The sequence below is a fragment of the Stegostoma tigrinum genome, chromosome 9 (genome assembly GCF_030684315.1).
Source record: "Stegostoma tigrinum isolate sSteTig4 chromosome 9, sSteTig4.hap1, whole genome shotgun sequence".
Classification (NCBI taxonomy): domain Eukaryota; kingdom Metazoa; phylum Chordata; class Chondrichthyes; order Orectolobiformes; family Stegostomatidae; genus Stegostoma; species Stegostoma tigrinum.
Genome location: NC_081362.1, coordinates 11,219,872 through 11,291,960, shown reverse-complemented (window position 1 = coordinate 11,291,960; position 72,089 = coordinate 11,219,872). Strand labels below are relative to the sequence as shown.

The window sequence follows — 72,089 nt, the reverse complement described above, 5'->3', positions numbered from 1 at the left end:
TTTAATGCTATCTGGAGCATTTAATGGCTAGTCAGGTTTCTTCCAGTTCATTTAGAGTCAACTTCATTTTGATTTGCCATGTGTTTAATAGTTACTGCTTTAGCTACTAAATGCAATTTATTGTGTGACTTCGGTGGTAGTCCTCTTAAGTTCTGTATGTTTTCCTTTTTTAGATCTCTATTCTGCCCACAGAACTGATTTTGGTTAGGAAAATAGCTACGGGCTTGTAAAAATGAAAGGAAGCAGTGATTTTTTTTTACATAGAGGGTTTTATTTTTAACAGCCTTGTCCTGGCTGTTCGGAGTTGCAAGAATAAGAATTCATCTTCCTAGCGCATGCAGTCTACAACATTGAGCAACAGTAGTATTAAGATACCTTGAAGGCAAGTTTTATTTAATGTTTAATCTCTGTGTCTGATCAAACTCTACAGCAGGTAGATTATTAAACCAACCCACATTTGAAAAAATCCTTTCAGGACATGGTGTTTACTGCCTCTGACAAGATGCAATACCAGAACAAAGACAAGGGTTTAGAGAATCCCAACAATTTTGCAGAATCCTTCCATACAGTGGGACTTGGTATTGTTTTACTTTTGCATCAGCTCTTTTGCTTTGCTGGATATGAAATGCTAAATTTTGCAATATTTTGCAGTCAAATCTCTAAAAATCGTTTACCTTTTATGGAAGGTATACTGAAAAAAAGCAAACATTTTCAGAAACCACAAGCTCCCGGTGTGGTACGTTCTTCTCATCCACACATAGGGATAGGTGAAAATTAATACAGGTTCTTTATTGGAATTTAAAACAATTTACAGATAACATTCACCAAGGGCTAAGCATAGCACATCTGATCTCCACCACTACTGCTTCAATCTGCCTACAAGGCTTATAAAAACATGTGGGGCTTGGATGGGGTGAATAGTCAAGGTCTTTTCCTCGGGGTGGGGGAGAGTTCAAAATTAGAGGGCATAGGTTTAAGATGAGAGGGCAATAATGTAGAAGGGGCCTAAGGGGCAAATCTTTCACCCAGAGGGTGGTGCATGCATGGAATGAACTGCCAGAGGAAGTGGCAGAGACTGGCACAATGACAACATTTAAAAGGCACCTGGATGGGTATATGAATAGCAAGGGTTCAGAGGGATATGGACTTAATGCTGGCAAATGGGGCTGGATTAATTTGTGATATCTAGTCAGCAAGGACAAGTTGTATCAAAGGGTCTGTTTCCATGTTGTACATCTCTAAGTCTCTATGGCTGTAAGTCATGAGATAAGTACTGTTGTGGCACATAAGGGTGCTGGATTGGTTAGCTCAGTTGGTTAGATGGCTGCCTTATGATACAGATTGACACAGATAGCATGGGTTCAATTCCCCCCTCACCAGCTGAGGATCCCATGAATGTCCTGCCTTCCCAATGTTGTCCTTGTCTGAGGCATGGGGACCCTCAGGTTAAACCACCACTAGTTGTCTCTCCCTGATGAGGGAGCAGGACTATGGCAACTTTACTTCGGTAAGGATTAAGTGTAATTTAGAATACACTTTCCCAAAGTGTATGCAAATCATGCCACAAAACTGATAATCAGCAAGAGTGAAACAGATTTGAGACATTGAAAAATGTCAAGTTATGCTAATTGTAAACATGACACACATTGAAAAAAAAGGTTATATTTTAAAAACGAAATGAGCATTTTTCACTCAAAAATCCGAAAGAACTGCAGATGCTGGAAATCATAAACAAAAACAAATTGCAGAAAATTCAGTAGCTTTCGCAACATCTGTGGAGAGAAAGCAGAGTTAATGTTTTGTGTCCAGTAACCCTTCTTCAGAGCACATTGAACTCAGACCTGCTGATATTTTTACAGCAATTTCTCTTTTTATTTTTCACTCATAGGTTGGTGATCAACTTGTAAATCCTTCCCAGACGTTTATGGCAGGCACTAAGTGTGGGAGAATCTCTCAGTCTATCAAGCTTGATGTGGAATAGTACTCATCAAGCTTTCACCTTTGGTGACTGAGTGAGGGTGAGCCATTCCAGGAGAAATCAGCTTCAGAAAGACACTTACAGCAAATCATCACAGAAACAAACACAGAGGGTGGTGGATATGTGTTTGTTGGACAAGGATATTAAGGTTTACAGACCCAAAGTAGACCATTGGAAGTAAGATTCAGGAAAGGGATGAACTAATTGGAGCGGCACAGTGGCTCAGTGGTTAGCACTGCAGCCTCACAGCACCAGGGACCTAAATACAATTCCATTATCAGGTGATTGTCTGTGTGGAGTTTGCACATTCTCCCTGTGTCTGCATGAATTTCCTCCGGATGCCCTGCTTTCTTCCCACAGTCCGAAGATGAGCAGGTTAAGTGGATTGACCATTCTAAATTGTCCACAGTGTCCAGGGATGTGTAGGCTAGGTAGGTTAGCAATGGGAAATGCAGGGTTACAGGGATGGGGTAGGGGTGTGGAATGGTCTTTGGAGAATTGGTGTGGAGTCAATGGGTTGAATGGCCTTATTTCACATAAAGATTCTATGATTTAAGAAACTCAGTAGGATTGACAGCATTCTGAAGAAGAGTCTCACTGGGCTTGAAACATTAATTGTGTTTCTCTCTCTCCACAGGTCCTGCCTGATCTGCTGAGTTTCTCCGGCATTCTCTTGTGCTTGCCTAAGCAGGTTCTTTGTCTGCTTCATACATCATTAGATGCAGGAAGTTCCTAAGACCAAGTACCAAGCAAACTGTTACTGGAAGTTTTGCTTGATTATCTCATTTAATTGCCACATCAACAAAGTATAGAAAAGGGTAAGAAATAATTAGACTTTTCTCCCTCTTGAATATATATTTCCAATTTTGTCCAGCTATGATCTTTTGATATTTGTAAAGAGTATGTTGACTAGGTTGGGACAGCCATTCATGACTCTAACATCTAATAAGGTTTAAAAGTACAATAGCTCCACCTTTAGAGATTCTGCAGTAATTTAAAATATTCAATGCTCTTTGATTCGGAAATGATCAAAAGAAATATTGCAGTATCAATTATAACCTGTGCTGGTACAAATACTTCCTCCACTAGACTGTCCAAGTCCTGCAAAATGAAATGACTTTGGTTTAGGCATGTAACAAATTGAAATAAAACAGCGTAATACAGGGAAGAATTGAGTTGAACAGCAGCCACCAACTTTTGTTGTAGCCTGATGCTCATAAATATATAAATTATAGGAGGGATGTTATTAAGCTGGAGAGGGTCCTGAAGAGATTTACCAGGATGTTGCCAGGTATGGAAGGTTTGAGTTATATAAAAAGGCTGGATAGGCTGGGACCTTTTTCACTGGAACGTAGGAGGTTGAGAGGTGAGCTGAAAGAAGTTTATAAAATAGTGAGGGGTATAAATAGAGCTGGGAGGATTTCAAAACTTGGAGGTACATTTTTAAGGTGAGAGGAGAAAGATTTAAAAAGGGTGAGAGGCAAATTTCTTACATGGAGGGTGGCTCTTGGGTGGAATGACATTCCTGAGGAAGTGGTGGATGTGGGTACAATTACAATGTTTAAAAAACATTTGAATAAGTATGTGAATAGGAAAGGTTTGGAGGCATACGGGTCAGGAGCAGGCAGGTGGAGCTAGTTTAGCGTGGGACGATGCTCAGCATGAAATGGTTGGACCAAAGGGTCTGATTCCATGCTGTATAACACTTTGACTGTGACTCAGTTCCCTTTCTTAATCAATAAACTTGTCACGCATCAAATCTGGTACGTGAAGTTCATCAACAATATTCAAATGAAGCTTCCTCCTATGCTGACGTCCCACTATACTGTTAGAAGCTACAGTACCTCTCGCCACTTCTGATATACAAGTCTTCGATTTTAAGGACTTCATACTTAAATGTTACAGATTAATGGCTGTATTTTTCTCTCTACTTTATTCCTGTTAAAATATCTTGATGGCTTAGATCATCTCTTCAGCTGCTTAAATATTCATATAATAGGAAATGGGAGAGACTAACCCTGAAGCTACAACACACCAATGTTGCTGTGAAGAATTGTTTGTACCAAAACAGAAGAAGGCCATTCAAACTCTCAAGCTTACTTTGCAATTCATTTAGTTCATGGCTGTTCTGAAACTTACTTCTGACTGTTTACTTTGGGTCTGTAAACGTTAATACTCTTGTCCAACAAGCATATATAAATTTCTGTTTTGAAAGTTTTATTTGACTTCAACCCACAGGTCTTATTGGGAAGCGTGGAAGAATATTTCCTGGCATCATCCCCAAATGGCTCAGAGCTACTTTTAAGGTTATTTCCCCTTGTCCTAACTCCAAACTGTCCAGAGGAGGAGGGTGGGTGCCCACGGGAAAAGGGTTAGAAAAGATGCCATTGTGCCCTCCTTCTATTCCGAATACGATGTAAGGGGAACCATACCATGGTGCCAATGGCCAAGCGCCAACTTTCTCTAGACGTTATCTGTAAGGTGAAATAACATTCATTTTAGATTATGTTCTCTGCAAATTTCCAGAATAAATATTGAGTAATGCTGCAAAAGGAGACATTCTGTTGACGCGGTCCATCTTGTATGCATTTGGACAGAATCACAAGAATGCCAAAACACAAAGGGAATTACAACTTATGCTGCTTGAGAAGTGGGTGCCAGTTAGCTAGTAAATGAACTCTGGCCTTCAACATGCATCTGTCTGGTTTTTTTTTAAGCAATGCTCAAGTTGTGTTGTACCAAGCAAAGTACTGCTGCTAAAATTTTGTCAAAGTTTTGAGGAAAGTCTCCAATGTGTTCTACAGGAGATGTCAACAGTTTCAGCAGCAATCCCCAGGAAATGGTGAGTGTTCCTTTACGTAGCACATGAAATCAATATTGACACCTGTTATTCCCATACAGCTGGCTGTTGAAAAGTGCGAGACAGCAATATGCTGTGTAACCTCTTCAATGAAGAATGCAAGGATGCAGTTTAAGTGGTAAGCAGCTGTTCAACAAGCCCCGGGGCAGCAGTCCACAGTTCAGGCTTTAACTCCTTTATCAAGGCGTTACCATGGCTAAATATGGACTGCAGCATTTTCTCAGACACCAGCCTGGTTAACTCAAAGGTTCTTCAGCATCCAAAGTATTGGGTGGAAAGCATCCCACTGCAATATATAGATAATACAAAACACAATAAAACACTAATTCAGAACCAAGATAACAAAGTGTGGAGCTGGACGAACACAGCAGGCCAAGCAGCATCTCAGGAGCACAAAAGCTGACGTTTCGGGCCTAGACTCTCTAGGCCCGAAACGTCAGCTTTTGTGCTCCTGAGATGCTGCTTGGCCTGCTGTGTTCGGCCAGCTCCACACTTTGATATCTTGGATTCTCCAGTATCTGCAGTTCCCATTATCACTGATACAAATTCAGAACCAAGTTTGGTTTAGATAGAGGTAGTAAGAACTGCCGATGCTGGAGTCAGAGATAACACAGTGTGGAGCTGGAGGAACACAGCAGGCTGGGCAGCATCAGAGGAACAGGGCAAGGCCCAATATGTTAACTTTCCTGCTCTTCTAATGCTGCCTGTGTTCCTCCAGCTCCACACTGTGTTATCTTGGTTTAGGTAGGATTGTCCCTGCAAAGAGGGAAGCAGAAACCGGGACTGTTTCCAGAGAGCAAGCTGCTCCTGGGGAAATAGTCACTCTTGTCCTATGATCTTTATCTCAACTTCACTTGCTTACCACTTTACTTCGTCTTTCCCACCTTGGTCAATCATCCCATGGCCTCCGAGCTAACTCGGCCTCAGGAGTCTGACTAATCAATAGAATTTATCTAGCATTTCAGCAAATCTGATATATGGCATTATGTTGATGATAATGGTCTCATAATCAATTAATCGCCAGGGACTGATTATCTCCATATCTTAGTTTATTGAAACAGGTAAGCACATTACAAGTTAAATGACAGACATGGCATTGGAGGAACTGATTCCTATGAATGCAATCTGCCCAGCCCTGCCAGACTGACTGCTAGGTGGAGTCATGTTACCCTGTATTCATATACAAAACACCATCCAGAGTCCTTCAAGAGAAGGTATGCATACAACATTCTCCACCTTCCCAAAAGATGGGTTAAAACATCAGATGAATATTTCATTGAAAAAAATTATGAATTTTCAAATAACAATTACACTTACAGATAAAATAAAAGGATTTCTAATATATATGTAGAATAAAGATTGAGATAGTCCTTTTTATTGTTAAATATGTCACTCTGTGTGGCACTCAATAACTGTCATTTCACCATGAGAGTATTGTACAACCTGGTTATTAATGTTCTGCAAATGGTTCAAAATGCTTTCCAGTCACTGGAAATTCTATATGCAAATTAAAGATTAAAGTAGTTGCTTTAAAGGAATTAATCCCCAGTAACATGATTATTTTTATATTGCTGAGAAAAAGAGACATACTTTCAAGTTTGTGATCAGAGATAATGGGAACTGCAGATGCTGGAGAATCCAGAAAAGCTGATGAAGGGTCTAGGCCCGAAACGTCAACTTTTGTGCTCCTAAGATGCTGCTTGGCCTACTGTGTTCATTTAGCTTCACACTTTGTTATCTATACTTTCAAGTTTCTTGTCTTGCACATCATGGGTCAAAAATTCCCTGATGCTTTTGCATAGAAAAATAAGAAAAAATAAGCAGTCAGTGTCCACTTGCCAATCAATCAGCACCCTTTCTCTTATCCTATGTAAATTGATGTTGTTTCCTTTGAAATTTGGCTTTCTTGAGTCTTTCCTGATGAGTGTACAATGACAAGCAATACTCATGTTCTGTATTGCCAAAAGACTAACATTGCATTGATATGCAGATTTGTCATTTATGTCAATTAATTATTTCTTTAACACTTTGTAACTTGAAGGACCTTCCTCTCCCAAATTCCTGAACTTTGTCATGATATTCTTTGCTTTGCATAGTGAATCTTAGCTAAAATTTTTTGGTCAACTCAGAGCTCTTAGATTTTCTTGGAGATCACAGTATCATTTATTCACGTGTGACGGTGGGAGAATTGTCTTAATCACCACCAGTTTCCTCAGTTCAATTCTGGAAACGAAACAAAAATCAAAGCTTTAGCTGAGGCAAACTCATATTGAAAGATTCCTTTTAAAAAAACAATCATGATCTGAGGTAAAGAGAAAATGGAGTGGGATGGAATAGGAAAGGGGAGGTGAGTGACATCGGAGTAAGGGGAAGGGAAAACATGGCCTTAGATTGGTTGATCTAGGAACGTCGGAATAAGATGTAGGAATATTGGGGTGGGAATAGGGGGTGGTATGAAGGCTCAAGGATGGAAAGAGGGGACCATAATAACTAGAAGCAGGATTAGGCAATTCAGCGCTTCGAACCTGCTCTGCCATTTAATGTGATTATGAATGATCTCATTGCAGTCTCAACTCCACTTCCCTATCCATTCTCCATAACCTTACAATCTTTTGCTAATCAAAAATGAGCCTGTCTGTTGCTTAAATTTACTCAATGTCTCACCATCCAGTGCACTCTGGAGGAATGAATTTCACAGATTCACGACCCTCACAGTGAAATAATTTCTCCTTACCTCTGTTTTGAATGTGCTACCCTTATCCTAAAGTTATAACCTCTTGTTCCAGGCTGTCCCACATGTGGAAACATCCTTATTACATCTACATTGTCAATATCCTTTAGCATTGTATATACCGCAATTAGATCTCCTTGCATTCTTCTAAACTCCAGAGAGTTTATGCCTAAACTGCTCAATGTCTCCTCAGAAGACAAACCCCACATCTCTGGAATCAATCTAGCAAAACCCTTCTGAATTACCTCCAACTGGATCCCTCCTCACATAAGCCAACCAAAACTGTACGCAATATTCCAAGTACAGCATCACTCACTCCTTGTACACTCACAGGAATACTTCCTTTCTCTTATACTCTATTGCTGTAGCAATACGTGCCAATATGAGGGTCAAAAAAGGTGTAGAAAAATTGATGGGAGTAAGAAGAATGGAGGGAATGCAAGTGAGGTGGAAGGATGGGAAGTGTACCATTAAGGGGGAGTTGCAATATAGCATTTATCTGTGATCAGGCAAGCACGGTCAATGAAGAAAGCTAGGGGATGATATCCATATGACATCATACAATGTGGATATTGTGCTGTCATGTTGTGTAATGTTCCTATATAAAAGGTATTAACCACACCTTGAATTACTGCCACCGTACTTTGGAATCCATCAAGAAATTCAGTTGGGCAAAGCCCAGACTATGTTGATGTATTATCATTGTAACATAACATAATGCTTTGTGAATACATTTTCTGTCACTTGTTTACAGTAAGAACATGCTCTCAGTGTTCATGTTATAAGGACTAATGCAATAGCAAAAGAGCACACTAAGGGGAATGTTTTCACTCCAGCTACCTCCTAATGCAGCTTTCGACAGTTGTTCTTCCAACACAAAAGAAGCATAAAGCAGAGGAAATAGAAATGGACAAAGAGAAGCTAAAAGAAGGTTCAAAGGGAGACAAGCAGAAAAGAGGATTAGAGAAGCAGATACAATGAACCACACATAATAAACAACATGACTACCTTATTCCCAATTTTAAAAATGCATCAACAAGTTCATTGTATGTTTCTGTTCCTTTCTGAAACATATTCCTGAATGCTTCACAATTTACTTTGTGACAACGTAAATAATTTGGGATGTAGCATGCTGAGTTTTCATAACCTTATAAAACATTTCTAAGTTTGTGCTGTAACGTCCTTACAAATCAGAGCAAGTGCACTCTATTATTTGTAAATGGGGCACTGCATTTTCATATGTATGGTGTTGGACCTAAATCATGGATGGGTTGATCAGAGTGTTTCTTGAAATGCACAGTCTCATTTTTTCCTCTGCAGAAGGATTCATCCAGTTCAGTCCCTGACTATGTCCTTCAGTGATCCACTTATAATATGCAAATATCTCTGAATACAATAAAATTATCAGAGGCTTTTCCATAATAAAACCATGAAACTATATACCCATAAGAAGGCACACAGCAGCACCTAGGTAACAAAGTGTGGAGCTGGATGAACACAGCAGGCCAAGCAGCATCTTAGGAGCAGAAAAGCTGATGTTTTGGGCCTGGGCCCATTATGTGGATAGAAGATGGATAGATCTTCTCCCCTATCCATCTTCTATCCGCCTCCCCCTTGCTCTCTATTTATTTCAGAACCCTCTCCCCGTCCCCTATTTCTGATGAAGGGTCTAGGCCCGAAACATCAGCTTTTCTGCTCCTAAGATGCTGCTTGGCCTGCTGTGTTCATCCAGCTCCACACTTTGTTATCTCCAACCTGTATTCATTGCTTGCCAGCAAGATAGGCGAGGAGACCAGGACCCAGGGGCACGGCCTTAGAATTAGAGGGGGTAAATTTAAAATGGAAATGAGTAGACATTTCTTCAGCCAGAGAGTGTTGGGCCTGTGGAATTCATTGCCACGGAGTGCAGTGGAGGCCAGGACGTTAAATGCCTTCAAGGCAGAGATCGATAAACTCTTGATCTCACAAGGAATCAAGGGCTACGGGGAGAGTGCAGGGAAGTGGAATTGAAATGCCCATCAGCCATGATTTAAATGGCAGAGTGGACTCGATGAGCCGAATGGCCTTACTTCCACTCCTATGTCTTATGGTCTTATGACATCAGGAATGAGACTCAACACCATCTGGTGCCACCTAACCCGCTGTGTTCCTTCAGCTGCACACTGTGTTAGACTCTGACTCTAACATCTGCAGTTCTTACTAGCTCTATGGCACAAGTTTTCTGGCTATTGCAATTTTGAATCAGACATTCCAGAGCCGATCAATCTACCAGATTCTGGGCAGATCCAAGTCATAGCAAGTCTCCTGCCTAGTAATCAACATAACTAAATCTTCATACATAAATTTTACTTACCGATCACTTTCTCACAGGCAAAGTTCAAGTTGACTGAATGATGGAAACTTAATAACATTACTTTGAAAGCAACTCCTCATTTGCAACTTTTAGCATGGAGAATAACAAGAATAGTAACGTCCATAAGGCTGTAAGATATGGGAACAGAAGTAACCTATTTAGCACATCAAGTCTGCTCCACTATTCAATAAGATTATGGCTAAACTGATAATGTTCAACTTGACTTTACTGCCTTTTCCTCATAACCCTTAATTCCCTTGCCAATGAAAAATCTGTCCTTTTCACAGTGAACATGTACAATATCCCAGCCTCTACAGCCCTCTTTGTTAATGCATTCCACTGATACACAACCCCGTAAAAGAAGAAATTCCATCTCATCTCTGTTTTCAAAGGTGATTCCTCATTCTGACATTATGCCTTCTGGTCCTAAGCTCTCCTGCAAGCAGAAACAACCTCCCACCATCTACGATGCTTAGCCTCCTAAGAGTTTATGTTTCATTATGGTTGTCTCTAATTCTTCTGAACTCTAAAAGTACAGGCCCAACCTACTCAACTCTCTTCTTTTGAAAATCCCTCTGTACCTGGGATCTGAATTTGTCTGGATTGCTTCCAATGCCAATATATCTTCCTAGATAAGAGGACTAAAACTGTTCACATTATCTAGGTATGTAACCCCTAAGATAGCGAGATTGGGGGATTCAGCAATGGTATTGTGATTGAATGTCAATGGGCCATGGTTAGATACTCTGTTGTTGAAGATGGTTATTGCCTGCCATTTTTGTGGCATGAACGTTACTTGCCACTTGTCAGCCAAAACCTGGATATTGTTCAACTCTTGCTGCATTTGGACATGGACCGCTTCAGTATCTGAGGAGTTGCACACAGTGCTGAACATTGTGCAATCATCAGCGAACATCTCCACTTCTCACGTTAAAATGGAGGACAGGTCATTGATGAAGCTAAAGATGATTGGGCCTAGGACATTACCCTGAGGAACTCCTGCACTGAGGTCTTGGTGCTGAAATGACAGACTGCCAACAACCAGAACAATCTTCTTGTATGACTCAAACCAGGAGCATTTTCCCCTGGTTCCCATTGAATCAAGTCTTACGAGGGCTCCTTGATGCCACACTCAGCATTGTGGGGCCGTGATCTCTGGAATTCAGCTCTCTTGTCCATGTTTGAACTAAAGCTGCAATGAGGTTGGAAGTCTTGGCGGAATCCAAACGGGACATCACTGAGTAGGCTATTGCTGAGCAGGTGCTACCTGATAGCACTGTTGATGACCCTCTCCATCACTTCATTAACAATTGAGAGTAGACTAATGAGGCAGTAATTTGGCTGGGTATGTCCTGCTTTTGTGTACAGGATTGCTGCCCACTGTTACAGAACCCAGAAGAGCATACTTGCTTCTCTGGGCCCCTTGAGTCAAGTCCAATAACAACTGGCTCCATCTGGTCCAATAATTTCCTCAGCTCCATTATCTTTAGAACCAATTGGAATGTCGTTTAGTGCATGTTTTGATCATTCTTCTCAAATAGCAGTTGGGGTGCTAGTGTACACATTCAACCACTCAAAAGATGTTGTTGTTTCTAGCCCCCAGTATTAAATATCTCTCATTAATATTAATAAAGACAATAAGGCTATCAATTCCACCTTGATGCTATTGCTGCCAGAGGTAATTGAAGCGAAAATTGACTGCAATATTTTGGAGGAAAGCCTCAGAAGCAATATATGGTTGGAACATCTGGGGCAATGACGCTGGTAAAGAGATGAATGTGGCCAGGATGGCAGGAGAACTCCCTTTCAACTCTTCAAATATTGTGACCCACCACCTCAAAGAGAACATAGCCAGAAGGTCCACGCTTAGTTCTGCCAGCTCCAGAGGGATGTCAAAACACATCTGAAAAAAATGATTACAAATAAATAAATAGAAATTTACTCTCATATGACCAGTGCCTAAAAAAGATGCTTTTGACAAAGACAATCTCTTAGTGGTGAGGTTAAATTGAACAGAAAGGTAAGCATTGAAAGCCCTGGTATTTTAAGATTCCATACTGATTTTTCCTTCTGCAGCTATAGCCCTCAAAAGATGTTTTTAAAATCTACTTCCCCCAGTGTATGTGACAGATATTTTAGCTATGACAACCTGTGATACCTGTATCACTGCAGATTATCAAACAGTCCACTAGAATTTAAAAAGACGTAGAATAAAATCATTGTCTTAGTGAGACAAATGCACGGTCAGCTCATCTTTTGCCAAAACTGAGCAACTTATTAAAAAATGTCTTCACGGGATGTGGGCATCACAGGTTATTGACCATCCCTAATTGCCCTTGAGAAGGTGGCAGTGAATGACTTTAGAATCATAGTACTGTTACAGAAACCATTCCAGGTTTTAAACCCACCCAATGGCAATTTCAGGCAGTCGCCTTTGCAAGAAAATCGAGATCAGAAAGCACGTTGTTGACTACTCTTGGAACAAATGGCTGGCAGGGTGTCTCAGTGATTAGCACCGCTGCCTCACGGTGCCAGGGACCCAGATTTGGTTCTACCGTTGGACAACTGTCTATGTGGAGTTAGCACGTTATCCCTGAGTTTGCATGGGGTTTCCTCCTGGTGCTCTGGTTTCCACACACTGTCCAAAGATATGCAGGTTAGGTGGATTGGCCAAGCTAATTTGACCATAGTGTCCAGGGATGTGCAGGCTAGGTGGATTAACCATGGGAAATGCAGATTGATAGGAATGGGGTGGGGGTGGTTGGGTCTGGGATGGCTGCTCTTCAGTCCATCAGCATGAACTCAATGGACCAAATGGCCTGCTGCAACGGTGTAGGGATTCATTAAGAATGACTTCTCAATAGATAAGTGATATGAACATACTTTGGGATGAAAAGTGGTGAAAGAAGACATAGTAAACATCAAGAGCTGAATAATTCTTAGTTTAAATTATTCACCCACCCCCAAACACACCAAACCATAAGGCCTTTTTTTTAATCTCCAAGTGAATTTTGCCTTCATTTTCTTGAACACCAACGCATCAGTCCATAGCTGGAGGCTAAAAGCAGAATCCTATTCACTCGGACAATAAATGGTATTGGTGGTAAAAATCTGGATGTTACATTCTGACTCACTCCATTATTTTAATGGAATCATAACTTCTGTGTGCAAAGCCTTTTTTTCTGCATTTTGCGATTGTCATTTCACTTTACTTTTCAATCATACTTTAATGGAGGAGCCTGAAAAGCTGTCACAAAACCAGTTAATTAAGTGCCCGGGTAAGTTTGCAAGGGCAGCTATTTCAAAGCTATGTCAGACATTCAGCTGCTGGTTTGTACTCTGGTGTGCTCGGTTCTGCATTTGTACCATCAGAAATGAACATGAAGGTGAAATAAATCATGATTGCATCTTCTAACTAATGCTTTAATGTTCCATTACCTGTTCTTTTATTATTTCCTACTTTCCTACATGCTAAGTTTTTCCCAGATTCAACTAAATACATAAGCCTGGAAATTTGATTGAGCTGCGCCTGTTTTATTGGTACAAGATAGGGGAAACAAAACCAGAATCTGGTGCACTGAGAAGATTGCGGGCAGGGAGCATATATATTTAATCAGTGGCTGAGAAAGTGCTCCCTGCAATACTGGAATGCACTTCTCCAACAACAGGCATTGAAAATGTTTTAAATGCCCTTTATAGTTATTAAATAGAACTCTTATCATTTGAAAAGGAAGAATGTGCGGTGATACAGGAAGAAGGTAGGGGAGTGGTACCAAGCGAGTTGCTCATTGGAGAGCCAGTACTGACATGATGAGCTGAACAGCCTCTTTCTGAGCTGTAACCATTCTGTGGTCCTTATTTTAGGACCCTTGTGTAAATTGATCTGTCAGAGTATCTGATTCTCGGGATGATCAGCATGACCACTGACTCATGGACACACACAGGTTCCAAGGTTCTGCGGGAGCGTTATATTTAAAGAGCTCATTCACTCTGTGTATAGCTTAGTTACTGCTTTGGTTTTTTTAGGCTTTCAGCTGATGCCTGATTCCGGTTCTTTTTTTCCTTGCTGTTGCACACAGTTTATTCAACTATATGATCAACAGGAAATAAAAACAATTGTACCAGTCTATGAAGTGATCCAAAGTACATCTTTGTAAGCAGTTAACAATAAATTGCATTATTTACATGCTTCTAGATAAGTTTTCTTTCCTTTTTGCTGTTAGTCCATTTTATAAGTTTTGCACAGAAGTCTGAAAGGGGAAATCCAAGGGATGTGTGGAATTAATATGACTGACCACACAGTCTCTTTAAAGGATCTTTTGACAGTTGCACTAAAAGAAAAATTAAAATGTTCACCATTGAATTGGAAAAAAATAACTCCACTGTCTAGTAGCTGCCAGGTTGTGAATACAAATTATTAATACTTCAAAACTTCTGTCTGAATCCTTTTACTGAAGTGGAAAAAACATAAGAGAAGAAGGGATACACAAGTAAGAATCATAATCCTTCTGCTTTTAGATTAGATTCCCTACTGTGTGGAAACAGGCCCTTTGGCCCAGCAAGTCCACACTGCCCCTTGAAACATCCCACCCAGACACATCTCCCTATATCCCACACACCCCTAAACACTATGGGCAATTTAGCATGGCCAATCCACCTAGCCTGCACATCTTTGGACTGTGGGAGGAAACCGGAGCACCCGGAGGAAACTCACGCAGACACGGGGAGAAAGTGCAAACTCCACACAGACAGTTACTCGAGGCTGGAATCGAACCCGGGTCCCTGGCGCTGTGAGGCTGCAGTACTAACCACTGAGCCACCGGGCTGCCCCTATTTTCTACGGCTGAATTCTTCTGCTGCTTACAATTGTGTGCTGGTGCCGAACAACCAAGTTGTTTTAATGATGTGAAGGGGTCGGCTTTGGGGCTGGAGGATGAGGAAGAGCAGCAAGAAGGAGAGAGCAAGAGCTAGGAGGACGAGGAAGAGGCTACATAGGAGACCATACCCCCAGCCAGTCTTCAGGCGGCATTTCTAAACAGCTCAGTTTCAATGGAAATCAATATAGGGGTTGTCTGCATTTCACTGAGAAAGCTGTAACTGTTCCTTATCACCTGCCACACTATTGTTTGTGGGCTACCTAGGATACCACGGGCCTTAATGTTAATGCAACAGGTTCAGCCATTGTACGCAGGCTTGCCGGCATTAGCCAGGTGGGCTAGCACTTTCAGGTGTATGGCCATCTACCTGCACAGGCAAAAAATGCAAACCGGTGTGGGTGCTGGAAATCTGAAGCAAACTCAGAGAATGCTGGAGAAACTCAGTGAGTCTAGCAGCATCAACGTAAGAGAAGCAGAGCTAACATTTTAAGTACAGTATGTCTCTTCTGGTGACCACCTCAAAACTGATATCTATTTCAAACCCACAGCTACCTAGGCTACATCTCCTCTCACCCCACTTCCTGCAAGAATGCGATCCCCTACTCCCAATTCCTCCACCTCCACCACGTCTGCTCCCAACATGGGGCGTTCCACTCCCGAACATCACAAATGTCCTCTTACTTCAAGGACTGCAACTTCCTGCCTTCAGTAGTCGAAAATGCCCTCAACCATGTCTCTTGCATTTCCCGCGCTTCTGCCTTCACATCCCCTCCCTGCAACAAAAACAAAGACAAAATCACCCTTGTCCTCATGTATCACCCCATTAACCTCTGGGTTCAATGTATCATTCTCCGCCACATCCACAACCTGCAATCTGACTCCACAACCAAGGATATATTTCCCCCCACCCTATCCGCCTTCCATAAGGACCGTTCTCCCTGAGACTCCCTCAACTTATCCACACTTTCGCCCCATCACCCCCAGCAACTTTCCCTGTTACCGCAGGAAGTGCTACACCTGCCCCTACAGCTTCCCCCTCACATCCATCCAAGGACCCAAAAAGAGTTTCCACATCAGACAGTTGTTCACGTGCACATCAGCTAATGTGGTCTACTGTATCTGCTGCTCCCAATATGGCCTCCTCTACATCTGTGAGACCAAGCAGAGGCTCAGATACTGCTTTGTGGAGTACCTGTGCTCAGTTTGCAACAAACGAAAACACCTTCCAGTCGCAAACTATTTCAATTCCCCCTCCCACTCCCTGGATAACATGTTCATTCTGGGCCTCCCCCAGTGTCACAATGACACCACCTGGAAACTGCAAGAGCAGCACCTCATATTCCACCTTGGGAGCCTACAACCCAATGATCTTAATGTAGATTTTACCAGTTTCAAAATCTCCCCACACCTGGCCTCATCCCATGACCAACCCTCTCTCTCAACCCCACCTCCTTGACTTGGCACAATCTGTCCACCTTCTCTCCCACCTATCCACACCTCCCACCTCACTGACCAATCCCACCACTGCCTACCTGCACTCACCTACCACCATCCCACCCACCTTCCCCAGCCCCTCCTCTCTTCATTTATTTCAGAGCTCTTTTTCCCCTCCCCCATTTCTGAAGAAGGGTCCTGACCTGAAACGTCAGCTTTCCTGTTGCTCTGATGCTGCCTGATGTGCTGTGTTCCTCCAACGCAACACTGTGTTATCTCTGACTCCAGCATCGACAGTTCTTACCACCTGGTGGATCTTCTTCAGGATTGTTGTTTCTCTTGCCACACGTGCTGTCAGATCTCCATAGCTTCTCCAGTATTTTGTGTTTGTTTCAACCTTCCTAGGCATTATAGATGAGCATCTGATTAACCTGCAACTGAGTTAACACTCATCAATGTGCTGGTGTCTGCACTGTCTTTTACTGGTCACTCCTGCTTGCAATTTGTCTACCTAGAATTGGCAAGCTGCTACAGCTTGCCAGCTCTGTATGGGCCTGGTATCTAGATGGTAAAGCTGATTATCTATCCTCAAGACTCCAACTCTCTTTTATCTTAGAATTAGATAGATAGTTGCAGACACCTAATATTCTCAGCACTTCCTGAGACTTTGGAAACTGGCAGTCTAACCACTATAATCACAGATGCTGCTGCTATTGTCTCCAAGTGTAAACACCTTGCCATGTCACCCAGACCTGAACAGATCACAATACCCCACTCGCTTTACCCGAAATTACATACAAGGTGTCATGCTTTTATAAAAATGCATAGTTAAAAAAGAAAAACTCAAGTCATCGTCATACTTTATCACTGAATATACATTGAAACAAAATGGTTGGAGCACACCATTTGAAAGATTTTACGTGGTACATTTTTTCACAGTCCATAAAACTTTCAAAATGTCACCTCTAACATATATACTAAAATCAATTACAATCTAAAATGCTAGATCTACTTTCCAGAATTTGTGCAGATGTTCTTTGTTTGTTCAGAACCACCAATTTACTTTTATCCTACACAAATGACTTTGTTATTTTGGTGGGAATGTTTTGTGAACTAGTTTGGAAAATATGTGGTTTATTTTGGATCCATCAACAAAGAAACGCCTGGTCTTTGTCACTGGGAACCATGCATGATTTTACTGGGATGACGTGCAAATTGAGAGTCATTTTGTGCAGTTTCTCTTGAGGCTTTGTCCTATAAATAAGCTGCATCTCTCTGCATTGTCGAATTAAAAAGCCACTTTGGGCAAATATTTTCTAAAGCACAAACTTTGGCTAACCCAGCTGTTTGCTCTTTTTTTAATAACAGGTTTATTAGTTTTTCCTAACACTGTGTAAATCCAGTTCAAATGTTGTTTTGGGTGATGCTTAAATCTCTATTATAGCACAGTGTATACATGAACTATAAATCTTATTTACATAGCTACATCTTACTAAAAACCATACATTACAGTGCCCTGCCAGATTACAAATTAAATCTAAACAGCTATACTTGATAATATCCAGTGCTGACTTTATTTAAGTTATTTTATTGATTTAAACCATTGTCTTTAATTCAATTTTCTTCACACCACAGATGTGAGGTGAGAGTGACTGTCTTTGACATCTATATTGCATTTGACCAGCTGTGGCCACAAGGAATCTGAGCACAAGTGGAGTCTATGGGATTTGGGGGGAATCTTTGTGCTGTTTGGAATCATACTTAGTGAAAAGGACAATGACTGTGGGACTTAGAACTAATAAGATAGAACATTTCAAGTCTGCCATTTCAGCTCCAGGGCATCTCTGCAGGAGTTCTTCAGGGAAGTGACTTTGGTCTAACCATCTTCCACTGCTTCATCAACGCTCTTCCTTCCACCACAAGGTCAGAAGCTGTTTTTTTCTGATGGCGGCACAATGTTCAGCACCATTTGTGCCAATCAGATACTGAAGCAGTCCATGTCTAAATGCAGCAAGACCTACACAATATCCAGGTTTGTGCTGAAAAGTAGCAAGTAACATTCATGTCACACAAGTGTCAGGCAATCACCGTCTCCAAAAAGGATATAGCCATGGTTCCTTAGCATTGGAACTAGACTAGCCAGTGTCTACAAGGGACTGGGAATATTGCAGCAAGTAACTCATAGAACATAGAACATAGAACAGTACAGCACAGAACAGGCCCTTCAGCCCACAATGTTGTGCCGACCATTGATCCTCATGGATGCACCCTCAAATTTCTGTGACCATATGCATGTCCAGCAGTCTCTTAAATGACCCCAATGACCTTGCTTCCACAACTGCTGCTGGCAACGCATTCCATGCTCTCACAACTCTCTGCGTAAAGAACCTGCCTCTGACATCCCCTCTATACTTTCCACCAACCAGCTTAAAACTATGACCCCTCGTGCTAGCCATTTCTGCCCTGGGAAATAGTCTCTGGCTATCGACTCTATCTATGCCTCTCATTTCCAGATTCCCCAAAACCTGTCCACCATCAATAATACACAAGTCAGGAGCATGCTGGAATAATCCCAACTGCCCTGGAAGACTGCAGCTCCAACAACACTCAAAAACTTGACATCGTTCAGGATAAAGCAGTCCACTAGGTTGACATCACATTCACAACCATCCATTCCCTCCAACATCGATGCTCAGTAGCAGCAATGTGCACTGTCTATAAGATAAATTCACCAAGGATCCTAAACCCACCACCTTCCAAACTCACAGCCACTACCACCCAGCAGCACAAAGACAGCAGATGAATGGTAAACCAGTGCCTGTAAGATCTCCAAACCACTCACCATCCTGACTGGGAAATGTCCCTTCTGTGTGTTACTGGGTCAAAATCTTGAAACAGCCATTGTGGTTCGCCCTCGGCCAAATTGATTGCAACAGTTCAAGAAGTCAGCTCACCATCATCTCCTCGAGGACAAACAGTATAGGGTAATAAACACTGGGTCAGCCAGTGACACTCACTTGCAAAAATTTAACAAAAAACTTCTGCCTTTCATCAGAAATTCATAGGACAATGATTTTCACACAACTTTTTTTTAATTTAATCATAGTTTTTCACCCCATTTTAACACTAAGTGGATGGTTTTGAATGGAAATGAACTAAAATCTCATACATTGCATTACGGTAAAGGGATACAAAACCAAAAAAAACTGAAAAATGTCACTTTCAGGATAAGAGCAGAACACTGCCTTGTGCAGTAATGGACTCTTGCTGTGGATCCATAGGTAGCATGGAGTGAGCTCTCTTTATTTCAAATGTGTTGAAAATTTCCCACTGAGCAATGTCCATTCACTTTCTGGGTGAAAGCAGAGATTGAAATTTTAACACAAAGTTGAGATTCTATATGTGGAGTTAGGTAAATAGTGATATTTTACTGTTTCTTAATGACTTTCCTTTGTTCCCTTTAAATGCACAAGGAGAGGGTAGAGGATAACTAAAAAAGACAGCTGAGGGTCACCCTAGAGCTGCGAGCACCATGATTCAGGGGGACAGCCAATCTGCATTAAGTACAGTTTTTGATGAGGGAGTACCCCACTGACTTTGCTAGAGTTACATTAACACCCTGTCCCACGATGAGCTTAATTACGCATGAGGCCCATGTCTGTCTGGATTAAACTGGATTGAACTCTAACAAGAGGCACCTCCAGTTGTTGTCAAATCGTCACTCGCATGTAACAATAGCCCCACCATGGAACCGTCCACTATTCATCAATGGCCTGTTGGTTGGATGCACTACTGATAGTCACCACCACATCGCCAGTGGCATTGTTGGGCAATGCACAGCTTCTCAGAGATAGCAAGAACTGTGGATGCTGGAGTCAGATCTCAACAGTGTAGAGCTGGAAGAACACTGCAGACCAGGCAGCAAAATTCATATTCGGCTTGGGAACCCTGCAGCCCAATGGTATCAATGTGGATTTCAGAAGCTTCAAAATCTCCCCTCCGCCTACTGCATCCCAAAACCAGCCCAGCTTGTCCCCGCCTCCCTAACCTGTTCTTCCTCTCACCTTTCACCTCCTCCCAACTCAAGCAGCACCCCCACTTCCTACCAACTCACCTCATCCTGCCCCCTTGACCTGTCCGTCCTCCTCGGACTGACTTATCTCCACCCTACCTCCCCACCTACACTCACCTCTACAGACTCCAACTCTGCCTCTTTAACTTCACTGCCTCCTCTCCACCTATCTTCTCGTCCATCCATCTTCGATCCACCTCCCCCTCTCTCCCTATTTATTTCAGAACCCTCTCCCCCTCCCCCTTTTTTGATAAAGAGTCCAGGCCCGAAACATCAGCTTTTGTGCTCCTAAGATGTTGCTTGGCCTGTGTTCATCCAGCTCCACACTTTGTTATCCAGGCAGCAAAATGTCGACTTTCCTGCTCCTCTGACACTACCTGACCCACTGTGTTCTTCAAGCTCCACACTGTGAATGCACAGCGTCTGACTCCCAATTGCTTGGCACCTCTTGGCAGGAGGGACAATTGCTGCCGGGGTCCTTGGTGCTTGATCACGCAGAAAGTCCACTGCTGCCTTGTTTGGCACTGAAAATGGCAGGGGGCATCTTGAATGAATAGTGGGTTACAAATGCCAAGATGGCTCCTGCCTGTACTTACCCCGATAGGGCCAGAGTCCTTGACATTCTTCCAGACTGTGAGATACCTTCACATTACAATCCAGAGAAAGCTATCATTATCGGCAACAGAGAAGAAATCAGAATTACAATTTCAATGGAAGGTAAGTGAGATTGGAAAACATATAATAAAATCGCACTTCTGTGTGTTTTCTGTCAAAAATCTCACCTCAAAGATCCCAATTTAGTTTCAGAGATTGGATTTTCTGAATTGTGAGGTTTGAAAAACAATAAACTGTAATGACCAGGAATAGAACCCATAACGAAGGATTTCATTGTTTTTGTACTCTTCCAGGTGCAAATAAAATGTTTGAGAGCTGCCTCAAAAAAAAACATTTTATTAAATTTTACAGAACTCGAAATAGGTCAGTAAAAACCATAGTATAAAATTCACTTGGCTACTTTACACCTTCTATGCGCCATCTGGAGGTGGCATTTATATGATGCACAACCTTTCCTGAATCCCCCACATCCTCTTCAGCAAGACAGTGAGACCCTGAACTCCTCCACTAAATACTGCTGATCATGTAGGATTCCCTCTGCTATCAGCCAGCATTTTGATTGAGCATTGCCAAGCTGCAATGTGCAACCAAATGCTGACATCTTCTCATTTTAAGAATCATGACCAGAATGTTAAAGAAATACACATTGAAACGTATGGGAAATACACTGGGCACACCACACAGCAAGCATGTTTTGAGTGCTTAGAGGCTTGGCACCTTTTCTTGCAAGAGAACATTGTTGAGGAATCATCTTTCTTGTCACCAAATTTGGACAATGTATCGTTTAGTGCTTTGAGGCGTGTGTTGCCAAGCCATTTGGAAACATTGTAATCACTGTTGCCAGCAAAACTTAACGTTAATATCGAGTCTGAGATCCTGACCCTCAAACACTCTTCTTCTCATTTGGTCGAAGGCTGACCAGACACTGTTAGCGATGATGAATTCCATCTTTGGCATCTAAGATGGTGGTGGGGTAGGGCACCTGTGTCAGAGTTCCTCCACACAGACCACTGTTTTTTTTCCTTTTCTTTCTTTTTTCTTCTTTATTCCCTGTTTTTGCTTTTTTATTCTCTTTCACTCACCTAAGCTCGGATGACAACAGCAGCAGTGTGAGCCAGAACAGACCTGAAGTACACTGAGAAGGGACCTGGAGTCGGCCAAGCACAGACCTGGAGTGGATTGAGCCAGGACATGGAGCAGGCCGAGCGTGGACCTGGAGTGGGCTGAGCAGGGGCCTGGAACAGGACCAACACAGACCTCGACCAGCCCACTGCGCAACAGGCCCAGTATGGACCTCAAGCGGGCTCAGCAAGGAGCAGGAGCAAGCCCAATGCCGTGGAGAATGAGCCCTTACTTACCATCCAGGGCAAGCATGGGCCCTGGCATTGGCTTCGGCAGCTGCAGCTGCTACATTGGCAGAGGCAACGATGAGGAATGCCCAGTGGCTTAAGATGACACCTGAGGACTGGCAATATCATCTTTGTCTGGGGCTGGTGCTGACAGCAGCTTAAGTGGTAGGGTAGGGCATCACACTGACATCGAGATAGGCCCAGCAGCGAGAGACTCGACTCCAATGTGGTGGGAGCAGCAGGAGGTAACAGGACGGTGGCAGAGAAGAATTGGCCCAGCAACAACAGATGGTGCCTGAGGATCAATAACTTCAACATTGGTTGGGTTGGGTGTAGGCGGTGACAGAAGAAGGGTAGCAGCAACGGTGTCATTGATGGCTATGAGCTGGCTCAGGGCTGAAGGACTCTCTTTAAGCTTTATCTTTCTATTCAGTTTTCTTCTTACTTTCAAATTATTCAACCAAGACTCCGGCTTGAACATCCTCGACTGCCTCAGCATCTCTGGGCCATTTGGAACCACTGCCAAGATTCTGAAACACGGCTGAGAATCACTCTCAGCATGGCTGCAAAAAGGTCATAGGGCAATACCGTTCATGGTTAAGGGAATCAATCAGATGGATGATCGTCAATCTGGAGAGGACAGAGTTTATTGGGATGGGGCGACTGGTGGGGAGAAGGCCATAAGTTAGGGAACACAAAGCCTTAGCTAGTCGGAATGAGGCTGTCATTGTCAATATGAAACAGAAAACATTACACTTGGAAGAGCGTTACACCAATACTGTGTGTTAATTCAATAGCAACAGGATATCAAGAGTTGCAACTTGCAAATTATCCTGCATAATAAAATGACAACCAGCGTTATTGATTCTCTAAACTATAGCAGCAGTCTGACCTCTAGTGGACAGTGTATCCATTCCTACCAAAATTATCCTGAATTATAATAACAAATATTAGAAGTTCTACAGTAAACAAATTTCAAGTATTTTACTTTATCTAATTTGCAGATTATTTTTACTAAATTTTACAACTTTTCTAAATAAATGTACGTTAGTAATATTTACAGCTTGAAAAGTTTCTTAAGTTGACAAGACTGAAACCAACTTCTTTCTGTGGCTTAGCCACCAACTCCATTCCTTTCTAGGGTGTCTGTCTGAAATCTTCCAAACTGTTGTATTCTTCTGCGTCTAACTATACTCATTTTGCGTAAGACACCAGTTCGCAACTCCCATCTGGTTGCTCCTGGAACATCTCTACTCTAAACTAAAACTGTAACTGAAACAGTGGGTGCTATTATGGTTGGAAAGGACAGATTTTAGTGGACTACACATGCCCTTGATCCCCTGTAAATCATAGTTTTGATGTGGGTTCTGAAACCTTCCTTGCACATTCTTTTTGGAGTTGCCAAGTGAGACAAAATTTTCACCAGATTCTATTCTGACTTTTGGAGTGGAAAATGAAGGCTTTAATTGACTGAGGATCCTCATTATAACTTCATGGTTAACAATGTGTTCCAAGAACTGAACTGATTAGTTGGAGAAGCAAGACTTGTTATTAAATGTGATTTAAGACTGCATACATGCTCTGAACAAGCTCTTCAACTATTCCTCGTGGCATTTGAATCTATGAGGACTTTATAAATTATTAGACACAGTCCACTGAAAGATCTCTGAGCAATGCAACCTATCAGCAGCTTTGCAGCCACTAGTTTTCATTCTCCACGGAGCAGCACACCTCTCACCATGTCTAAATTATCATTCAGTGACATATTCTTCTTCACTAAAGACTGCAACCAGGGTTTCTTCCGGAGGATTCTTAAATCTTCAGCTCTTCCCTACTGACTGTGCTGTATAAGCAGATGGCTTCAAGCTGAGTCTGAATCTCCCACATTACAGCTCACCATGCACCAAATCCACACTCCTGCTGATTGTGTCACATGACCATGTCAGGTCACCATGCTGTTGACGTTCATGATGAAGGTTACAGCCTCTAAATGCAGGAAACTACAAGGCCTGCTTTGTATAGTGTAATAGGAAAATAACATCCTGGTCTAACTAGAAGAAACTCAAGAAACAATAACAAGAAACAATGTATTGCTCGTTAGCAGCTGGTTACAGGTTACATTGACATGATAGACATTGTGACAAAGACTTTGAGGAGAACCAGATGTTAGGTCTCACTCCTTTGACATCCAAAGCTGTTGATCCTACAAGCACACACAACTTCATCATAGTAGGTAGTGTTTATGGTACCCCTCAGTATGAATTCTTTCAGGCTGATATGAAACATCATTTAACTGAGTCTTAATTAAATTCAAAGGCTCAGAATGTATTATGTTCTGGACAATTCCAAATTCTAACGGCCTGCTTAAGAGAATAAAATCTTCATTATCTCCATCTTAAAGGGGACACTTCTTATTCTTCAATCATGTCCCACTAAAAGAAACTATATAGTCCCCTTAAGATCTTCTAAGTTTCAATAAGATCACCTCTCATTCTTCTAAACTCCTAACTTGTCTGGCCTTTTTTTTATCCATTCACGGGAAGAGAACATTGCTGACAAGGCCAGCATTTACTGCCCATCCCTAACTACACACAGGGCATTTAAAAGTAAACCACATTGCTGTGGATCTGGAGTCACAGGTCAGCCAGACCAGGTAAGAATCAGTTTCCTGCCCTAAAGGACATTAGTGAACCAGATGGGTTTTTCCTGACGATCAACAATGGATTCAGGGTCAGCATTGGACTCTAATTCCATATTTATTGAATTCAGTTGCCACAATCTGCCATGGCAGGATTCAAACTCAGGTCCCAGAATATTACCTTGGTCTCTGGATTAAAGTCTAGTAATAATACCACAAGACTAATGCAAACCCTTAATACCTACCCTTTCTTCATATGATAGTTCCTTCATCTCAAGAACTAGTCAAGCGAACCTTCTTTGAAATGTTTCTAAAGCAATTTTCTAAAGTCAGATCAAAGCAGTAGACAGTGGTCCAGACACTGATTCACAAATGCCCTCTCTGAGCTGCGGTGAAACTTCCCTACATTTACATTCATTCCCCTTGACAAAAAGTAAAAATTATACATAAACATAAGTGAAGCATCACAATGTAGTGTTCAAATGGGAGTCATGGCTATGATGTCTCAATTAAGATCTGATTATGGTAACAAGAAAAGATCAGACAAGAAAGCAGTACAACACCTACATTGTAACTTGCATCTTCATCAACTCTGTGTTGACTCCAAATCTGGCAAAGCTTCAATGTTAAAATGTTACAATTACCTCAAGGCCCCACCTCTTCTTTGTGAAATCTGCTCCAGCCGTATAACTGAACCTATTTCCTCTAATTTCAGCTTCTTGTGCATCCTGATTTGGCACGGAACAAGCATGGGGAATGTGTGTGGGATGAAGGGTAAGAGCCAAAGGGCTGCTGTTTTTTTGTTTTAATCATAATTTCAACACCATGCTAATGTACCAAGACAGGCCTTCATGCAGCCTGCTCCTGCACCAGGCATCCTCTGAGCTCAGAACATCGACCAGTACAGGAATGGGCCCTTCGGCCCACAATGCTGTGCCGAACATGATGCCAAATTAAACTAATCCCTTCTGCCTGCCCTTGGTCCACATCCCGCTATTCTTTGCATATTCATGCGCTTATCTAAAAGTCCATCAAACGCCCCTGACACATCTGCCTCCACCACTACACCTGGTGGTGTGTGCCGGACACCTATCACTCTCTGTGTAAAAAACTTTTGTGCTCCTAAGATGCTGCTTGGCCTACTGTGTTTATCCAGCTCCACACTTCGTTAACTGGGATAGGTGAATCTACTAGCTCAGAGATTGAGACACTACCACTGGGGCACAAGAAACAAGGATGCCGTGGGGCCCAGTCACGTGACATCTGCACCCACGTTACGCCAAAGTTGACAACGCAGGTTCCGACCCCAAGACGTTGCGTCTGGGGTGGTGCGCATGCGTAGTCAACGGCGCAATCTACCAGGGGCAAGGGTGGGAGGAGTCATGACGCACCCGTTGTCGGACGTATGCCCCACGTGATGTCGTCAGTGCGCTGCCCATATCAGCGCGCATGGTTAGCTCATCGCAGTTGCCGGCGTCAGCAAACAACGCCAGGAATATTGCTCCGCCCCCTCCCAAGCCCCAGTCAGGCGCGAGGGACGGCCGTTTGGGGCAAAGGGGCGGGGCGAGAGTACGCGTGCGCCGGACCAAGGGCCGAGGGGAGTCGCTTTGGAGACAACCTTCCGCCTCCGATTATCCCCCCCCCCCCCCCGGGGCCTCGACACCGACACCAGTACATCCCCTGACACCGGCTTCAACACATCCCAGCCGAATATCAATTCCAGTGTAACCACTCCCCGGCACTACATCGACTCTGATTCAGCTTTAGCCCCGAACATCAACCCCGACACCATATCCTCCCCCCCCTCCCACACCAAGCTCGTCTACCGCCCAGACCCTGGGAGAGAACCGGAGAGCAGGTTAGTCTGTCCGGGAGCAGATCCGTTTGTGTTCGAGCAGCTGATGAGGAAGGGAAGGCATTCGCATTCGGTTGGGGTTCAGCCATCCCGCATCCCGGGGTGTGGTGGGGTGCTGTTTGTGAAGCCCCAGCAGTCAGGGCTAGGCCCCAAGGGTGTGAGTGTGTTTGTAACAGTTGGTTAATGGGAGGGGGGACAGCCGAGTGCAGCATCTCCAGGTAGATCAGCTTTGTTTTTGGAGGGGTGGGAATAACTCGGTTTGGAAGATGTTCAGGAGAGATAGAAAGAGAGAGGCTCCAAGGGTTAGGGGGATCTGCAGCAGAGGATATTTCCTTTTTTGTTATCAGTGCATCAGTTTAATCATCCCTCTGTTTTCTCCATTCTGTCCCTGAACCACTCTCTGCCGGCTGTCTGCCCCTTTGCCTATCCCACCATGACAAAACTTGATTTTGATTGTCACATGTATCTAAGTAGAGTGAAAAGATTTGTTATGTGTGCAGTACAGACAGATCATAACATACAAGGAAATGCAGATCATAGGGTGATTGAACAGAATGAGGCATACAAGGTTACGCCTGCACAGAAAGTGTACTAAAGCAAGACTTGATTCGAAATTCGAGAGGTCCATTCAGCAGTCTAACAACAGCAGAGAAGAAGCTGTTCTTGTATCTGTGGGTACACGTGTTCAAGCTTTTTTATCTTCTGCCTGATGGAAGAGATTATAACGAGGGTGGGAGGAGTCTTTAATGTTGGCTGCCTTTTCGTGGCAGTGAGAAGTGTAGATGGATTCTGTGGTTGGGAGGTTGGCTTTTGCGATGGTTTGGGCTATATTCACAACTTTCTGTGTTTCTTACAGTCCTGGGCAGAGCAGTTGCCATACCAAGCCTTGATGTGTCCCGATAGAATGCTTTCTGTGGTGCATCTGTAAAAGTTGGTGGAAGCTCTTATGGGCATGCTGAATTTTCTTAGCCTCCTGAAGAAGAAAAGACATTGTTATGCCTGCTTGACAGTTGAATGTACGTGAGTGGTTTAGGACTGATTTTTTTGGTTATTGTCACTCCGAGAAACTTGACACTCTTGATCCTGTCAACCTAGTTCCATTGATGTAGCTATGGGCATGTCCTCCTCTTTGCTTCCTGAAGGCATGTAGTTTCCTATTGTTGGAGTTCAGACAAAATTTGGCCACACAGGTCATGAGTGTACAGGGAATACAGTAGGGAGCTGAGCACGCATCTTTGTGGATTGCTGGTGTTGAGGATTGCTGTGGATGAGGTATTGCTGGCTGTCTTCACTGATTGTGATTTATGGGTCAGTAGGTTGAGGATCTAGTTGCGAGGGCAGAGTAGAGACCTAGGTCTTGGAGTTTGGAGTTTTGTTTGGTTGGAATCATAGTTTTGAAGGCAGAGCTGTAGTCGATAAGTTGAAGCCTGACGTAGGTATCCTTATTATCCAGATGTTCCAGGGATAAGTGTAGGGCTAGGGAAATGGCATATGCTGTGGACCTGTTGCGCCGGTAGGCAAATTGCAAGTCATTGAAGCTGGCTGGGAGGCTAGAATTGATATCAGCCATGTCTAACCTCTTGAAGCACTTCATAATTATGGAGGTGGAGGTCAGAGCCACCAGACAGTAGTCATTGAAGTACATTACATGTGTTTTTTCTTTGGTACCAGGATTTTGGTGGTCTTCTTGAAGCAGGTGGGAACTTCAGATTGTAGCAAGGACAGGTTAAAGATGTCAGTGAACACTCCCACCAGCTGGTCCACACAGGATCTGAGTGTACAGCTGGGGACTCCATCTGGGCCATTCACTTCCGTGAGTTCACTCTTGAAGGCAGATCTGATATCTGCAGCAGTGACTGAGAGAACAGGTGTGTCCAGGGCTGTCAGGGCAGGTGATGCTATTTCACTAGCCTTCTGCTCAAACCAAGTATAAAAAACATTGAGCACACCAGGGAGGGATGTGTTTTTGACTGCCTTTCTGTTCTGCTTCATTTTGTATCCCATTATGTCGTGCAGGCCTTGCTACAGATGGCAGGTGTCCGTGTGGTTAGTTTGGGTCACTAACTTAGTCTGGTATTGCCTCTTGGCCTCTCTAATGGTTTTGTGGAGGTTGTTTTGAATTTTCTATAAAGGTCCGGGTTGTCTGACTCAAATGTGGCATGCCTGATCTTCAGTAGGCAGTGGATTTTCCTGTTCATCCATTGTTTCCATTTGGGGAGCATACGGTTTGACTTCTTTGGCACACAGGCCTCTACGCACTTGCTATTAAAGTCCGTTACTGATCTGCCTTTTCTCAGCCCATAAGCGACCAAATACTCAATTATGTATTGTCAGGGTGCCTGGCTTTTACTATATAAAATAAAGCCACTTAGCCAGTGTGGGCGGAGGGTCTGAAACTTGCAACTTGTTGAGTGCAAACAGTATCATATGTCTTTGGCAGTCTCTCTCACTTGTAGTCTGCTCAAATCACTCATATGCTGGAAACTCCTAGGAGCAGTATCCCACAAGCAGACCAGTGGAAATGTTGTGCAAGAAGTATCTCTTAAGGAACATAGGACAAACAGTTGAAATAAGGGATAAGACGTTAAAATGGAAAGCATTCAGCCAACCTGGACTGAAGTTCGCACAGGAATGAGGATGGCTTTAAACATCTTAACCAGCATCACATTCCACCCATAAAAATGAAGGGCAAACATTTTGGGTGGCTATTGGAAGAGTTTGAACGTGTTGAGAAATCAGCACATGGAATGGGGAATAACAGATTGGTAATGCACGGGTTTAGTGTTGTTTTGTTGAAGCTCTGCTTTTTTTCTGCTCAGTGTTGCTGCTGAGGTTTCTATTTGCTGTCCCTATTCCATGCTGCCTGCTGTGTGTTTTCCTTAAAACTCCTTCAGACTTTGTATCATATGCTTTATTATGGATTGATACAAGATACAACTATAGCTTTGAAGATAAGAACAGAAAATACTGACAGCATTTGTGGAGCGAGAAAGAGTATTAGCATTCCCTATCTGTGATCTTTCATCAAAATTGAATTGATTTGTAAAATTTTACCTTTAAAAATAGATCAAAACTCTCTGCTAATGTATGATATATATTGGATAAATAAATGTGTATGCAAAAGTACTGAAGATAGAAAATATTTATTTACTTTGCATTTGTTATTCCACATGTTAAACAGAGTTCCATCTACAGTAAAAGTGTATTCAGTGTTAAAAAGTGTTGTATTTACTTTAGAACTTATAAAAAAATGTCTAGTGAATGGTCCAACCATCCTTTTTTAAATTGATGTTTCCTTAAAATAAGTGATAGTGCAGAATAAAAGGAATGAGATTAATCAGAAAGTTGTGTTTAGTTGCTACCAAGTTTTAGAAGTACCAAGGAAAGCAAAGACTGCACATCTCAAATAAAAGCAAGAAAGTGTTGGTGAAACAGTTCAATTAGCACCTTTTTTATAGAGGATAGGGAATGGATTATCATGTTGCAGCTGTGTGTACCAGAGCACATAGTGGTAACATAGTGACTTTTCTCTCTACTGATTGCTAACTGATTTTTTTTTTCCAATATTTTCTCCATTTATGTAATTTTTTTTAGAAAGGCCTTTAAATCAAAAAAGGTGAAGGATGACCATGTGCTTTCCCAGTTTTGAATCCAAGGAAGAGTGCATTGAAAATTGAGAGAAAAACTTTGATCACAACTGTTTGGGAAAGAGGAAAAGTATATAGAGTGACACATGTACAACTTTAGCCAGTTTCCTCAGAAGATTCTACCTTAATTATTTCAATAAAATGGAACAAGCAAGTTTGTAAAGGAGAGAAAATAAAGAAAGTCAGAGACTTGAAATGAAGAGTGTCGCGTCACTTAGAAGTTTTTCTCTTTTCTGTACTGTAGGGTTTCCCCAGTGTGGGATTTTGATTTTGGGAGTTGATTAGAGTCTAAAATTAAGTATTTTTAATATTCTTGCATGGGACATGGATTTCTTTGACAAGGCTAACATTTGTTGTTCATCACTAATTTCCAGTAACCTGAATGATTTGCTCTGCCATTTCAGAGGGTAGTTAAGAAGCAGAGGTATTGCTGTGCCATGTGGTGGGCATGGCAGATTTCCTTCCCTAAAGGACATTAGTGAAATATTAGGGTTTTTATGATAATCAGTCATGGTTACATGGTTTCCATTCGACCAACTTCTAATTTTGGATGTGTTAAGTTCAGATTTTACCATTTGCTATGGTGGCAGTCAAACCCATGTCCTCAGAACATTAGTCTCTGGTGTATCAGTCGGTGACATTATGGCTGTGCCACTGCCTCTGAAACTGAGGAAAATTGGAGTCCCATTTGAAGCATAAGGCAAAGGCTTTCGATTAAGATAAGTAAAATTTAAGTGTGTAGCTATAAAAGGTAACGGTAATTGAATGGAGTGGCATGAGATACTTTCTTGAAGAACCTGAAAAAGATATTTTTGATAGGAGCATTAAAAGACATCAACTATTTTTTTTAAAGGCTAACAATAGATACATCTTTAAAGTTGGTGAAGAGAATGAGCTGAGAGAAACTAGGAAGTGTAGTGTCAGATTGTTCCTGTAAAAATCCAGCATAATGAACCAAATAACAGCCTCTTCTCCTGTGAACCTCTTTGCTTCTACGTAGGGATTTAACTGTTGCCACTGCAAGAGGATTGTGGGTTATATGCAGCTAGGACTTGCAATATGAAGTAAGTTGATGATCAGTATAAGAATTTATAAGTTCAGATGCTCTATTTAGAAGATCATCTACACTGTGAGAAGCAGAAAACCCTGGAAAACGCCTGAGTTAATGGAAGAACAGTCTCTGAATGTGCTACTAATTGCAGCACTGATGGAGGATAGTGTTCAAGAAAGTTGATACTTTGTCAATATTTGATACTGTATTTTTAAGTAGTGAAAAATGTAAAGATACATCATGGTGCTGCTTTATGCCAAAGGTTTGAAGTGATAAAAGGCAATGTTTCTCCATAGTGTGAAGAACACATTTCCAGAACAACAGATAAAAAGAAATGTTACAACTTTGTTTATGAAATTCCTTTATGGTTTTCAGTGACTGAGATGGTAACAAATGTCCCAATGAATTTAGACAAAGCACAAAGAACTATTCAGAGATGGCACTGCCTGTGAAAGGAACATTTTACCTACTGTTTTCATGCCGTTTAGGCTTGTGTTTAGTTCCTGTTTAATGTGTTTCTTTTCATCACACACTGAGCACGTTTCAGTTGTTAAAATACCTTTTTTTGTTTGATTTACTGTCTGGGATTTTACCTAGTAGTGCTGGCTGTGACTAATAAACTAGAACACTTGCTTTGAGATGCCAAATGACAACTTGACACCAAGTACACGGGAAATAATTTCTACCATCAAAGAATTGAAAATGATCAATAAAATGCTTAAGGAAGAGATTTTTGTTTGATCAAATTATTGATGAATTTTAGAAGTTTTTTTTAAAATCTAAGATAGTTTAGTCTGTCTTTCATTCCTGAAGATACTAAGTGAGAGAAACATATTAGTCTTGTCTATTGAGAGCCGTTGCTGAAAGGAAATTTTGGTTATTTGTTTGTACCACTGCTTTCAATTGTCTGTGAAATACTGGGGCCCACTGTGTATGGACAGGATAATGTATGCGTTTGTCTTCCCAGACAATCTTTTGATTTGCCCTCCAGGATTACTTCTGACCTCCTCTGCCAATGGGATGTTTCCTCCATGAGAATCCTTCTGTCCCATCAGTGACTTTGAGCATGCATTGATGATATGACTGTAATGTTTTCCTTTATTCCATTATACTATACAGCTGTCAATAAGTGTCCATAATTAAGTAGTCTAATTTGCAGTGAAATAGATCAAAATGTGTAGCTAATGTGGCACAGAAACAGTGCCCATACCTCTAGGCTAGGGGTTTGCATTCAGGTTCCACCTACTATGGAGGTGTTTCATAATGCGTCCAACCGATTAATTTAAAAAATAGAAAGATAAAACAAAATAGCTTGCATCATTTCTTTAAGCAAAATGAAAACTTTCAGCAAGAACTTTTAATATGAAGATTAAAACTGACATATATTACATTGTGTGGAACTGCATTAGTTCTAGTTTGATTTCTAACCATGGAGTTCTTAGCTGTTTGCTGAGGAATGATGCAATACCCAGCAGACAGCACACGGCTGTTTGGTACTTGCCATGCATGCAAACTAATCATATGTATACGAAACAAAAGCAAACTTCTGAGGTTTCCCAAAATAAATCAAAAAATTGTAGATGCAGTAAATCTGAGAGAAAAATAGAAATTGCTGGGGGAGCTCGGCAGGTTTGGCAGCATCTGTAGAGAGAAAGTAGAGTTAACATTTTGCAACTAGCGACTCTTCTTCAGAACTGTTGACTTGAAAAGCTGAGACGACTCCTCTCCACAAATGCTGCCGAGTTTCTCCACAATTTCTGTTTATCTTTCAGATGTTCACCATTTGCTTGAGATGGATTTGGAGGAACATTTGTTTCTTATACGGAGGCACATAAACCCAGAAATTAGGAGCAAGTTGGCCCTGGTTTCTATTCTGTCTTTCAAGGTCCCCCTTCAAAGATGATGCTAAAAGAGTGTTTATTCAAAACTTCACCTGTGCACCCAAAGCTCATCATGTCTGCTCAGATGAATGTATGTGGTTGTAGCAATTTTTTGAAAAGAACAGTGAGATCTCAATGATAATGGGAACTGCAGATGCTGGAGAATCCAAGATAATAAAATGTGAGGCTGGATGAACACAGCAGGCCCAGCAGCATCTCAGGAGCACAAAAGCTGACGTTTTGGGCCTAGACCCTTCTTCAGAGAGGGGGATGGGGTGAGGGTTCTGGAATAAATAGGGAGAGAGGGGGAGGCGGACCGAAGATGGAGAGAAAAGAAGATAGGTGGGGAGGTAGGGAGGGGGTAGGTCAGTCCAGGGAAGACGGACATGTCAAGGAGGTGGGATGAGGTTAGTAGGTAGGAGATGGAGGTGCGGCTTGGGGTGGGAGGAAGGGATGGGTGAGAGGAAGAACAAGTTAGGGAGGCAGAGACAGGCTGGACTGGTTTTGGGATGCAGTGGGTGGAGGGGAAGAGCTGGGCTGGTTGTGTGGTGCAGTGGGGGGAGGGGACGAACTGGGCTGGTTTTGGGATGCGGTGGGGGAAGGGGAGATTTTGAAGCTGGTGAAGTCCACATTGATACCATTGGGATGCAGGGTTCCCAAGCGGACTCGCAGGGAGAAACGCTTCTGAAGGGTTTGAATATTCTGGGTGTAGAGGTGGTCACAGTTGGGGCCAAATTGGGAAGGCTTGAATGTAGATTGTAGTCCAATGGGGATGATCCGGTTCCATAGGCAGGTGCTGAGGAACGTGATGTGGCTGTGGTACCTGGTTTGCTTCAGGACATGGTCGAGCAGTTTCAAGACTGAAGAGATTACAAGAGAGTTGCAGTGGGAGAGTGATTCCGTGAGGTTGATCCGGAGGGAGGAGGGTAACTTTTTCAGGTTAGGCATCCCTGGAAGAGGCTTCGCGGTGAGGTTAAAATTGTATCGGTGATAATGGGAACTGCAGATGCTGGAGAATCCAAGTTAATAAAATGTGAGGCTGGATGAACACAGCAGGCCGTGTCTAAAAGTTGCTCATAGGTGAGCTAAGCCTCGGGAGAGTCATGTTTGTTCTCTCAGTGGAGAACAATGAGTTCTCAATTTAAAAAGGAAGAACAGATAATTTTGTTGGTTGCAACTTGCTGCCTATTCACACTGAAGCCCAAGTTAAGTACACAAACAAAATATCTGACTTGAATACAGTAATTTTTAGAAAATAATAGAATTGTTTAATTTTATGAATTTTAACCTTAAAAAGTTTGAGTATAAATGTAATTGAAGGTGGTACACAGTGATCTGGTACTCCACTGCTATGCCATTAGGAAAATCTTACCAACTGCTTTACAGAGAAAAACCTTCAGCTTTATTAACAAGAAGATCCAAATAATTTTTATATCTGGTAAGTTGATTCCCAATATACACATTATATATTTTTTAATAACTAAAGCATATAGTTTAATATAAATTACTCATCACTATATAGTGAATATTAACTTGAACATACAGACTTTGCTGTCAGTTTCCAAAAGCCAGTTTTTATTCACTGGTTATTTTTCAGATCAGGAAGCTTATCATTCTTATGATCAATATAAATTCAGTATTTTAGTCTTCCTATCTTCACAGATTGATATCTATTAAGAACCGGTGAGAAAGCTCACCCGTGAGAAGAAAAGGACTGATGGAAAATCCGAAGTGCAATGGAATTAACCCTTTTGAGGAGTTTACATCCAGTACAATACATTGGGAGGAACACCTCTCCAAGGCGGAAGCCTCTACAGTCACTTTCAATTGAGGATGACATTTCAGCCTGCAGGGGATTAGGATTGCAGTCAACCCAGCAAGGGTTGTTCAACAATAATATCCTGAAGTACATTGAGACTTGGGATATTGTATCTCTGTCTCTATCTGAATGCTACTTCATGTAGCGACTTGAAATCAAATTTCAGCGCATCACAAACATCCAGATAGATGATCAAATTTACTTTGTAGTCAGATGTGTGATCAGCTATGACATTGAATGCTCTGCAAGACAATGATTAGACTTGTCAAACGTATAGCCTAAGATACCACTATAACCGACAATGTTACTTCAATCTTGAGGAAATACAGTTTTAAGCCAAAGAAAAAATTAAAAATTGTTTTTTTAAAAATGCACATAATTTGCTGTTGCCAGCATAGCTTGCCTTAGTTGTTAGCACTCCAGAATCAAAAGGTTGTAAATCAAGCATATAATTTAGGCTTATGTTTCAGTGCTCTACCATGAAGTACTGCAGTTCTAATCTCAAATACCTGTTCAGCTGTTACCATGCCACATTACCTCTGTCAATTAGTTCTTTCAAACCAACACATCAAAAATATTTATTTGCCACTTATGAGGCCATATCTAATGCAAATTGGCTGCTGCATTTGCCTGAAAACATTTTGGGATGCCTTGAGAACATAAAGCACTAAAAAAAAAAGTTTCTTTCCTCCTTTGAAGTCACCTTTTGAATTTATTTTTTGAATTGTTTTGATTTTTGCAATAATGTATTAAAGTAATTGATTTGTTAACTTTTAACTTTGCAAAATAAACTACTGAATTTTATCATTCAAGTTCTCTGTTCAGTTTCTTCCTTCAGTATTGATAGTTAATTAAGATGTAGAAAGGATATCTCTGCCAATAACTCTAGTTCCTACTGAACACTCTACACATTGTAGTGCAATTTCGTCTCTTGTCTTTGAGGTATTTGTTTTGAACTTCTGTAACTTTGGTATGAAAATATAAATATAAATCACTGATCAATTTTTGTAACTTATATTGGTATGTCAAAAATACAGTTAAACACATAGTGTCAGTTTTATATTGGTATCTTGTGTTTAAATAAACCACAGACTCATTTGTATTAGTACTCAAGATATGATAAAGGAGGATGCTAGTTTATAAAAGAAACATACGGTACAATGTGTTAAACATATATCCCTGGGCATTACTCAAGCAGTTAGTATTTTATCTCTGCTTCTACACTCTTCGTTTCTTCCTGTTTCTACCTCTGTCCTTCCACTACATTCGTCTTTTTTTCTCTCTCTCTCCTACTAAGTAACAATGTTTCCCCATGTAGTTACTATGTGCTAGTTAGAACATAGAACACTACAGCACAGTACAGGCTCTTCGGCCCTCAATGTTGTGCCGACCTGTCATACCGATCTGAAGCCCATCCAACCTACACTATTCCATGTACGTCCATATGCTTATCCAATGACAAGTTAAATGTACCTAAAGTTGGCGAATCTACTACCGTTGCAGGCAAAGCGTTCCATTCCCTTACTACTCTCTGAGTAAAGAAACTACGTCTGACATCTGTCCTATATCTATCACCCCTCAATTTAAAGCTATGCCCCCTCGCGCTTGCCGTCACCATTCTAGGAAAGAGGCTCTCCCTATCCACCCTATCTAACCCTCTGATTATTTTATATGTTTCAATTAAGTCACCTCTCAACCTTCTTCTCTCTAATGAAAACAGCCTCAAGTCCCTCAGCCTTTCCTCGTAAGACCTTCCCTCCATACCAGGCAACATCCTAGTAAATCTCCTCTGCACCCTTTCCAAAGCTTCCACATCCTTCTTATAATGCGGTGACAAGAACTCTACGCAATATTCCAAGTGCGGCCGCACCAGAGTTTTGTACAGCTGCAGCATATTTACAATTACAGTTGTGCAGTTTTCTTAGGTAATGCACTTCTAATGGCTGCCTATGCAAGCAGATGAGATATTTGCTGTAATTGAGAGATTATTGGATAAGTACATCAGAATGGGTTGAGAAAGAAGATCTGGAACTTGTGGAAAGGACTGTTGCTTTTTGAAGCAAACACTAAAGTTGAAATGTGGAAGAGCTGCATTTAATTGTTATTAAGTTATGTATGTGGGAAGTTCTAGAAATACCAGAGCAATTGCAGTTTATTGTGGAACTTTAAAGTTACTGTAATTTTAGTTTGTACGCATGAACAGAAGGGACAGACTGGAGAAATCAATGCCTATGGAAATGTGTTGAGGGTAGTTAGAGGAATCACTGCAAGAAATCTGGAGATTGTGGTCAAGGAGGATGCTTAATTGCAATTTTTATATTCTGTCAACAAGCTATTAGTGATGGAGGATTTTTGCTTTCAAAAATCAACTTGTTAAATTTAAATCCTGGTACCTGCCTCATTTCAGTAACTAGATAATGTAAATATTTATGAAAAAAAGGAGGAAGTCTTCATTCACTTTCAAAATTCACTTTTAAAACCTCATGTTGAAGCAAGATACTGCCAATGTGGTGAAAAGTCATTGACCTTTAAATCAGTTTTGACGACATCAGATAAGACTTGATGTTAACTCTTTCTGTTTCTATTGATGCTGCCAGACCTGCTAAGTTTCTCCAGCATACTTTGTGTTTATTTCAGAGTTTCAATATCTGCAATATTTTACAATTATTGACCTGAAACATTAATTCTTTTCCTGTCTCCACAGATGCAACCTTTCGGGCTGAGTATTTTCAGCCATTTTTGTCTTCATTTCTTCCTGTCCTCCCTCTGCGTCACTTTTATGATCTTTCTGGAATTTAAACATCAGTATCCTTAATTAGGCACCTGAAGCCCCATTCACACTCAATACATGCACAACCTTACTGGTTCAAAAAAAAATTTTGACTGATCAGCCTTTTGAAATTAGTCCTCAAGTTTTCCTTAAATTAGTTTTAAAAAATAACCAAATTAAGTATGACAGGTGTGAGAACACTAATTAATTAAATGTTAAACTGCTCAATATACAACTTTAGTCCATGAAACCTACTTTCAGTTTAGTATCACCATTCAAAAAATATCAAACCTAAAGGTAGCCTTCCTTTTCTGACACCCAATAGGAACAGAACATTTACCCAACAACACACCAATTGAGTGTTAGTTGGCTTACAAAGTCTTTAACAAATGTAAATTTATATGAACAAAATTGCCCTGATAAAACACTTAAATTTAATCATTTGCAATTTGCAAATTTCCATAAATTTCCTAAGGCTCATGGTTCAGAAAACATTTTTTAAGCTGCATTTTTGGAGGAGTCTGTAAGTGACTAAAAAGAAACTACATTCTTGACAAATTCTTCTAACTGCAGACAATGAAATCATGATTATGGACACTGTCTACCTGAGAAACTAATAACAAAAAATATAGTTGTTAATAAGTAATATAAATGTATTTATTTGCCTGACCACAGTTTCAAACATTCACCCTGTTTGAAAATCTTTTGAAAACATTTGAATCCCCACATGAAGGCATGATCATGTGCTGATACTTAAATTATATGGAGAAAAGTTCTGTGAACTACACATATTCAGCATGCACTGAAGTAATTGAAATCTTGTCCAGCTGCAGTGACTCAATATTCAGTGACACTAAGGCATCAGGAAGAGCCTGACAGCTTCAATTAAAAGCTTTACTCAAGGTTTTAAAAGACAAATTAATTCAGTGCTTTGATATAATCATGTTATTATTAAATATATTATTTTGTCTAAAGCTTTACTTTGGACATGATAGATTTCCTGGGATAAAATGTAGATTAACTTTGTTTTGGAAAATTTTTGGTCCTGTTGGTTTGTGAAAATATAGCAAAGTGTTTATATAAAGACTGGTTACACCTGTCAGTCATAACACAGTTGACTAGTTGCAAGGCTATGGATTCAAGAGCAACACCAGAGAGTTTGAGAGCAGAAATATATGTTGATGGTCTAGAGTCAAGTGTGAAAACTGTAAATCACAGCTGCATTCTTTTAAATCTGATATGTGATGGTAAAAGATGGTATACGCCTTGTTTTGGTGACGAACAGAAGTGTTATCCTTGGTGTCATGGTCAATATTTACCTCTCAATCAGTATCACAAAAAAATGATCTGGTCATTAACGCATTGTAGTATTCAGGAGTTTGCTGTGTGCATATTAGCTATTATATTTTCCTGCATTGCAAAGTGACTGTAATTCTCAAGGAGATCATTGGCTGTAAAGTGCTTTGGGATGTCTGGTGGTTGTGAACTGCACAGTTGCAAACAAAGTTTCCTTTTCCATGAATTATATAATGATTTTCAGTGTTGCATGTCAATATAAAATGTTATAACAAATATATGCTGCAAGAATTTGGGCTTGAGGATGGGGATTGTGTGCTATATGCTAAAAGATTTGTGAAATGTACTGAACATTCATAAAGAAAAGGAAAATGACATAGAAAATGTCAATACAATGTACCATAAAGGGAACAGAAAGCACCAGCTCAACATGATGTTAACGTAGCATCATGTGAAATTGATATGTACATGTAGTGACTATAGCAAAGACTAGATTGTGGCACCATAGTTATTTTATTTTCCTTTTTCCAGCAGCTGGAAATCAAAACTAATTGAACATAGCACTCCTTCCTTGAGTGATGAAAATGTCAGGTTAAAGTATGCACAGCAAGTAACACAGTGCCATGGTATTTATAATTAATTGTCCATCAATACCACATTTGAGAACATCTAATTCAGTCCAGACATTTTCAGATTGGGATCTCCAGATTCGGTGGGATTCATAAATTAATCTTATTGATTCCATAAATAATTCTTGTGCCTTACACCCATTGCTTTGTTGTGTTACTTTGTTTTTTAGGAAGTTAGTCCAGCAATTTTGAGCATTGTAAATCTCCAAATTGTTACAATAAGTTAAAAGTTTTTTTTATATATTTAGGAGTAGTCTCCTAATAGCTTTTAATATAATGAATCTATGAAAAGCAGTAGAAAAATAAAGGAGATAATGTAGATATTTTTCCTATTTAAGTTTATAGTTTTTAAATATTCTGTTTCATTTCACTTTTATATTTTTCTGTTTTGTTTCAAAAGGATGAATCCATACAAAGTTACCATGGAATCAAAGGCTGCTGCTTCAAATCTTCTGAATGCATTGCATTCTTTCTATCAACTTGGCCATCTCTGTGATGTGACTGTCCATACAGTGCACCTTGGCGTTCAAGAAGAGTTTGTGGTCCACAGAGCAGTGCTGGCTGCCTCTAGCAATTACTTCAGAGAAATATTCCTCAGGGATGAACTGTCTGAGATAAAGGAAACAACGGTCACATTGCAGGATATTTACACTGAGGATTTTACCTCTTTTTTAGAATTTGTGTACACGGCAAAAATGGAGATTGAGCCTCAGAAAGTATACCGAATGCAAGATGTTGCTGAAAGACTGGAATGTAGAGATCTTGTTGAAGCCTGCGAGCATCTGAAAGGTGAGCTATCGGAGAAGAACTCAGATATGAAAGAGCAAGTTCGCCATGAATACCAGTCTGCTGATAAACCTAAAAATGCTTGGAATGCAACAAATGCACGGCATCTGGACAGTCAGGAGATAGAGAGTTCATCCAGGATTGTTGCTACACCAATGAAAAACAGACTTTGGAACAAACTATCAAAAAAGAAAACCTTGGATACTGGCCAACCACAGGTGAAACACTGCAAACAACAGGGAAGTGCAAAGGAACTCACTGAGTCAATCGCTGTCATTGATCCTAGCACAGGAATGGTCAAATCAACTAACTATACCACAGAAGAGGTAAACAAAGAAGATGCTGATACTGCTGGTGATCTTGGTCAAAAAAGCGATTGTAAAACTGATTCAATAAGCCAAGAAGAATCCCAAGAAACGCGAATTGTGATCAAGAAATTGCACTGTCTGGGAGATGAAGATGAAATGCATGATGAGTTTGGCTCCGAAAGTAGCGAGCTAAAAAAAATTACCAGGAGCATGTCCAAGCGCTTGCCTCAGAGTTACACTTGTGACAAATGTCACCAGATTTTTCAATTCTTAAAACCGTATCAAACTCACATGAGTGTTGAGCATGACATTACTATTGTCATAAAGTATAGCTGCAGTATGTGTTCTCAGCTTTTTTCCAATCATCAGAACCTAAGGCAGCACAGACTGACTGTTCACAACAATGAGCGCCCCTTTGCTTGTTCGCTGTGCAACAAGCGATTTAAGCGGCAAAAGGACATCAATGACCATGTTAGGAGAGTGCATGAGAAGAGAAGGACTCCTCAGACCTGTCCTTATTGTGACAAAATTATTAGTTCAAAATGTGGACTCACTGTTCACATCAGAACACATACTGGTGAAAAACCGTATAAATGCCAGTTTTGTCCAGCAAGCTTTGCTCAACGATCTGCTTACAACACTCACGTGAGGTATTATCACTTTATATGCATAATGCTTTCAGAACTGATGTGTTTCTTTAAATCATATAAAAGCCTCCAAATTGGATTTTTTAAAGGAAGCTGAAATCAAGGCTAATATTAAATAGTGTTCTTAATTATGCCAGAAAAATATATGTTGCATAATATAAACAGAAAATACTAAAAATACTTCATAGGTCAGTAGCATCTATGAAGTGGGATACAGAGTTAATGTTTCTTCACAATCCCCTTTTGTCAAATATCTGCTTAGTATATTTATCATTTTCTGTTTTTACTCTAAATTTCCAGAATCCGTGGTATTTTGCTTTTACAGAAGTATATAGAAGCTAGTAATAAATCCATTTGTTTTAATTCACTCACCAGATGTGGATATCTCAACATTTATACAGTTGACAGCTTGTGTAGTTATACTTTCAGTGGGATTTATCAGTTAGTATTCCATTGATAGCAGAATTTGAAATAATATTGATATATCATTCCAAACCTATGCATTCTAGATGGTGAGAGAATGGAATGCACTGCCTGGAACTACAGTGAAGGCAAGTTTAATTGAGCCAGTCAAGGACTTGATGTGGGGGGGAAAAAAAAGATGGGCACTATACAATAGAGCTGGTGCAAGCTGAATGGCCTGCTGTACCATAATAATTCTATGATACTGTGAATGCCAAGTCATGAATGTTCTTTGAAGAAATAGAGCACCATATGGTTACATGTCATTAAACTAAATTACGACTTCATCGTTGAGCTTGCTGTTGCTTACCTTTTGTTTATTATGAAGTTAGAAAGAAAATTGCATTACAATAATTTACAAGAAATCAGCTGGAATTTATGTTAGCAAAAAACAGGGAAGAAGTGGCATTGTGGTAACGTCACTGGACTAGTAATTCTGAATCCAGCCTAATGTTCTAGGAGCATGGGTCTGATCTAATCACAGGTTGTGAAATTTGAATTTAATAAAAATTGGGAATTTAAAATAAAACTAACCTAATAGCAACCATGTAACCATTGTCGTTTGTCATAAAACCCCATCTGGTGCACTTCTTGCTTTCCTAAACAGGTCTCCAGACACAGCAATGCTTTGGGATAGGCAATAAATGCTGGTCTAATATCAACACCAGCATCAAATAATAAAATTTTAAAATGAGTTTTCACAGCAAGTAAGCTCTAGTTTCAATTAGATTCCAAAGTTGACTTAAATTCCCATTTTAATGCTATTAAACAAAGCAATGTTTTTGAGACTTGATTACTGATTGGAGAACAAAATGAGTGCACCAAGTAAAGAATGTTTTACATTTTTAGTGACATGTGCCAAGAAGCCTAAGGCCATATCCTGCTGGAACAGGCCATTTGCAGCATAGAGCATTCATTAACCTTTCTCCTCAATCTTTAATTCAAAGTTTTGGTACTATAACTTCCTGAAAGTGCAGGCTGGCTAGTTAAGCTGATGGGATCTATGGAAGTTGAGCTCCTTGTGGAGCCAACAGTTTGATTCCTCAATCAAGAGATATCAGAATTAAGAAAGAATCAAGAAAACAAAGGAGGGTCAATTTAGCATAACATCTGATACAGAAAGCAAAATTATATTCAGAGATGGAGAATAAAAAGGAATAAGTGAAAAGATGATTAAAATACACATTTAACATTTTTTTAAATATCTCACAAAGCTGGTGACTACCTGCAGGAATTAATTTGATCACCTCAAATTGTTTCTTTCTGAGCCAGAGAGACTCACTGGTATTGCATTAACAGTTACCATGCCATGAATCTATTGAGTGTAGATTGTTTCACTTTGCTAAACAGTGCTTTTAGCAAAGTGATTCGCAGGCCCAATCCAATAGGGAAGGAAACAGCGATAACAAGGTGTAGAGCTGGATGGTGTACAGTAGGCCAAGCAGCATCAGAGGAGCAGGAAGACTGACGTTTTGGGCCTAGACCCCCCTCCAGAAAAGGAAAGACATTGGTTATTTTGGATTGTTTTGAAGTAACAGAACCCTTAATTTAGATATCCAATATAATGTATTAATATACAGTAAAGCCAGGTAGAAAAATACTTGCTTATGCAAACGTTTTTGTAGAATTGCTACATTGTGGAAGCAGGCCATTCGGCCCATCAAGTCCACACTGGTCCACCAAAGTGCATTCCACCCAGACCCATCCCATCCCTGTAATCCTGCCTTTCCCATGGTCAGTCCTGTTCACCTGCGCATCTGTGGACTGCGGGATGAAACTTGAGCATCCGGAGGAAATCCACGCAGACACAGGGAGAATGTGTAAATCCACACAGTTGCCCAAGACTAGAATCAAATCAAGTCCCTGGCACTGTGAGGCAGTAGTGGTAACCAGAAAGCCATCATACCACCCTATTTTCTAAATGTAATTGTATCCATCAGTCTACAGACATTGCTGTGGTTGTTTTGTTTCAAAATTATTTGTTCTTTTCACAGGGCTTAGTTGTTACTGGTAAGGTGAACATCTGTTGCCCTTCCCTAATAGCTCTTGAACTGAGTGGCTTGTTTGTTCATTTCAAAGGGTAGTTAAATGTCAACCACATTACTGAGAGCCTGAAGTCATTGGGGCACTGACCAGACTGGGCAAGGATGGCAGATTTACTTCTCTCAGCTGAATCCATAACATCACGAGAATTTAATGCCCAGGTGACTAGCATCCCCCTCCCACAGTGGGTGGTGGAGGAATCAGATTGCAGTACAGGAACAGCACAAAGGAGATTTGGAGTGTAACAGTTATGCTCAAAATACCAAAATTCACCAAAGATCATTAGTCAGGGAGATCTAACTAAACTTGCAAATCTCTTCAGTTAAATTGTTCACTGCTGAAGTTTTCAAATCTCAAGACCCACATCTGAATAATGAGAAAACAGAAAGTAGGAAGGGAAATCAGCAGAAGGGAAAGAAAATGAGCATAGACAGATAATTGGGTTGGGGTTAGGAAATTGTGGTGAAATGACTAAAAGAAGGCATGCAATGGTGTTAGTGATGCGATGCAGCAACTCCCCAAAGGTCCTTTGACAGCATCTTCCAAATCATGAACCTTTACCATTTAGAAATCAAGAGTAGCAGATACACGAGAACACCATCGCCTGCAAATTCCCTCCAAACCACTCACCACCCTGACTTGGAAATATGTGGCTGGATCGAAATCCTGGAAATCACCCCTCCCCAAAATAGAATAGTGGGTCTACCTACGCACATGGACAGCAGCAGTTCAAGAATGCAGCTCACCAACACCTCAAAGTTAGCTAAGGATAGGCAATAAACACTGACCCTGGCAGCAATGTCTATCTTCTACGAGTGAATAAAAGGATATGATTGATAGGTTTTTTTTATGACAACTGGGATAGTTCCATGGTTGCCATTACTGAGGCTAACTTTTAATTCCAGATTTTATGAATTGAATTTAAATTCTGTCAGCTGCTATGGCAGAATTTGGACCTATTATTCTTTGATTTTTAGATCACTCATCCAGTGATTCTACCATGATGCAACCATCTTCAGAATATGTACAGATATATGCATTTTGTAGTTCTTGTGAAGCAAGATAAAATGTTTCCAAAGATTTGTAATGATGAGGACAGGTAATGTTGGCAGCAATATTAGGATGTTTTGTGCCTAACTTGATGCATTATAAGCCATTGTTGCATAAAGTATAGCTCACTGGCAGTTTTTCAATTGACTTGCGTATGATTGGGCTGGGATCTTCAGTCCAGTTATAATGCCTATTTGAGGAACTCACCAGTCCTGATACATTTATCTTTCAAAGAAATAGTCAAGATAGGTCCTGAGGTGAATTATTTCAAGTTTGGAAAACTATCAGCAAATAAATAGTTTCCTATGTTAAATGATCCTTCGTACCTCTGATGCAGGGTACTATATGATGTTGTGTTTCTGTAGCTGGTTAGCATACCTGCCATTCACCATTCAGTGTTGATCAGTTTCGAGCGTTACAGTGTAGGATTTAATCACCTGCCTTGCTATGTACATATGTATCCAATATTATTCATTTTCAAATAATGACGAATTGAGCTTTATATTGCAAATGATCATTTAGAATGTTAAACTTTGTCTAACTTGAGAAGCTGGTAATGTATATAAACAGTTTAGTTGTCAGACATACTATATTAGCACTGTCTTTCGAGAACACTTTACATTAAAGCAATTAAATGATCATTTTAAAATTCATACATGTGCATAGAATTGATAAGTTCATTGTTTCCATTTATTTTATCAGGTTTCTGAATTTAATAAGAAGATCTCTTAACAAGTATTGTTCTTATAATATCAGGGAATTGTGGCTTCATTTTTTTCTATTAAAAAAAGCCTTTTTTGGTTATCCCATAATTATACTTGGTTGTGCTCTGCTGGGACTCTAATATTGGTGTTAGTGAGACAATAGCAGGATCCTGGTTTATTTATCAAAATATATGTTTGTTACTTAGCCTTGAAATATTTTATTCTAGCCTGGTTAATCACAGCTGCTTTGGACATCCAAATCAATGACCAATATAGATGGATTATAGAGAAAACTCGATGCTTTCAAAGGGTGCTGCAGAATAATTGCTAAGAAAGCAGTTTTGAATGGAGTTTGTTTCTTTAAAACTGTTAGCATATGTGTAATGCATGAGTCCTTTGCAGCCAAGACAAAGCATGGTTACATAACTCAATTTTAAAATCATGTCTCCAAAGTTGTGATAATTTTGTTCAGAATTGACTAACAGGTATGGGTGAAAAAGTGATAAGGCGAAATATAGCTTTACGTTGCATCAAAGAGGGAAGGTGATGGAGTTGGTATTAATGTAAGACAAAATAAAAGGTATAAATCAATAATGCTGCATCGTGTTTATGTAAAAGTAAAAAACTGCTTTACTAAAATAAATTCATCTTCTGCATCAGCAATGAATTCTAAAGTCTATTTTTGTAAACTCTGGTGTTATAGATAACAGCAAAATTCAATTTTGATTAAAGTGTTGAATTTATTTGTGCAAAATTTATTCAGGACATCTATAACTTTAAAAAAGAAATTGCAATGTAGTGATTTCATTATCTAAGGTCTGTTAAAAGAAACAGCCAAAAATTAGGCCCTTCTGAAATCTGAGCTCCATTTACCACTCTAAATTAAGTTATGAATTCAATATCATTAATGACATAAACACAGTATTACTTAAAAGCAGTTTGTTCTTGCTGTGGGAATTTTTTTTTCAGACCTAACTGCTAGATAACATGACATTCTTTGTCTTGGCTATTTTACTGAAATTATGTATTTAACTTTATCATATCTAATTTTTTTTTGTTATCCCAGAGTTTCCAAAAATCTCAAAATCCTGGAATAACGTCGCAGTATTGCAGCCAACTTGTAACTTCTCTAATGCAATACTACCGATGGCTGTTTGAAGGCAATAGAATTATCATGGGATGCCTGATTACCATTACTTCCAACTGCTGTGCAACTGTAACCAATCACGTTACCTGTAATATTGCACCATGTTTAGATGTTGTGGATTCAGGACTTGAATGCATGACCTAGTTTGATACGTCAGTGCAGTAATGCTTTGGAGGAGCTACTTTTTAGATGACATGTTAAACTGAGCCCCGAGCTGCCTGTTCAAGCAGTAACTGTATCTTGCCAAAAAATAGTAAAGGGAAGAAACAGAATTGTGTCATTCAGTTGTCCAGCTCAATATTGACCTCTCAACCAAGACCACCAAGAAAATGTTGATTAATCATTTGTTCATTTGCCTTTATGTGCAAATTTGTTTGTCATATTTCCTACATAACAGCTGCAAATGTACTACAAAAAAAATTAGCCATAAAGTACTTTGGGATGTCACAATGATGTGGTAATGCATTGCATTATTAGATTCTTTCTATTCTTCCTGCACCTTGTGAAAGTGCTTGCCTGTTTTTGTGTTTTGAGCTTGAGATATATGTGGGGAATAATTCCATATTGTACCATTCTGTGATGCAGTGGTTTGGAATGACAACACAAGACTTATCTTCTGGTGAATATTTATGCAAGAACATTTAATATTTTGTATCTGACATGGATGCATACTTTTTAAAAATAACCCAGACAGCACTATTTCAAATAATTAGTGCAATGCATTACCAATCAAAGCCAAAATGATTTTCTTTGCAAATGCCCTTAAGTACATACTGCAAATATTCTTTCTACAAAGTTGTCTCTTTATTCATGTTCCTGATTCAAGTATCTCTGCAACAAAATCAACTAATTCCATGATTTTATTTTATTTTATTGAACACTTTGAAACTGAAAAAAAGACAGTTAAAAATGCAGTTTTGAAGTGATCTGAATTTTAGTTGCATAGAATATCCCACCAACCCTCAAGCTGTCCCCATAATACAGAGGGTGGGCTAGCACCAAAATTGGCAGGTTTCTTGCAATAATCAGATCAATAATTTGCAGTTGATCTCGTTAAAAGCTGGGTTGATCCGAACAACATTCTGCCCTGGCCAAAATGCAGCTGATATAGGCAGTCAGACAGGAGTGAGCAGACTGCTTTTAAAGACCTATGTGAACAAAGGTGGGAAGGAGACCTCATTATGGGAGTGCCCATGCATGCAGTGTACCACCCCACCAAGATGCCACCCACTCTTCCTTCCAGCCTGATCAAACCTTCGTCTGACAGTCCATTCTCCTCTTCCCTAAGGCCTAGGCTCCCTGCCCACTTTAAAACCTCATTCTCAACCTTTCCCTTGATGGAAACACTTCCTATCAAACTTTCCCTCAGACTTCTTTTAACCAACAACCCCAGCTTCTTTAGAGTATTCATGTAACTGACATTCCTGTCACTGAAATATTCTCATAAATCCTTACTATCTCAAAGTCTTCATATTGTTTCCTACTATTATTCACATGATGTGGATGTTTTAACACAGAAATTCTTGCAGTATTTGAAAATGCTTGCTGCTTATATAGTTACATGCTTACAAGTATGAGACATTACCTTACATTGTTTCTATAAACATACTGTTTAAGTTAAACCAATCCTGTAACCTTAGCATGGCAGGGAAAAATATATTTCTTTCTATCTCATTCTCAACTCTTTTCCCCATCTCATTCCCCTGTTCACCTGCATTTCTATACCTTCTTCAAACTTATTTTATTCATGACATCTGCCTCTTGCTGGTTCAGTCCTATTCCTAGTAACCTGTTAGCTTTCTAACCTCCTTCCTAGGCTATATAGTAATTGACGTTGTAAATAGTTCCCTTTCCTGGAGCCCTTCCAAATGATGGTCATGACCCTCTATTTCAAACATTTTACTTTTGATGTGTCTATATCACACCATCACCAACCCTTGAACATTTCACCCCCAGATCTGTGTTTCAGGACTTTCTACCCTCATCCCTTGATACAGATTTCTGCCCCTCCCACAGCAATAAAGCAACTCTAACCAAAGTTATAAACTTTGTGCATTGTTCTTCTTTGAATTGTGTGCAATGTTTAACATGGACACTCGTCATCTAACACCTTTTATTTTGACAAGTTTAGTTGGGCTACCTTCAGTTTTTTCCACTCCTGCCTATCCAAGGATAACCAGAGTATCACTGTGAAAATCCCATCTTCCAATAATTCAAGAATCCCTTGAGAATCCATCCTTAGACCACTCCTGTTCCACAGCCGCATGTTTGGTGATATTATCTGTGGATATTAGATCAACTTCCATATATATGCTGATGACACTTTGTCTCTGCCTCTCTCTCGTTAACTTTCTGGTGCCCTTCACCAATGCTGTACTATCAAACTGCTTATCTGATATTGAGTCATTTACTGTCTGTAATTTCCTCTGACTAAACATTGGTAAAGGCACACTCACCAACTTTCACCACTGCCACAAAATTCATAACCTTGCTGCCAGCTTCATCTTCTCCCTGGTCACAATCACAGAGCAATAAGAGCATATGAAAACTGGCAACACCATTTAAACTGGATTAAGCATTCAATTCTAGTTCTTTGCTTTCACAAATATGACCTACTGACTGTGTGCCATTTTCTGTCTTTGTACCTCAGACCATCTACCTTCACACTCAAGCTATTACAATGTTGTCTTGTCCAGTCTCTGATTATTCACCTTCTGTGAAAAAAAACATATTTGTTCTTGGTTCCTAAATTTATATAAGAAATTTAAAATCAACTTAATGTTTAAATCCACACAACACTTTGCTTATCCCTAATTCTGCAACGTTCTGTAGTGCAATATTTGCCTTGTCCTCCCTGGAACTTTGTTTCTCAGATGACAGTCTCCTGAGCTTTTTCCACTTCGCACAACCATTAGCAGTTCTCCCTTCAGATTAGTTTTGCTACTGTAAAGGCGCTATATATGGTCATTTCCAAAATTATATACTTTAGGGGATTGTTTTGGTGTAATTTATCTAAAAATATTTGCAGTTAGAAATCAAGTTACAGAATCAATGTCTAATTATTTGTGTTTCATATTGTTGCTATACTAGGCTATCTGGACCTAAAGTTGAACCATGATTCAATTATGTTGTAAGGAATTAGGTCGATGTAAACAGAGGGAAATTATTTATAAGATCATTTATGTGGTGACGTGATTATACTTTTCGAACCATGAAGACTGCATTTAAAATTAAATCAGGTGTTTTTCTTTACAGAAAGATACATGAATCTGGTCAAGAGAAGAAACCACCATTTATTTACTGGAAAATGGTGCCACAAGTAGATAAGTCAGATAACGCAGCTGATCCTGTCACAGACATCGGTAGTAACAGACACGGTTGGGATAGATCAGAAGATAATGGCTTGGTCACGAACATTAACAATTACAAGGAAACATACCTTGAGAAAGAGCAACATAGCATATCTGATACAGAGATCAGCTGCAATAATAGCAATGGCATGGAAGAAGAAAAAGATAAAGGTCGCAAGATTGCACAAAATAGTTCACTAAATAAGAAAGAATCTCATGTTAAGAATGAAGATGATACTGGAGAGGATGAAACTGAAGGCTTGGAAAATGATGATGATGACAATGATCATGACGGTGACACAGAGTGTGAAGTAGAAGCTGATGAAGAAAATAGTACAGAAGATGAGGATGATAATAGTAAAGATGAAGACTATCCACATGAACATGATCCTGAACCAAATGATTCTGATGAGGACATTGATGTAAAGAAAGGCAGTCAGAGGGGAAGATTACGAAAATCAAATCACAACATTAAATGTGACAAATGTGATGATGAATTTAATTCAAGAAAGGATTATGTGGTTCACTGCAAAGATATTCACCAGTCATTACCAGGGAAAGTCTATCACTGTGAAATCTGTGGGAAGGCTTTTGCAACGCACAACAGTTGGAAAGAACATTGTGCTTGTGTTCACAGTGATGAAAGGCACTTTGCCTGCACTTTATGCAATGCAACTTTTAAGAGAAAAAGAGATGTGAGGACTCATTATGCACGGAAGCATGAAGGGCGTATTAAGCGTCCACTGTGTTCTGTTTGTGGGAAAATTCTGAGCTCACGAACAGCACTGGTATTTCACATGCGGACACACACTGGAGAGAAGCCTTATGAATGCTCCATTTGCCATTCTCGATTTGCCCAACCATCACAGCTGAAAATACACACCAGGTCATGTCCTTATATTTAGTTTCCATTTATCCACGTTTTTCTACCTTACAGACATCCATCTGTACAAGGCATCCCTTTGTGAGAAAAAGGGCAAACAAGCTTTCCCATCTACAGAGTGTCTCCTAGTAGTGTGGAGAAGCAAGCTTTTACTTCTGTTAAGTCTTCTGTCCTGGTTAGATGGGTAGGTGAGCAGACGGGCAGCTGTCTTCTCCACATTTGCATCGACACAAGTTCGAATTAGATAACATCTTGCTGCATCAGTATGGCCTGTTTGAATGTTTTTGCTATTCAACAACCAAGAACTAATAAAGCTCATTACCGCCATTGGCAGATGCTCTGTCACGTCTCAGACAATTCCGAGACTCATGGAACAAGTAGCTTGATCTGGACTGTATTTGACTTGTTTTTAAGCGTGTTATTATAAGTTTATAAAATGACAGATTAACAGCTGTAAAATAAATTTTTAGGTTAAAAACGCATAATCAATTATTTTAAAAATGTAGATCCAGTGGACGTGAATCTATTTGTCTACATAGTGTTTGTAATGTAATTTGTTGTTTGAACTTTCATAAAATTGCATGTTTTGAATCCGAATTAGTTTTAAAAGTTATTTTATACAAATTTCAGGTCACACACCGGAGAGAGACCCTATATTTGTGAGGACTGTGGAGCCTGTTTCACCGATAAGGCTAAATTAAATGGTCATAAGAGAACACACACAGGTATGAAAATAATGTGAGTGTGTACTAAAATTATTGATGGAATAATCATGGCCTGGGTTGTGGAAAATTTCCTGATATCTCATCTAAAGTACTGAAACAAAAGGTACTGCTGGCACAAAATAAATATTATAATTTATTGTTTAATCTGTGCCAGTGATCTGGCAACCATATATCATATTTTCTAGGTGATCCATGCTGTACAATAACTAGTAACTTTGGCAAAGAAAACGTATTCTATGTCCAGATTTAATGTTGCCATTGTATGCAGCATTTAGCAAAGATTGAACAACATAATATAAGAACAACGTAATATAAGAACAACATAAGAACCAGGAGCAGGTCATGGCTGATCTTTTCATGGCCTCAGTTCCACTTACCCACTGTCTCACCATAACCATTAATTCCTTTACTATTCAAAAACTTTCTATCTTAGCTTTAATGAGGAAGCCTCAACTACCTCACTGGGCAGGGAATTTAACAGATTCACAGCCCTTTTGGTGAAGAAAGTTCTTCCTCAATTAAGTCCTAAATCTGGTTCCCTCTAATTTTGAGTCTATAACCTCTTGTTCTAGTTTCATCCACCAATGGAAACAACCTCTCTGCTTCTGTCTTACCTATTCCCTACATAATTTTTTATGTTCCATTTGCCTTCTTAATTACCTGTTGTACCTGCAAACCAACCTTCTAAGATTCATGCACAAGGACACTCAGGTCCCTCTACACAGCAGCATGCTGCAATTTTTTTATGTTCAAGTATAGTCCTTTTATTGTTTTTCCACCCAAATGGATGACTTTACATTCATCAACATTGAATTCCATCTGCCAAATCTTCTACCACTCACCTTAGTGTCATGCGCAAACTTTGACACAGTACACATGGTCCCCAACTCCAGATCATCTGTGTAAGTTATATACAATTACAGTCCCAGCACTGATCCCTGAGGCACACCACTAGTCACTCTTTGCCAACTAGAAAGGAACTCATTTATCCTCACTCTTTGTTTCCAGATAGTTAATCCTCGATCCATGCTAATACATTGCCTGCACCTTTAACTTGTTCAGTAGCCTTTTGTGCGGCACCTTATCAAATGCCTTTTGGCAATCCAGATACACCACATCTACTGGGTCTCCATTGTCCACTGTGCTTATAATGTCTTCATAGAATTCCAATAAATGCTCAAGCAGGGCCTGCCATTCATGAACCTATGCTGCATCTACCCAATGAGGCAATTTCTATCTAAATGTCTTGCTATTTCTTCCTTGATAGATTCAAATATTTTTCCCACTACAGAAGTTAAGCTAACCACCTGATAATTCCCCATCTTTTACGATATTTCATTCACTCCATCCATCCATCCTGCAAGTTCAAGCCCTATCTGCTCTTTGGTCAAGCAGTTGCTGGAGGCAGCATTTTAAGAAGCAATCTAGCAGAAAAGATATAAATTGTCTAATGACATCTTTATGTTCTATCAGTGCTAAATCCAGAGGGACCAACCTGAAATCTGGTCAGTTATAACACTGATCTTTATTGGAATTTTAAAAAAAAACAGAACTACTTAACCTATGCCCACACTTTAAAGTTTATGTGTGCGTGTGTCTGCGAACTCACAAATCTATGTGTGTACAGAGCAGTTTATTTTTTATTTAGACTAAGAGCTAAGTACAATACATAGTCTCTTATTTTTAGAAAACTTTGAAGAAACCCTGTCCCTATGTGCCTTTTACAGTCAAATGCAGCATGGGTAAAGAGGGAAGCCTTTCAGCCCTTCCTCCTCTGGTCTTATGATTGCGTTGTACAATGCTATTATTTGAAACTGACAATAATTTAACATTAGTGAAGTGACCACAGTTGTTCCCTTGCTACATTCTCTACTACATTTGTTAAGTATAGTTGACCTATCAATCTGATTTTTAGGTTATAGCTATAGTTCAATTTTCTGTGTTACTGATTATACTACATTCGTGACAATATCAGTCTATTCTCAAAAGAAAAGAACTCATAGTCAAGAAGAAATATTACTCAGCAAGAGACAAGGTCTGCTCTGTACTCATTTCCAAAGATGTTTTTTTGTTTTATGAAGATTTATAGATTTTTTTAGTGTAAATTCCTAACCTATGTTCCTGAACCATGTAGGAAATTATCTCTTCCTGCTTTCCACTGCTGTTCAAAATGTCTAAAGTGTGTCCTTCAGAAGTACTATATAAAGGTACACTTGAGAAAGTCAAACTTCTTTTCATTCTGCTGTAATGGCTTAGTTAATTAGGACAGTGAATCATACAGACCAGGAAAAAGAATGTTAACAATATTTTATATTACAGGGGAGCGCCTTTTCGGATGTGATGTATGTGGGAAACATTTTGCCACCAATGAGTACCTGAAATGTCACAAGCGTTGTCACATGGGTGCCAAACCTTATAAATGTGATGTTTGTGGGAAAACCTTTGGGCTAAGAGCCTCCTTGGCTCAGCACAGCAATATACATGCAGGTGTGTAACAATTTTATATAGACCATTAATCTATATTTCAAATTTATACAGTACATAGGTTATAATATGGTTTATATTCTGGAATAGAACATACTGAAATAATTTTTGGGTAAAGTTATCAAAAATGTATTACTTGTTTTTTTTAAACTTGTCTCTAAAGTGTAACATATTGTTAAAGAACCAGTCAAAATGGTCATGTTAGGAAAAAGCATGTTTGACTGTTTAATGTTCACATTGCGATATATTCTGTTCATAAAATAATATTGTAATTGTCTGCATTTGTCATTACCTCTGATGCTGAGCATCAATGTTTAAGTTTGAAAGGTCTGTGACATTATTTAGGATGATGTTAAGTTAAGCACTTAATAAAGAGCTAGTTGTTTACAGAATTAAACCTTACAAATGATCAGATTTTGTCCTGTGGAATGAGACACTTCTTAAACACCAGTATTCCTTCAACAAAACGAGGTGCTTAATTAACAGCAATCAGGTGCTGAAGCCTCAATTGTTAGGAGAATTTCATGCAGAGAATGAGCTCACTTGGTCCGTAATTTGTAATAAATTCTGAAAATAACAATGGAGTGAATAGATTTAAGCAGTATATTTTGAAATATAGGACAGATGATTTTAAGTTGTTCATTAACAAATTTTGCATGTGTACAAAGTAAGCACACTGGACAAGTTTAAAAATGTAAAAGTTGTGCCCAACATATAGAACAATAAATGAAGAAATCTTTAAAGGATGACCTAATACAGTGATGAGGGTCTATATTAATGATTACATATTCACACATTTACGCACAGTCCTAATAATTGAAAGTGGCATTATTGTCTCTTTATCTTTCAGTATTATTTCTTGAATCTTGTAATTTTCCACAGAAACACGTCCATATTTTTGTGAACAGTGTGGAAAAGCTTTTACCCAGCAAGGAGCACTTCGACGTCACCAACGAATTCATACAGGGGAGAAGCCTTATAAATGCAAGGCTTGTGAACGAACATTCACAGACATGTCCACTTTGAGAAGACACGTTTCTGTAAGGGCTGCCTAATTTTTACATTTCAAATTTTTTATTTGCTTCTTGAAAAATGTGTTTTGGAATCACATTGTTAACAATTATCACTTAAAGGGTTTCATCCCCACAAATAAGAATACATTCTTGATATATATCATTATAGTAGATAAAATATGCCTGTATTGTATGATGGATTGATATTTCTCTTGTCTCTTTCACAAGTTGAACATTTGTGCAGTTATTTAATTGAAGAAAACTTATCTTCCTTTTTATATTTAAGAGTGACAGCATATTCCTGTATAAATATTCAGTTTTACCACATAATGGAGTTAGGTGTTTTGAGGATGCCACAACATTTCCGTCACTACTGATTCTGAACTGTGCAACCAATACTTTACATTTTATGTTCTCACCTCAGCTATTTGTGCTCATACGGCCCTCATTATAATTTTCTTAAGCCCAAGGACCAGAAACTTGAAATGATTTCACAAATAGCTATCCCACACAGAAATCTGAACACGAAACTGATTAAACTGTAAAAAGCGCTACCTTGTCCCATTATCACCTTGTCCTACTCTTGTCTACTGAAACTGTTCATCATTTCAGGTTTATCCATGAAAACAAATACAACCTCTGGTTCTTTTCTCAACTTCAAATCATCTTAAACTCTTATCTCTCCTCCACTCGTATCTCCAAAATTAACTCCAAGAAGCTCATGAACTTCTCTGTCACCAATACCACCATATTAACTGCCTATACTATTTCTTTCCCTTATATCAATCCAATAGGCAAACCTTCCTCTGAAGTTCCCTGTTGTCCCGGCCCTAAAATCCCATGTCTCTCACTTCTCATCAAACTCTGTATGTGCCTCATCCAAATTCATGTTGTCCATGAGACCCATTTCCTGCTCTGTTAAACTTATTTCCATTAAACCTAACACCCAACATCCACTCATGGTTCCCATTTTGGCCAATATTATAAACAGATGCTGTCTCTCCTTTAAATCTGGTGTCAGCATCCCTTTCCTCAAATGCCTAAGCCGTGACACCACTCTCCTTGCAAACACCCTTTTATTTTTAAAGTTCTTGAACATGTTACATGTTTCTGCATTTCCTACATGACTGGAACAGCTCTTTTCACAGTACAAATGACATCATTTGTGACGATGATAAAGATTAAATAGGAACGTAGGGAACAGGAGTAAGTCATTCAGCCCTTAAGCCTGTTTTGCCATTCACAGAGATCATGGCTGATCTTTGGTCTAACTCTATATACCTGCCTCTGGCCCATATCCCTTAATACCTTCGCGCAAATAAACTTATTTGATTTAAAATTAACAACTGATCTCGTATCAACTGCCATTTGTGGAAGAGTCCCAAACCTCTACTATCCTTTGTGTATAGAAATATTTCCTAACGTCTCTCCTGAACAGTTTGGCCCTAATTTTTAGATTATGCCCTCTAGTTCTAGAATCCCCAACCAGTGGAAATAGGATATGTAAACTATCTCTTGTTAATATCTGAAGACTGCAGTCAAATCACCCCTTAACCTTCTAAATTATAGAAAAAACAGGCCTAATTTATGTAATCTCTCATCATAACTTAACCCTCTCATTAACATACATTGTACTCCCTCCAAGGTTAATATATCCTTCCTAAGGTGTGGTGCCCAGATCCACACTCAGTATTCCAAGGGAGGTCAAACTAAGGTTTTGCCTAGCTGCAGCATAGGTTCTGCATCCTCAGGCTTCAGTCCTTTGGATATAAAGGCCAGCATTCCATTAGCCGCCTTGACTACCTGTTCACATCCATCTCTACCTGCAGCAGCCTTTGACAGAGTTGACCACACCGTGCTCTTCTAGTTTCTCCCCACCATTGTCCAGCTGTGTTTAGAACTGCTTTCGTCTATCTGCCAAACTGTGGTCAGATTATCACCTTAAATGGATTCTCTTCCCACACTCACATCATTGCCTCCAGTGATCCATCCTTTGGCATGCTCCTCATCTATATGCCGACATTTAGTGACATGACCAAATCCACAGCATTAGGTTTTACATATATGCTAACAAAAAAAAGTTACCTTCCCACTACCTTTGTTGATTTCTTGAGTGTTGCTAAAGACTAAACCAATTTATTTGGTCCCCAAAAATGAGCTTCCAAACATTGATTGGTTCATCTCTGTAACCACCTATTTCACCTCTATAGCATTGTCAAACTTCATCCATGACTCAGATCATCAGCTGCTGAGATACTCATCCATCCTTCTGTGTCTTGTAGACTTCAATGCTCTCCTGGCTTGCATACGATATCCTTCCTTCTATAATTTTGAGGTTATCCAAGCTTTGCTGCCTTAGTCTTAACTCATACAAATTTCCATTTGGCAGTCGGCTGGGTTAGCTGTAATTTGACAGTAATTTGAATATACCTTGTGAGTCCTGATGCTGACTTAAAAAAAACATGGACTTTGCCAAAAAGTTTGATCTTCAGAGGTATGCTATCAAAATTCGGTCCGAGGACACATTTAGAAGATCTCTGAATAATGTAGACTGGGGTTCAATGGATATGGCCTGCATCTAAAACTTTTAAGATTGTAGCTGATAGGAAAGACAACACAGGTAATTTGCAATTCATCTGTTCATAAATGGATATCAATACCTTGCCTCTAAAAGACTAGCCAGGAGACAATTACAAGAGAGAGGGGATTGATGGGGGATGAACTCTTGTGTCTGTTGTTTCTGGTTCCAACTGTCAAAATATTGAGAGAGGTAGAGAAAGCCCAGGATCACTTGCTTTCATACGAGGACGCTAACTTTCCAGATTCAGTCCTGTCCTCACTCGGCATCCACACGTTCACCAGATGCCATGAATAACAGTAAGGTGAGGTAACTCTACATTATTTTTTTTCACATCAAATGCAATAAAACCTTTCACTTGGCTTGCTTTCATTGAGAATTCCTGTCACATCACCAACTGGGCTGGTTTTAATGTTGTGGTTCTGCTGGGTTTAGTACTGGGAGGCTATTTCTCTATAAAGGTCATTCAGCTCAGCTGAATCCCATTCAGACTTTAAAGTTCTGTATTTACAAGTGACAGGAGCAGAAATCAAGCTTACAATCTCTTACTCACCAAGGATACCAAAGATGATATGCAACTAAACTATGTTTTATCACAAGTTCAAGTAATTCAGTGCATACCACACGTTAAAGGTAGGAACATTAGAACCAGGAGCAGGCAATTCAGTCCCTTGAGCCTGCTCTGTCATTTAATACAATCTTGGCTGATCTCATCTTGGCCTCAACTTCACTTTCCTGCCTGCTCTCCATAACACTTCAGCCCATTACCAATTAAAAATTTGTCTGTCAGTCTCCTTAAATGTACTCAATGTCCTAGCATCCGCCACTCTGGCGTAGTGAATTCCACAGATTCACAACCCTTTGAGAGAAGTCATTTCTAATCTGTGTTTTAAATCTGCTACACCTTATCCTAAAACTGATCTCTCATTCTACATTGCCCGCATCAAGAAACAACCTTCTTATGTCTACTTTGACAATTCCTTTCAGCATCTCATATACCTCAATTAGATCTCCTCATATTCTTCTAAACTCTAGAGAGTATAGACTTAAACTGCTCAATCTTCTTTCATAAGACAAACCCACATCTCTGGAATCAATCTAGTGAACCTCCATTGAACAGCCTCTAATGCAACAACAGGCCTCTTCAAGAATGGGGACCAAAACTGTTTGCAGTACTCCAGGTGTGGTATGGCTAATGCCTTGTAAAGTTGCAGCAACACCTCTCTACTTCTATACTCTTTCTTTAGCAATAAATGCCAAAATTTCTGCTGTATTTCATACTGCTTCTTCTGTGATTTGAACTTAGGACCTTCGTGTCTAACTTGTCAGGCCACCAGACAATACTTTTGGTCATAAGTTTGTGTATTCTGAAAACCATTACTCTTCTATACATTTATATTGTATGCTGTCTCATTCCTGCTCATGTTTTCTGTATAAAAACAAAAGGTTGCTCTTAAATAATAAGTGCTAAATATTTGCTATGTGTTTATCCAGCAGTTTAATGGGTAAATTCATTTTTTGTTCACCTTACCTTTTACTGTTAGGTTCATGACCGAAGTGCTCACTGGCGATCATACTTGATTGATCTTACCTCAAAGAAAGATCATAATTGGTCAAAAATTGAAACTTTAGCAGATGTTTGCCTTTCTGATGACCCTGTATCTGTGAGCTGGATGAATATTGGGACTGAACAATCAGTGGAAGGAATACAACCTGGTCATTGACCCATGTTACTAAAACAGATGAACATAAGTATGTATTTACAGTGAAAAATAGGTATATTTTTGTTTATAATGCACCGTTTCTGTGAAAAGATAGTAATAGTTCAATCATATATACCACATACACAGCTTCAGTTTGTCAAATGGACAGTAATCACCTAGATTTTAATTTCTCAGGGCTTTTATTGAATTGTCCGAGTTTAGTCCAGTAATACAAACCTGAAATATCTAATTGTTTTGTTTTGATTTAGTGGTAGTGAAGTATGGGTAATCATAGTCAGACATGATTTATTTTCTACAGTTACAGTTAATATTTAGTACTTTGCTTTTGGAAATCAGCATATCAACATCTTGTATTATAGAAATTAACTGTTTTCATCAACACCATCATTTTCTCCTTTATATTAATTCTAAAATTAAGAATTCTATATGTTAAAAAAACAGTTTGCTTCATTGACACAATAAACAAAAATACACCTACAGTATAAGATTTAAACAGTTGAATTATTTTAATCACTTCAGTGGCAACATTCCAAAATGTAACGGTATACTTGTTTGACATCTTCTAAATAATCTCATCTGATGTGTATTTGAAAATATATTTTTATTTCTTGTAATACTAGAAACTTTTAATTATTAAACATTTTCTGTGAAGATGGCGATTTGCATTCAGCTTGTATCCCTAAATTAATTTAAAATATATTTTATGTATTTAAATGCAATGGTGTAACTCCTCGAATGTTTAATAATCCTGAACTCTGGAAGTTCAGAATAATTTGATTAATGACATAAATTGCCATGGGAATATTGCTATGCCTTGCTGTAGTTAGAATCAGACGTGTGGTGTGGTATTATGGTAGGTGAATGGTTTGTAGGTAGAGAAGCAAAATGCCAAAAAGAAACATTATAATTTGAACAGAATAGGTCTTCACAAGGTATCCACCTTTGTTACTTTTTGTAGATCTGGTGTTGATCAATTTTTCAATGTTGTTATACCGAAATGTGAAGATTGAATGTTCTTTTCCTCCACTGATCAAATCTACAGTTGCATATTTTGGAACATACTACAACCTTGGTCATATGAGGGATAATGGGAACTGCAGATGCTGGAGATTCCAAGATAATAAAATGTGAGGCTGGATGAACACAGCAGGCCAAGCAGCATCTCAGGAGCACAAAAGCTGACGTTTCGGGCCTAGACCCTTCATCAGAGGCCCGAAACGTCAGCTTTTGTGCTCCTGAGATGCTCCTTGGTCATATGAGGACTAGCTGCAATTTTCTAGTATGCAGTGAGAACTCATAGTGGTCATGTATTTACTCAGTACCTACAGGGACTACAATGTCTTGTTTGCCAATAATGTCATATCACTGCATTATGAAGTCCTGTAGTAAGGGTCATTACTATATGATGTAATGTTACTGATCTTTTGTGTATTGTATTCTGTTTATTTTCTTGTATGGTCATTTGGAGAGGACATCTGCAGTGGTACAAAATTACTTATACAAGACTTCCATTGTAATTTAAGGATGTATTCATTGATTCTAATGTGTTAAATATACCATGATGGTATATTTCAATACATTTGACTTTGAATCGTTAATAGAGATGTCACATTGAAAATTTCAGTGCAATAATCATTTCAAAACACATAATTGTTAATCTATTATAGTAGCAGTATGAAATCAAGGAATATTAAACTGTGTTTTAATTCAAACAAACTTTAAAAGTCAGTGTGCTTTTAATTTGTTTTATTTTAGTAAGGCAACAGCATATGAATATTTAATACCCAGCTTCACAATTCTTCATTAATGGAACTAACCTTTTACAATTAATGAAAAGTTCTATACTTCTACAATTTTGTTTTAAATCTATTATTGGAACTTTCACTAAAAGTAATGGTGAGGGTTTAACAGAATAAGACCAAACAAAAACAAGGGTGGGAGAGGAGCCCAATACTAATGCTGTCTCAAAAAAATACAGCAGCAGGTCTCGCAACTCAACAGAGCAGAATACAACACCACCCATTATGTAGTAGCCTTGGGCACTATCAACATGATTGGTGATGGAAAATAAATTAGTAGTCAAGACAATATTAGAATAGAAGGTCTTGCTTATCAGACGTTCCAATGTTTTTTAATCACTTTTTATTTGCTAGTTTGTTCCCAGGCAGAGAAGTCAGAGGTTGCTCCTGTTCAACAAGAGGACACAAAAATATGTTGAGCACAATAATTCAGGTGATCCTTTGGAAATTATATCAAAATCATACTAAGATGGAGCTTGTCAGATTCAGAAAGAACTGGCATAACAATCTGTGTTCATTCTTTATCACATGTAATGACACATATTCTTATAAAATGTATTGAAAGTGGTACAATCTTTTTCTGTTAGTTCACATAATAATTGTGAACCAAACACTAAATTCTAACTTCCTGCTCCCAATCCGCAAGGACTCTACCCAACTTTGCAACAATTCTGAGACTGTGCCCTTGGATTGTAGTCTGAACTACTTGTAGGACCATCTCCACATCCACTCTATCCAGGCCTCTCAGTATTCTGCAAAGTTTCAATCAGAGACCCCCTATTCCTTCTAAACTCTGATTTCAGACCCAGAGTATTCAACTGCTCCTCATATGACAAGTCCTTCATTCACAGGATCATTCTAGTGAACCTCCTCCAGGCCCTTTCCAATGTCAGAATATCCTTCCTTTGACACAGAGTTGAAAGCTGCTCACAGTATACCAAATGCAGTCTTGGTAGTGCCTTATATAGCCTCAGCAGTACATCCCTGCCGTCATATTTTAATCCTTTTGAAATGAATACAAACATTGCGTTCTTCACTTGCTGAACATGCATGTTAACTTTAAGGACTCCGAAGTTCCTTTGTACTTCAGATTTACAAAGTCTTTACAAAATGCATAACCTCACACTTTCCCACACTGTATTCCATTTGCCAGTTCGTTGCCCATTCTCCTAGTCTGTTCAGGTTCTTCTGCAGCCACCTGGTTCCCCAATACTACCTGTTGCTCTGCCGATCTTTGTGTCATCTGCAAACTTAGCAACAATGCTGTCAATTCTTTCCTCTAGATAATTAATGTATAACATGAATTGTTGTGGTCCCAACACTGACCCCTGCACAGTCCAACAGTCACAGGCTGCCATTTCTGTAAAAGAGACTTTTATCCCCACTGCCTGTCTTCTGCCAGGCAATCTTCTATCCTTGCCAGTACCTTGTCCCTAACACTATGTACTTTTATTTAGCAGCCTCCCGTTTGCCACCATGTCAAAGGCTTTCTGGAAATCTAAATAAATCATGTCCACTGGCTCTCCTTTGCCCAACTTGCCCATTACCTCCTCAAAAAATCCTGACAGGTTTGTCAGTCATGACCTTCCCCTGATGAGGCCATGCTGCCTCAACCCTATTTTACCATGCACTTCTAAATACTCCACAATCTCCTTCTTAATAGTGGACTCTCAAATCTTACTAACAACTGAGTTTGGGGTAATTGACTTATAATTTCCTGTCTTCTCCCTTCTGAATTAGGTGTGTTACCTAGCCATTTACCAGTCCTGTGGAAACTGTCTTAACCCAAGTGATTTCTGAAAGTACCAATGCCTCCACAATCTCCTCGGCTATCTCTTTCTGACCTCTAGGGTGCAGTCCATCTGATCCCATTGGTTTATCCACCTTCAGACCTTACCACAGCCTCTGTACCATCTGCTTGGTGATGGCCACCACATTCACCTCTATCCCCGACTCACTCGAAATTCTGGTAAGCTACTGATGTCTTCCACCAACAACACTGCAAAGTTCCATTAGCTTCTTCCATCATTTCTTTATTCCCCATTACGATTTCTAGAATGGATTATTGGAAAATGACAGTGTCCGTTCTTTCCTCTCTCTTAGCTCTTTAGATATCAAAAACAAACTGTTGCCTCCTTCTTTTACATTACTAGCTAGCTTGCCCTCATATTTCATCTTCTCCTCTGTAATTCCTATTTAGTTGTCCTATGCTGAGTTTTTAAAAGGCTTCCCAATCCTCTTGCTTCCCACCAATCTTCATCACAGTGTATGCTTTTTCCTTTGCTTTTATGCTGTCTCTGACTTGTCAACCGTGGTTACCTTGTCCATCCCTTGGTATGTTTCTTCTTCCTTGGAATGAATTTCTGCTGAGCCCATGAATTAACCCTGGATACTCCTGCAATTGTTGTTCCACCATCTTCCTGGCTAGGCTCCCTTTCCAATTACCTCTGACCAGTTGCTCCCTCCTGTCTTTGTAGTTACCTTTACACAATTGGAAAACTCTTGCATCTGATTCCAGCTTCTCCCTCTCAAGTTGCAAAATGAATTCCCCGAGAGATTAATTCACCTCATGCTACCTCATCAAGTCTATCTCATTACATATTACCAAATCCAGAATTGCTTATTCCCAGTGAGTTCTGCCACAAGCTAATTCAAAACAGACCTTGCACAGATCCCTTTTGGGATCTGGTACCAATCTGATTTTCCCAATCCACCTGGATATTGAAATTCCCCCGTGATTGTTGTAATAATGTTTTTATTACATGCCTTTTCTATCCCCGATTTATTTCCTTCCCCACAGCCCGATTACTGCTAGGAGGCCTGTACATAACTCCCATCAGGGTCTTTTTCCTTTGCAGTTCCTCAATGCGGCCACATAGATTCTGTGCTTTCTGACCCTATATTACTTCACTTTCAATTTAATTTCATTTCTTACTAAGAAGACAACCCTGCTGTCATTGCCCATCTATCTGACCTTTTGATAGGACACATATCTTGGATATTTAGTTTCCAGCCCTGATCCCCTGGAAGAGACATCTGTGATGCCTACAATATCATATGTACCACTTTCAAGCTACAGAACAAATTATATACCTTGTTTCATATACAGCACACATTTAAGTACAACATCTCTAGTCCTGCATTGACCGCTTCCCCCATCCACTTGTCTGCTGTGCCTTATGTTAGATTCCTGACCTTTTCCATTCTCTGTTCTGTTACTTGTTGTGGAAAAATTGTATAACCTCTCCTGAACACACTCCACACCCCTCCCACTTAATGAGTTTAAAATTCTTGTGATCACCCTGTTTAGTCTTTCCACTAAGATCCTGGTGTCAGGTCAATTATCTGAAGCCCATTCCAAATGTACAGTACCTTCCATTTCCCAATACTGATGCCAATGCGGCACAAAATAGAACTCCTCTTTCCCATCTCACTGTTTTAGCCATATGTTTACTTCTCTGATCTTATCTCTTTGCCAATTTGTGTGTGGTTCAGGTAATAATCCAAAGACTACAACTTTTGAGGTTTTGTTTTGTAATTTTTTTTCTTTATTCGTTCATGGGATGAGGGCATCACTAGCTAGGCTGCATTTATTTCCCATCCCTAATTGCTCAGAGGGCAGTTAAGAGTCAACCACATTGCTGTGGGTCTGGAGTCACGTGTAGGCCAGACCAGGTAAGTTTTGTTTCTAATTCCTGATATTCCCCAAAAAGAACCTCTTGCCTACTCTCACTAATGGAGTTGGCACTAACATGGACCACAACAACTGGATCCTCCCCCTTCCTCTCTGGTATCACTTAAATCTAACTTGAGATCTTCTTCAGCTTGGCACAACGTAGGCAACACATCATGTCTCAATCCTGTTCACAAAGCATCCTCTCTATCCTTCACCACTATCATTTTTCTTTTCGCTTCCCTACTTGCATGGCTTCCTGTGTCAATTTGACCATCATCCCTGAAGACTCTATACTCATCCAAAAAGGCAGCAAATACTTCATTCTAGTTAGTCAAGATCAAGGCCTAAGGCCCTTCAAGTGCTACATAAGATCCCTCTACCTGCCTCACAGTTACCAAGGTTTCCAGACACTTTTGGAAAACATTATGAGGCAGTGTATCACATATACTCATAAACAGGCATAAGGCTGTCACAATTGGATCTGAAAAGTACCAGACTACCTCAAATTACCTTGCAAGTACAAGATATGGGAAACATCTGAGCAGTAGGTGAAGCTTGGCTTCACGTCACTATTATGCGATAGCAACACAATGGGATTTTCCACTTCCGGGATGCTACACTCAATCCAAAAGTATGTTTTGTTCACTACACAAATAGGTCATGTGATATACGAATTTCATTGCTGGTGTACTGGTGGGTAAATGAGCTGTATGTTCCAATGATTGGCAGATCGTTTATAATTCATTCCTTTGGCTGTTTACAATGGAGTACTGGCCATACTCAATGGGCATGCACTTGCAAAACTCAGTACATAATGTGTAACAGATTTGATTGTGGAATTGGACAAATTTTGATAAACAATTCCAAACGTACTTAGAATTACACATAACCATTTAAGATGATTAGTCAGACTCTCAATGTAGCCCACTCGCACTTCTTAGTAGCTACTATATTGATACACGTGGACCAGACCCCTGCAAACAAAAGCAACATGTCCAGACATGGCACCTTTTGTAAATTAAACAAAAAGGATGGTAAACAATTGTTCACTTGTGCGATTGTAATAACAATGTCTTGATCAATCAGAGGCAACTTGTCAACTACTCAACATACTTCCTTGTGCAAGATAAATTGTTGTTCAACATTCTTACATCTGTCCTAATGAGTACAAGACAACATGCTTCAATAGCGTATCTCTTCCACAAATCTGATACAATTTTATTGAAAACTATTCTTTGAACTAAAAAAAAAATGAAGATTTAGTAGATTTGAATTAAAATATTTCAGAAAAGCTGTCAGGTGAATTAAAACATATGTTATTGTTAATTCTGTAGAAGAAGGAGAAAATCCCTCTAATACCCTGCAAAGATTCTGCACAGTCTAAGTCCAATAGGTATGCCACTACACAAACCTACTGTATATGTTCATGTAAAAAGCAAGTTGAGGCCAAATATTTGTACAAGATGTAGAGGATGGACATTTGCCTGATTAATACTCTGTAATTTAGATTCCTGTGTTTTCATTGCTGCCAATGATGTTGATGATTGTTGCTGGCCGTGGTTCTGAATCATCAAGACACAGCAGTCCTAGGCTTTCAGCTGATATTCGCGATGTTTTAATGATAAAACAGTAAGTGTAAAAATGACTGTTCCCTACAACCCTACTCCTCAAAGCTACAAAATTGAAGGATGTTTGGGTAAGCATTGGAGAATGATTTGTACACAAGATAAATGAAAAATAAACAATTTGGGACAGCCCTTACATAAGATTGAGTGTTACTTGAGTATATATGATACATTCAAGGAAGGATTGATTCTACTGGGTACAAAAAGGCCTTTGTCATCGAACAAATTGATGCTTTGACAACTCTTTCCTTCAATGCTAGATGCTAAAGTTAATACAGGTCAAAGTTCAAGAAAATGGTTCATTCCTCAAGTTATAGAGTCCAACAGATATAAGTCTGCCTTTTCAGCTTTGGAAGAAAACAGCTCTCAATTAGGCTTTCATATTTTATGACTATAACTGAGTCACAAAACCAGACTCTTGACGAAATTTGTATTTCTATTCCTTAACTTGTTTTTACACATGAACAGCTTTATGTAACCTCTTCCAGGATGAAAAGTTTTTAATCTTTGTCTTTGGTGAAATAAATATTGTAACTCATATATTTTAATTACAGTTGCAATAAATGTACTAATCACAATAGTTAAAATGACAGAAATGAGGCTATTTTGTCTAAAATATCTGTCCTGAGATTCTGAACGCACATTTTGATTATCTTTCTCCTGCCTTTTCTCAGTAATCCTGTACATTGCTTTTACTCAGATAATTATCCAATGGCCTCGAGTGCATTGTTCCAACCTGCCTCCACCACACCTCTAAACAGTGCATTGCAAACCCTATTTGCTGTACAAAACAAGTTATTTTCCTCATATTACATTTGCTTATGTTGCAAATTATTTTATGTGTCCTTTCATTCTCAATCCTTTTACCAAAGGTAACAGCTTTTCTTTGTCCAGAAACTTCATAATTTTGAAAACTTCATCCAAACCTTTTCATAGACTTCTCCTCTCCAAGGAAAACAATACAGACTTCTCTAATTGATTTTGATCATTGACATTTGGCATGCCTGGAATCATTCTTAAAAACCTCTTTTGCAGTCTGTCCAATGTGTCAATACACTTTCTACTCAAGCTGAAGTCTAACAGGTGTCTTATTCAAGTTCAGCACAACCTCCCTGCTTTTCTGCTCTATGCCGCCATGAAAGTCAGTATACAGTATGTTTTATAAATTGCTCCTTCCAGCTGCCCTAACACTTTTCATGATTTATATAAATATACACCAAGGTCTCTCTGTTCCTACATACCTTTTATAGCACCCCTTATCTTTTATGATGTCTCCACGTTCTTTGCATGAAATTGTCTTGGCTCATGCTATACACCAAACTTCATCTACCATATAACTGGCTAAACCACAAACTTGGCTTTGACTGATTGATTGATTTAATGTTGTCACATACTAAGGTGCACTGAAAAGTGTTGTTTTCTGTGCTATAAAGGCAGATTGCACCATACAAAGTGCGTCAGGGTAGCGGAACAGAGTGCAGAAATATAGTGATAACAAAGTGTGGAGCTGGATGAACACAGCAGGCCAAGCAGCATCTTAGGAGCACAAAAGCTGACGTTTAAGATGCTGCTTGGCCTGCTGTGTTCATCCAGCTCCACACTTTGTTATCTCGGATTCTCCAGCATCTGCAGTTCCCATTATTGCAGAAATACAGTGTTACAGCTGCAGAGAAGGTGCAGAGAGAGAAATCAGAATTGCCATTTGAGAGGTCTGAGCACCATACTCATTGACTACAATTTTGCCTTCAAACTAGGTCTCAGCTCCTCTCTCTGTAACTGCATCCTCATCTTCCTAGACCACAATCAGTAAGGTGACAACAACACCTCCACCATAGTCCTCAACATTAGTGCCCTGCAAGGCTGCAGTCTCAGCTCTCTGCGATACTCATACACTCAAGGCTGTGTGGCCAAATGCAGCTCCCAACTCCCTTACAAGTTTAGAGACGACACCACTGTTGTAGGTCGGATCTCAAAACAGTTATAAGACACAATCCAGGAACAAGATTGAGTGCTTAGCAGCATGGTGAAAAACAACAACCGCTCCATCAATATCAGCAAAACAAAGCAGCGTGTCATTGACTTCAGGAATCGGAGTGGAGGGCGCACACCCCTGACTACGTCACTGGTGCTGAGGTGCAGTGGAGATGGTCAAGACCATCAAGTTCCTGGAAGTGATGATCACCAACAATCTGTCCTGGCCCATCCACAGTGACAATGGTCAAGAAAGCACAACAAGGTCTCTGCTTCCTTAGAAGGCTAAGGAAATTCAACATTCCACAAGGACTGTTACCAATTTTTATGGATACACATCACTGGAACCCATTTTGTTCCAGGCATTTCATTTCTGGCCAAGACAGTTTCTCCTTTTCAGAATATCCTCCTCTTTGAAGTTCTTGTACTTCCAGCCATCTGTCTCTCTTGATTACACTTTACTACCCCTCTGGTCTCTTCCAGCAACAAGTCAAGCATGGTTCTGAGCTGGCAGTTGAACTTTGAGGACAGTAGCAAGTACTTGGTTCTTGTGTGCAGCATTAAGGTACATGGTGAGGAACCTGCAGAGTGACCATCCCGATGAACCCTCCTCTTGGAATGCTTTTAAAGCTTGCTTCAAGGTTTGCACAAATCTCTGCACTTGGCCTTTTATCGTTCGGTGATACAGAGCCAATCTCACGTGTCTGAGTCCATGCTATTTCAGGTATCCCCTGAACTCCTTCACCACAAACTGTGGACCATTATCACTCATGACTTGTTTGGAGTTATCAAACCTGGCAAATATTTCCTTCAGTAAATCTGTCATTGCTTCTGCTGATACCCAGTTCATAACTGCCATTTTGGGTCACTTGGAGTGAGCATCAGTGCCTCTTCTGGTCTTCTACTGATGTTAACTGTAGTGGTAACTTTAGGTCAAAATGAGTTAACATTTCTGACCTTTTTAAGGCTTGTTTCACCGTCCTCACAATCTGGAACCCCTTTCCATGGCCACCCTTTGCCAGCAACCATTGCAAGGGTTTTAGCACAGTTGCCATATCTGAGCGAACTTGCCATAATAATTGACAAGTCTCAAGAACAATCACAGTTGAGACACATTCTCTGGTCTCAGGGCCTTCATGATGGTCTGTATCTTCTTGGGTGCCTTATTTAGTTCCTCACCATTCATGACATGGCCCAGGTACTTAATGGAGTCGCCCAAAAAATTCACATATCCCTTTTAACTTGTAGGCCATGCTCCTGCAAACTTTTTTGGGTTTCATCAAAGTTTCTCAAATGCTGCTGTAGCATGGAGCCAGTGACTAAAGTATCATGCAGGTAGAGTCATACAGCACAGAAACAGACCCTTCAGTCCAACTAGTCCATGGCAAACATAATCCCAAATTATGAATAAAAACAAAGTTGCTGGAAAAACTCAGCACGTCTGGCAGCATTTGTGAAGGGAAAAGACAGAGTTAACGTTTCGGGTTGGGTGACCTTTCCTCAGAAGGAAGGACCTGCTGAGCTTTTCCAGCAACTTTGTTTTTGTTCCTGATTTACAACATACAGTTATTTCGGTTGTTATAATCCCAAATTAAACTAGTCCAACCTGCCTGCACTTGGCCCATACCTCTCCAAACATTTCTTATTCATATACTTACCTAAATGTCTTTTAAATGTTGTAACTGTACTTGTATCCACCACTTCCTCTGGAAATTCATTCCACACACTTAGCAACTCTCTGTCCAAAGAACTACTCCTCGTGTCTTTTTTTAAACCTTTATCCTCTCGTGCCCTCTCATCTTGAAATCCCCTAGGAAAAAGACAACTGCCGTTCAAATTATCTGTACCGCTTATCATTTTATAAACCTCTAAACGGTCACTCTCGATCTCCCAAACTCTAGTGAAAAACGTCCCAGCCTCTCCATATAACTCAAACCTTCCATTCTGGTAAATCTTTTCTGAACCCTCTCTAGCTTAATAATATCCTTCCTACAATAGGGATATGAGAACTGGACGCAGTACACCAGATAACACTGGAGTCTAACTTAAAACTTAGACTATGGCCTCTGAAACAGAGCTACGACTTGATGTCTAAAGAACAGTGCTCAGTGTGGAAAAATCCTATGTGTCACTATCATCAGCAGCAGCTGAGATGCAAGTAGGCCTGCAACAGATCTATTTTTTGCAAATTTCCTTCCACCTACCAGACACTGAATAGGTCTTCTACCAGTGGGAGTGGGTTTTGATCGCACATTTGATTGTGACCTTAAATTCACCACAAGTCCTCGTCTGCTTTTAAGAGCAGAACAATTGGAGTGGCCCATTCACTGATTCCAACACTCCCACCCTCACCAGCTGTTCCAGTTCCACCTCCACTATAGACTGAATGGCATACACTGTACTGGATGCACTTTCAGACTACTCAGATGAACATCTGGATCCTGCAGTATTTTAATTTTGACTCCTTTCATTTCCCCCAGGATTCCCAAGAAGATATCTTCATACTTGTCCAGGGTTTCTTGTAAACTCGAGTTTGAGTCCACCAGCCTATTAACCATGCCCTGTTCAACTTTAATTTTTGTAACCTGGCACAGCTGAAAAACGCAGGGTGTTTGCCTTTAACCATGTAAAGTGGAGATTTTGCAGGCAAGTCCCTTAAATGTACTTTCACCAGTGCACAGCCCTTTAGTGGCATCACTCATTCCGTGTATGTCTGTCATTTTGATCTTGACAGGCTGCATTGGTAGTGCCCTTAATTTCTCCCAGTAGACCCATTTGGGAATTAGGAACTCACTGTGCCCATGTCCAATTCTGCCTTTACTGTCTTCCCCTGTAATTTGGGAAGAACCCAGAAATGATCAGCTTCACCCGAAACTCTGCCGGGTCTACTTCGTGGCTGGCAACGTGTACCTATTAAATGGGGATGGGTGAGCAGGCTCGAGAAGCTGAATGGCCTGCTATGTGAAGAGCCAAGCACACTCCTGTGAATGTTGAGTCTCACGTAGGCCATATAGGTAAGAACAGCCCTTTCCTCCCCTAAAAGGACATTGGTGAACCAGATGGGTTTTTTTTCCTCTGACAGTTAGCACCAGTTTCATGGTCGTTGTTAGACACTTAATTTGCAAATTGCAGATTTCCAATTCAAATTCCACCATCTGCCTCGGCTGGATTCGAACCAGCTATCTCCGCATTGATTGACACCGTTCCCCGAAGGCCGCCGCCGTCACAGTACGTGAGGAAGCAAGAGGCGGAGCGAACGA

The 72,089-nt window shown here is 39.9% G+C and overlaps 1 protein-coding gene across 1 annotated transcript; it reads left to right on the top strand.

The window, feature by feature from the left end:
- Positions 1-26,548: 26,548 nt before the first annotated feature.
- On the top strand, positions 26,549-60,936 carry LOC125454688 (GDNF-inducible zinc finger protein 1-like). The gene is made up of 7 exons (XM_048535729.2): positions 26,549-26,765; positions 40,255-41,598; positions 50,257-51,237; positions 51,865-51,959; positions 54,279-54,446; positions 55,326-55,483; positions 59,579-60,936. The coding sequence occupies exons 2-7, from the start codon at positions 40,256-40,258 to the stop codon at positions 59,756-59,758; spliced, it is 2,925 nt and encodes a 974-aa protein (XP_048391686.2). The 5' UTR covers positions 26,549-26,765; position 40,255; the 3' UTR covers positions 59,759-60,936.
- Positions 60,937-72,089: the final 11,153 nt, after the last annotated feature.

Bases quoted from the DNA above. Each gene is read 5' to 3' on its own strand.
- LOC125454688 (XM_048535729.2), top strand. From the start codon at position 40,256: ATGAATCCATACAAAGTTACCATGGAATCAAAGGCTGCTGCTTCAAAT. The intron at 51,238-51,864 runs GTCATGTCCTTA...TACAAATTTCAG, and splicing joins CAGCTGAAAATACACACCAG to GTCACACACCGGAGAGAGAC. The intron at 55,484-59,578 runs GTAAGGGCTGCC...TTTTACTGTTAG, and splicing joins CTTTGAGAAGACACGTTTCT to GTTCATGACCGAAGTGCTCA.